Source organism: Chiloscyllium plagiosum, unplaced genomic scaffold, assembly GCF_037043375.1.
Source record: "Chiloscyllium plagiosum isolate Xiang-an unplaced genomic scaffold, Cpla_swu_hap1 HiC_scaffold_47, whole genome shotgun sequence".
Lineage (NCBI taxonomy): Eukaryota > Metazoa > Chordata > Chondrichthyes > Orectolobiformes > Hemiscylliidae > Chiloscyllium > Chiloscyllium plagiosum.
Genome location: NW_028270185.1, coordinates 23,250,217 through 23,322,305, shown reverse-complemented (window position 1 = coordinate 23,322,305; position 72,089 = coordinate 23,250,217). Strand labels below are relative to the sequence as shown.

The 72,089-nt window shown below is 43.5% G+C and overlaps 1 protein-coding gene across 1 annotated transcript; it reads left to right on the top strand.

The window, feature by feature from the left end:
* Positions 1-26,186: 26,186 nt before the first annotated feature.
* LOC122542919 (complement C1s subcomponent-like) lies at positions 26,187-65,273 on the top strand. Its single transcript, XM_043681060.2, has 11 exons — positions 26,187-26,402; positions 27,221-27,437; positions 34,683-34,857; positions 38,963-39,082; positions 41,726-41,922; positions 49,961-50,108; positions 52,130-52,242; positions 55,865-55,952; positions 57,476-57,595; positions 63,071-63,148; positions 64,224-65,273. The coding sequence occupies exons 1-11, from the start codon at positions 26,386-26,388 to the stop codon at positions 65,000-65,002; spliced, it is 2,052 nt and encodes a 683-aa protein (XP_043536995.2). The 5' UTR covers positions 26,187-26,385; the 3' UTR covers positions 65,003-65,273.
* Positions 65,274-72,089: the final 6,816 nt, after the last annotated feature.

The following is a 72,089-nucleotide window of genomic DNA, read 5'->3' as shown; positions in this document are numbered from 1 at the left end:
TCATGCAATGAGTAGTGAAGAGCTTCCTTGTAGTCAGAGTTAAATGAGGTTAATAGTCATAAAACTCAATCACCATTACAGGCTTTACAAAGGGCGTGCAAGTCTGAGTGATGTGGGCTATGGCGAGGTGTGTGGCAGAATCAGATGAGAAGTCCATTGAGGCCCATCTTGACATTGGGATCAACTCATTCCATTATTGATGCTTTTGGTAAGGTAGGATTCTCACTAGATAATGTTATTGCCATTTGATGGGGAATGAAATTTGAAAAATGCCTTGTTGACGGTTCAATGCACCTCGTTAATGTCAGCTTTCTATCTTGGCACACTCCTCAAGCAAACTCGACATTGTGAAAATCTGACTTGGAAATCAGGACATTGTACCCGGGATGATTCAGTTCTCCATTTGTTCTGAAAAACCCAATGTTGCAACCAAATCACAACCCAGGGCATAGCCACAGGTACCACGCACCCTTCCTCGCTAACAATCGGCAACGTCTCACCTATATCCTGACAACTTTTCAACGTACTAGCAGTGTGTCCTGGAAGCCTAGACTTAAATTGTAGGGCACATCTACCTTTGAATCAAAGAATCATGCAGCACAGAAGAGGCCATTCAGTCCATTGCGTCTGTACCACGAAAAATACATGATGATCTAAATTAGTTCCACTTTCTCACACTAGGTCCACAGCCTTGGATGTTATGACATTTCCATTTATGACAGTAACTTTGAAAGGTGACAGCGAAATACTTTACACATCAACAGGCTTGGACCAGGATGTACCTCAGGGCTGCTCACTTAACACACACTCATCTAATGCCAGACCAGGTAAGGACATAAGTTTCCTCCCTAAAGGGCATTAATGAACCACATGGGGTTTTCCGAAAAGTACCAATGTCAGAAAATAGTCACCATTAGATTCTACATTCCAGTTTTTTAAACATTAAAATTCCACCATCTGTGATGGCAAGATTTGAAGATCAACACATTCCCTACATCACTCCAGCAACAACACCACTAGGTTGCTGCCTCCCTATCTGCACCCCCACCAGTCCAGCTACAAACACCTCAGTGGGAAAGGTAGCTGTAGACAGTGTGACCACCGTGATGCAACATGCATATGTTGCCCTGTCTTAATGTTCAAATTGCTGCATTGACACAGGTCACAGCTTGCCTTGCTGGTCACTAGTCCTCAATGGAGGCGTGCCATGTTGCAGTGTGGCAACATGTGATGCCAGTCTCACATATGCACATGTGACAGCAGTGGGTGCGTGCATGCAGACACGTATAGCCACCAGCTAGTCATTTGGGCATGTCTCAGTGGGGTTGTTCAGTCTGCTCGGTTAAGGGGATGGGCCACAGTCCACTCATTTCAAACAAGGGAGTAAGAGCCAATTTTTTTTTTATTTCAAAAATATACTTTATTCATATATATTTAATCTATACAATTGGACATGTCATCATTCTGTAAACATTCCATTTCTTTGCATGTCGAAACAGGGTGATCATTCATATTCACAGGTTGGTGCGATTACATTGAGCTCAGACGCCAGCAGAGCCCAAATGACTGCGTGGGCCCCCTGTTCTTCATTAGGCAGGCAGATGTTAGACGGTGGTCTTTCCCCACCGCGCCTTGGCGGCAGCTGCCCCAAGCTTCAGCGCGTCCCTCAACACGTAGTCCTGGACCATGGAATGTGCCAGTCTGCAACACTCAGTCGGGGTCAACTCCTTCAGCTGGAAGATCAACAGGTTTCAGACCACCCAGAGAGCGTCCTTCACCGAGTTGATGATCCTCCAGGCACAGTTGATGTTCGTCTCGGTGTGCGTCCCGGGGAACAGGCCGTAGAGCACGGAGTCCCGCATCACGGCGCTGCTCGGGACGAACCTCGACAGACACCACTGCATTCCTCTCCAGACTTCCTCTGCATAGGCACATTCCAGAAGGAGGTGTGTGACAGTCTCGTCCCCCCCGCAGCCGCTTCGAGGGCAGCGTGCGGTGCGGCAGAGAGTCCGGGCGTGCATAAATGATCTCACAGGCAGAGCCCTTCTCACCACCAGCCAAGCCATGTCTTGGTGCTTGTTGGAAAGTTCTGGCGATGAGGCATTCTGCCAAATGGCTTTGACAGTCTGCTCAGGGAACCGCTCGACAGGATCCGCCCTCTCCTTTTCCCGAAGGGTCTCAAGGACACTACGTGCTGACCACTTCCTGATGGACTTGTGGTCAAAGGTGTTTTTCTTGATAAATTTCTCCACGAAGGACAGGGGGCATGGGACCCAGTATTGGAAGGTTAGCCTTCAGCCCTGGGAACTGGATTTGTGGAAGGCAGATGTGGTTAGGAATGCCAGACACGGATATAGTGGGGAAGGGGAAGGGGGTGTTGCCCACAGTTAGGAACACCTTGGCCTCAATGATGGGTGCTGTGCAGGCCCACCACACCAGGCATGGTCACCTCATAAGCTAGGGGCTGCATGGAGATGGCAAACAGATGTAGGCAAATGTAAACGAGTTCGATGGGGACTTGTCATTATTAAGAGGACGGAAATTGAGCACACACACCAGATTATGAGCACCATGCTAACAAGTGTCAGATTTATGAAAATCCAGCTCTCATTCCTGGATGTGATGTAGAAAGAACAAAACAGTGAATGTACCACAAAGTACAGAAAAGCCACGCACACAGACCAGACTCTGAACTACAACAGCAACCACCCAAACGCACAAAAGGGAAGCTGCATTAGGATCCTGTTCAGAAGGGCGACAAGGCACTGCAGCACTCCAGGCCTATGAAGGCAAGAGGAGAACACCCCCACAGAGTCTTCACCAAGAACGGATATCCCCACAACTTCATCCACAGATACCAACTGGCAAACAACGTGACAAGGACATACCATGACCTAACTCCCTAACCACGCTACCTTACATAAAAAATACATCTCGGAACTGACAGCCAGACTTCTCCAACCATTAGATTCATGACAGCCCATAAACCAACAGCCATGCTCAGACAACAACTCACCAGGACAAAGGACCCTCTACCCACCATATGCAAGACAAATGTAATTTACAAGATTCCATGCAAACACTGCATGAAACACTACATAGGGCAAACAGGTCGACAACTAACAATCTGCATCCACAACCACCAACTAGCCACTAAATGCCACAACCAGCTCTCTCTATTAGCCACACACACACACACGACAGGGATCACAAATTTGACTGGAACATCAACAACGATCACAAAACAAGCCAAACAGAAGTCAATCAGAGAATTTCTAGAAGCATGGCACTCAGCCAAAGACTCGATCAACAAGCATATTGCCCTGGACCCAATATATCGGTCAGTACAATGAACATCTGGGACCAGCAACTGGAAGCAGCAGGAATGGAGCCAAATAAATTACAGAAGATGCAATACAGCAGCACTTCAAAGCACTTAAGATGTTACTTAGACAAGGGACGAAATCTCTGCAGATCAACTTCCCAGCTCAACGAACATACCCAGAACCAGGACAACAGGCACTCAAGCTACACATCTTTCATTAGCCTTGAATGGGGACTTGTGCTGGTACAAAGCCTGTGGGATTAATGGGGTAGGTTACTCGGAAGGGAATGCAGATGCCTGGATGTTAATGTGGTAGCTGGAAGTCACTGTCAGAGATACACTCACTGTTGGCTTCCACCATATTGGAGATTGAAAGTGTGCAATGGGGATGGAAGTGGCTGCTAGCATACTTAGAGTGGGCAGTGACCTGATCTGTGAGCAGGATGGTGGCTCAGTGATTAGCACTGCTGCGTCCCAGTGTGCCAGGAACACGGGCTTGATTCCAGCCTCAGGCAACTGTCTGTGTGCTGTTTGCACATTCTCCCTGTGTCTGCATGGGTTTCCTTCTGGTGCTCCGATTTCCTCCCACAATCCAAAGTGGTGCAGGTCAGGGTGAATTGCCCATAGTGTTTAGGGATATATAGGTGAGGGGTAAATGTAGGGGAATGGAATAGGGGATATTCTTCGGAAGTGATAATGTGGAATTGTTGAGCCGAAGAGCCTGTTTCAACACTGCAGAGATTCTGTGAGAGAATGCATGGACAAAAAAGGTACAGGTTTTTTAAAGGAAAGAACTTTGGTCTTAGATCATGTGATGTTCAGAATATAGGTACACAGGCTGCCCCTTTGAGCCTTTCTGAGTGTTACAGCTCCCTGATATAGGCCAGTTACTCACCCTGCTTTCAGCTGACACAGTGGGACTGTCAATGCAGACCTACTTCTCTTAAGTTTCCTTTCTGTCCATCTAGTGATGCCAGATGGTGTACAATGAGATTTTGGTCGACTCAGAGGAACCAGACAAATATAAAGAACCTGTGAGCCATTTACACACCATTGTCACCTGCATCACCAAATTTCACTCAAATTACACCACACAACGAGACAGTAAGATGGCAGCCACGGAGTAGCAGCCCGGCATTCGAGCTCCTGATCCGGGGAACATCCACCTCTGTCAGCTCTCTTTGTTTCTATTGTTCTTTTGTTTTTTTTCTTTTTTCTTTTCAAGGTGATAGCAGCAGGAGAGAGCAGGCCAGCAGCACAGAGGGGAATGAGAGAGAGAGCGAGGGGGCCCAGCAGTACAGAGGTGGGAAGAGAGAGAGAGAGAGAGAGAGGGCCCAGCAACACAGAGGGGAGAGAGGGAGAAAGAGAGGGCCCAGCAGCACAGAGGGGAGAGAGGGAGAGAGAGAGAGAGAGAGAGGGCCCAGCAGCACAGAGGGGAGAGAGAGAGAGAGAGGGCCCAGCAGCACAGAGGAGAGAGAGGGCCCAGCAGCACAGAGGGGAGAGAGAGAGAGAGGGAGGGCCCAGCAGCACAGAGGGGAGAGAGGGAGAGAGAGAGAGAGAGGGAGGGCCCAGCAGCACAGAGGGGAGAGAGGGAGAGAGAGAGAGAGAGGGCCCAGCAGCACAGAGGGGAGAGAGAGAGGGCCCAGCAGCACAGAGGGGAGGGAGAGAGAGAGAGAGAGAGAGAGAGGGCCCAGCAGCACAGAGGGGAGAGAGGGAGAGAGAGAGAGAGAGGGCCCAGCAGCACAGAGGGGAGAGAGAGAGGGCCCAGCAGCACAGAGGGGAGGGAGAGAGAGAGAGAGAGAGAGAGGGCCCAGCAGCACAGAGGTGGGGAAGGGAGAGAGAGAGAGAGAGAGAGAGAGCAGGCCAGCAGCACAGAGGGGAGAGAGAGAGGAAGAGAGAGAGAGACAGACAGACAGAACGAGAGGGCCCAGCAGCACAGAGGGGAGAGAGGGAGAGAGAGAGAGAGAGAGAGAGCGAGCCAGCAGCACGGTGGGGGGGAAGAGAGAGAGAGGGCCAAGCAGCACAGAGGGGAGAGAGAGAGAGAGAGAGGGCCCAGCAGCACAGAGGGGAGAGAGAGAGAGAGAGAGAGGCCCAGCAGCACAGAGGTGGGGGGCGGGGGGGAGAGAGAGAGAGAGAGAGCAGGCAAGCAGCACAGAGGGAAGAGAAAGAGAAAGAGAGAGAGAGAGAGTTAGACAGACAGACAGAGCGAGAGAGCCCAGCAGCACAGAGGGGAGAGAGAGCAGGCCAGCAGCACAGAGGGAGGGTGATGGGGTGGAGGAGAGAGAGAGAGAGAGAGGGCCCAGCAGGACAGAGGGGAGAATGGGACCCGGCAGCACAGAAGGGAGAGAGAGAGAGAGAGGGCCCAGTACCACCAGGAGAGAATGGGACCCAGCAGTGCAGAAGGGAGAGCAAGGAAGTTATTCAACATGGCGACACTGTCTCTGAAGGCCCAACCTCTCCAGGCCAGCTGCATTCTTCTTTTTCTCTTCTCTCTCCTTCTCATCTTTTCTTACTTGTCTTCTGGAATTCTGGAGAGCATGCAATAATGTATCAGGGTCAGCACAGCAACCACCTTGGGTCTTGAGCAATGCTGGCTGGATGTCTGGTCGGGAGGGGTGGGGCGAGCAGCTGTTGCCCTAAGCCCAAAGTGGTTAGAGTGAGGCTGAAGTGTCAGTGCCCCAGTATCTGCAGCGTCGAGAACAGGAACTCCAGTCTTTCCCGGAGAGTGAGCCAGGAGACTGAACCCTTGCAGGGAGTGTACTTATAAAAGTCTTTATTCCTTATTTTTCCCCTTCATATTAGGAAGGAGAATATGTTTTACCTTACTACTTGGACTTATGTTTCGTACCTAGACACCTTTGTACCTTTGGGCGGTATGGTGGCTCAGTGGTTAGCACTACTGCCTCACAGCGCCAGGGTTACGGGTTCAATTCCAGCCTTGGGTTACCGTCTGTGTGGAGTTTGCACTTTCTTTGGGTTTCCTCCGGGTGCTCCGGTTTCATCCCACATTCCAAAGATGTGCAGGTTAGGTGAATTGGTCATACTAAAATTGCCCATAGTATTCAGAGATGTGTAGGTTATGTGCATTAGTCAGGGGTAAATGTAGAGCAATAGGGTAAGGGAATGGGTGAGTTACTCTTCTGAGGGTTGGTGTGGACCTGTTGGGCAGAAGGGCCTATTTCCACACTGTAGGGATTCTATGATAAGATGGTGCCATGAGTCAATGTACACTTCTACGTTCTACTTCTGTAGTCGAGTAGACATGACAATAATGCTTAAATCAACTAAATAAATCAATGCAAAACAACTGATTGATTGCTACATTGTTGTAAACAGTGAGAGTTGAACAGTAGGCGTGTTGCACAAGGCGGGCCAAGGGTGTTGCCATGACCCAGTGACATATAGACACATTATCCCCCCCTGCTTTCAGATGGTGCAGTAGACTGTCAACACAGACCCCTGTCTATTGAGTCTCCCTCCGGGCCATTTCGTGATGCCTGATGGTGTAACAATGAACTTTGGATCTACGCAAAGAAACCAGGTAAATCTTTCAAATGAAATAATGCAGAACCTGTGAGTCACTTAAATGCTATTGTCACCCAAAATGCACTCAGTAGGTTTTCTTTCCCTTATGCTTCCCACTGTGTTGCTATGCATTTCCAGGTTCTACAGCTGGGATGGAGGGAGCCTGCTCAGTAGTTGAGCCTGTTGACCCTGGAGGTTTTGTAGGGAGACCCCGGAAGCAGTTTGATGGGCCGGACATGCCAAAGATCTTCTTAGAATTGAGTAGACCCTCTTCTGTGTGGATCGCCAAGGTCAGAAGGGAGCAAGCAGGGTGGAGGTGGACATAGAGGGCTCGACCACCATTGTCCAGTGTGGAAAGGGACCTGGATGTAGTTAACTCCATCGCTGGGTGCCTCCTGGCACTGCCCTGTCTCCTTCCTCTTTTTTAATTCATTCAAGGAGTGAGGGCGTCACTGGCTAGGCCAGCTTTTGTTACCATCCCTAATTGCCTAGCCTGGCAACACATGTCAGACCAAGTAAAGATGGCAGTTTCTTTCCCTAAAGGACGAGTGAACCAGTTGGGTTTTTCTGACAATTGGCAGGTAATGTTTTAGGGACTGGTGTTTGAATCCAGCCATGGCAGATGGTGGAATTTGAATTTTAAAAATCTGGAATTAAGTGTTTAATGACGACCATGAATCCATTTTCTGAAAAAATCCATCTGGTTCACTAATGCCCTTCACAGGTGGAAACTTTCATCCACACTTGGTCTGGCCTACATTGGGCTCCAGACCCACAGAAATGTCATTGACTCTTAACTGCCCTCTGAACAATTGGGAATGGAAAATAAATGCTGTCCCCATCAGTGAAGCCCTCTTCCTGTGAATGAATTTTAAAAAGAAAGGTGGCTTTGCCAATGCTTCCTTTGAGGCCTCAGTACCCTTATTCTCAGAGGTCAAGGACATGGTATCTGGGGAAGTCTGGCACTTCTCTGCAGGCATCACAAAGAGTCTGGTTGTACCTGCAATACAGAAGAGGAAGAAGACATTGTGGCCAGTGGTTAGAATTGCATTGGGAATGACAAGTAATACTTACTCAGTTGAACCGACATGGATTTCTGAGGCCGTTCAAAGATGGCATGGATGGAAGGGGTGATGGTCTTTAGGTAGATATCTATTGAGTGGCATACTGTTCTGAGTGGTATCTGTGACACGTGTCGGACGGTCGGTGTGGACTTGTTGGGCCGAAGGGCCTGTTTCCATACTGTAAGTAATCTAATCTAATCTAAAAAAATGTGGTGTTCTGCAGAGATCATTGCTGGGACCATTATTGTTCGTAATATATATCAATGATGTGGAGGAGATTGTAGGTAGCCAGATGAGTACATTTGTGGATGATACAAAGATTGGGGAAATTGCGGACAGTGAGGAGGGTTGCTAGACGATACAAAAGGATATGGAGACTTGGGAGGAGAAATGGCAGAAGAAGTTTAATCTGGACAAATGTAAGAATTTTGAAAGATGTAATACAGGAGGGAACTATACAGTAAATGGCAGAACACTACGTAACATCAACTGCAGAGGGATCACGCAAACAGGTCCACAGTTTGCTGAAAGTGGTAACATAGTAGTTAAGGTGGTCAAGAAGGCATATGACATGCTTGTTTTCATTGGTAGATTATAAAAATAGTCAAGTCATGTATTGTGGACCAGACCAAATCTCCTCAAAATAAATTAAGAAGACAGCCTAGGCACCAGCTTTTTCTTATTTTTTAAAGGAAAGTGTAAGGCATTGTGTTCTGGATGTAATTCTGTGATGATACTATGTCTTTAAGGGATGTATTTTGACTTGGCTTTTTTTGAAGAGAGGTTTTAAGGCAAAAGTGCCTAGCTGTTTAATGAAGCTTGTAAAATAGGGCCTTGTGGTTTGTTTTTAAAGTTGAAATAATAAAAGCAGCCTGAATGGGTTTGGCTGGCTCCCACAGAACCAGGATTTTTATTATTTTTTTAGATTTTCAATAGCAGCAGTTGTTGCTGGGATTTGGAACCTGTAGTACATCTCACCCTGCTACACTCTCTCAGAGTTTTCTCTCCATGTTTTCTTGCTGCTGGAGTTGCATGTGAGACAAATGCTAAATAAAAACTGAAAGAACTGCAGATGCTGTAAATCAAAAACAAAAATGGAAATTGCTGGGAAAGCTCATTGATGATCCTGGGTGGATTCAAAGCAGAAAAGATGAAATTTGAGTTGGAATCCATGAAGGATTACACTTGAGTTGAAATGCCAACTTTTAAGCTTTCCCAGCAATTTCTGTTTTCGTTTGTGCATGTGAAACAAACTGTTTTTCTGAATTTGCCTTTGCCAAGGGTGTGATTGAGGCATGTATTATATTGGAACAGTTAATTAGTACTGCAGCAATTTGTTAAGCATTTTGATATTGTTACAGTTAAGTCAATTATTTTCTTTACTTTTTCTTTTGTTGTATTTTACCCATAGTGTGTGAAGAAAGTATGTTTTGCTTAATGTGGAGTAGTTTGGTCAATTTAATTTCATCTGGAACATCTTACACTTACCTTTAAAATAAGAAAAACTTAGGCTCTAGGCTATCTTCTTGTAGATTCTGATGGAATTTGGTCCAGTCCATAACAATTCAATTGGACAAACTACCAGGTTTGAAGCAATGCACACTTTATTTTTACACCATAGTTATAATACAAACACAACAAAGAACACGAAAAGAATTGGAAACACGGCTCTATTGGAAAACTTACAGAATCGTAAATTGCAATTGAATTTTCAGAATTTCCAAAGATTCAGGTGGCATTTCTGGCAATCGTACATATCAAGCTATTGCTGCACTTACCTCCCTTTTTCACACAAAGGCAACCCTAACTTCAGCTTCTCCGCTAATTTCAAACATTTTGCTTTGCTCGCTCTCTGTCAAACCCCCGAAGTGACTTGTTCCGCCCCCCAGAAAACCTTTAGTGACTGAAAGCGCCATTACTATACAAGGCACAGCCTATTTAAACCAAGAGAATGCAAGATATGAAAAGAGAACACCAACACATATCACTCACTCTCTTTGATGCTAATAATCCTGAACATGGAATAAGAGATTTGGATCCCGACAAGAGCCCCCAGTTAGTTATGGACCAGATCAAACCCCTCAAAATATATTAAGATGATAACCAAGACTCCAGCATTTTCTTACATTTAAAGGCAAATGTAAGACATGCATTCTGGATGCAATTTGATTGATCCAACTACTTTTACACTATAGTTAAATACAAACAAAACAATAATAGATTATTTAACTGCTGGAATGATTAGAACCAGGTGGATCTTGTTGACTATAAGATCCTTGACTGGGGTTGTCAACCTGAACCAATCAGGAAAGCCCTGGCTGACAATATAAACAGGGGATCATGGAAATTATATAAAGATTCATACATCTTGTGTCTCACAAATGCACACACACAACATGGGTGCGGGGAAAAAATAAGCACTACAGCAGGTGGGCAGTAGTGTTGTGGGGGTTTAAAAAAAGAAAAAAAGAAAAAATGAAAAGGAAAAAAAGAAAAAAAAGAGGATCGTGGAAATTGAATAAAGATTCGTGCACCTTGTGTTTTTCACTGTGTCTCACACCTGCACACGCACACAAATTGGGTGCAGGGGGAAAAATAAGCACTACCGCAGGTAGGGAATAGTGTTGTGGGGGTTTAAAAAAAAAGAATAAATATTTTTTTATTATTATTTTCCTTTATTTATTTATTTATTCTTTTTTTTTATTTTTTCCCCTGCACCCAATTTGTATGTCTGTGCAGGTGTGAGACACAGTGAAAAACACAAGGTGCACGAATCTTTATTCAATTTCCACAATCCCTGTTTACTTTTTTATTATTATTTTCCTTTATTTAAACAGGGATCGTGGAAATTGAATAAAGATTCGTGCACCTTGTGTTTTCCACTGTGTCTCACACCTGCACACACACACATGGGTGCAGGGGAAAAAATAATCACTACCACAATTAGGCAGTAGTGTGGGGTATGGAAAAAAAACACAGGAATAGACAATAGATGCAGGAGTAGGCTATTCTGCCTATCAAGCCTGCACCACCATTCAATATGATCATGGCTGATCATCCTTAATCAGTATCCTGCTCCTGCCTTATCTCCATAACCCTTGATTCCACAATCCTTGAGAGCTCTATCCAACTCTTTCTTAAATGAATCCAGAGAATGGGTCTCTGCTGCCCTCTGGGGCAGAGCATTCCATGCAGCCACCACTCTCTGGGTGAAAAAGTTTCTCCTCATCTCTGTCCCAAATCGTCTACCCTGTATTTTTAAGCTGTGTCCTCTGGTTCGGCACTCACCCAACAGCGGAAACATGTTTCCTGCCTCCGGAGTGTCCAATCCTTTAATAATCTTATATGTCTCAATCAGATCCCCTCTCAGTCTTCTAAACTCAAGGGTATACAAACCCAGTCACTCCAGTCTTTCAGTGTAAGGTAATCCTGCCCTTCCAGGAATTGACCTCGTGAACCTACGCTGCACTCCCTCAATAGCCAGAATGTCTTTCCTCAAATTTGGAGACCAGAACTGCACACAGTACTCCAGGTGTGGTCTCACCAGGGCCCTGTACAGCTGCAGAAGAACCTCTTTGCTTCTATACTCAATCCCTCTTGTTATGAAGGCAAGCATGCTATTAGCCTTCTGAAAAAGAAAAAAAACACAGAAGTGTCAGACATCCTGTCTTCTCTGAGAGCTGCCTCTGAGGAAGCTGGATCAGTGTCAAGGACTCTCCACCTGTAAATAAAGGGTGACTTGGTGATGGGATACCAGCCTCTGTGGAGTGATTTCACACTCAAACTTTGGTCTGAGTTTCTGGCAGTTATCAGAAGGAAGAGATTTTCAATTCAGTTATGTGAATTGCATAATTAAAAATAATAAAAAGGGGATCTTGGAAACTGAATAAAGATTCATGCACCTTGTGTTTTTCACTGAGTCTCACACCTGCACACACATAATATGGGTGCGGGGAGAAAATAAGCACTATCGCAGTTAGGTGGTAGTGTGGGGAGAGAAAGAAACAAAAAAACAAGATTGTCAGACATCCTGTTCACTCTGAGAGCTGGCTCTGAGGGAACAGAAAGAAAAAAAAGAAAAAGAGAAAAGAAAATAAAATAAACAGGGATATCTCTGAGAAAGGCACTGCTTATCACTTGCCACTTGGCTGTTTCCTTTCTTCCTGGTGGTGGAAATTGAATAAAGACTTGTACACCTATTGTCTTTCACTGAGTCTCACACCTGTACACACACAACGTGGGTGCTGGGGAAAACATAAACACTACTGCAGTTCGGCAGTAGTGTGGGGAGTAAAATAAAAAAAAAGAAAACCCAGGAGATTTAGAGTTTATAAAAACATTACTGGGTGAATGCACTGCACTGGCCACTTGGATAAAAAATACCCAGGGGATTTAGAATCTCCTCACTTCAGGAGACTGACTCTGAGCTGGCTGGTCATACCCAGTGTACTGTGCACAAGTAAATAAAGGGTGACTTGGTGACAGGATACCTGCCTTTGTCCAGTTATCTCAGCAACAAACAGTAAGTGTTCCAAAATAATAATATCCCATAAACACACACCAAAGGCAAATTCAGAAAAATAGATTGTTCCACATGCAAATCTAACAGTAGGAAGAGAAACGTAGCTTTTATCTGTAATAGAGAGAAGAACAATACCTTCCCACCCAGCTTCAAGACCCCAGCAACTACTTAAAGCTCGAACTAAAATCCTGGTTCTGTGGGAGCTTGACCCTTCATGCTGCTTCTATTGTTCCAACTTAAAAGAAAAGGCAAAGCTGGCTGGACTCAGAGCAGACAGCCCATCTCCGAGTTTAGAACACTTCTGACAGCACAAAATTTTCTTAAAGGCACATCTTGTAACACTTCCTCCCTTAAAAGAAAAAAAACAAAATATCAATATACAAAGATGGCTTCTTCTGGGTGCTCCCCCCCTGTTTGCCCCGGTAGTCCAAAGATGTTCAGGTTTGGTGGAGTGGCCATGTTAAATTACGCATAATATCCAGGGATGTGCTGGCTAGGTAGATTAGACATGGGAAATATGGTGTTATGGGGATACAGTAGGAATGTAGGATTGGGTAGGATGCTCTTCAGAGGATTGGTAAGGAGTCGATGGGCAGAATTACTGCTTCCACACTGTAGGGATTCTATGATTCCATGAATTTACTGTTAGTACACTACAACATATAGACATTAATTTGAGTATGCAAGCACTCAATACTGCACCCCTTTTTTCACATCTGTCCACACCCAATCACTCAGCCCAGGAGTGTGACTTGGGCTTTTGCGAACTCACTGTTAGCCAGGTTTATCACCAGCCCGCCTCCTGAAGTCGATTGAATAATTCTGATAGATGCTCCAAATGTTTCTTCCATGTGAGTAAAAATCACCAGATTATCTATATACACCACACAACTGGATAATCTGAAAATGAATTCATTCATGAGTCTTTGAAATTGGCTGGGACATTTTTCATGCCAAATGGCATGACTTTAAATTGGTAGAGTCCATTCAGTGTCACAAAACCTGAAATTTCCTTAGCTCTTTCAGATAAAGGTACCTGCCAGAATCCTCTGAGTAAGTCTAACTGAGGAATATAAGTTGCTTGTCCTCTCAATGCAGTTTTCCACACATGGAATAAGATTTGAGTCAGATTTTGTAACTGCATTGACGATGTGACAGTCCACACATTGGCTAACATTTGGTTTTGGCACCATTACTATGGGTGAGCTCCAGTTTCTACAAGCCAATTTGTTGATCTCATCTCTGAGCATGCTTTTGATCTCTTTCTGAACCTGTGCCAACTTCAGAGGATTATGTCTATAAGGAGGTTGCATAACTAGAACAGTATTTCCTACACCGACATCTTGTGAAATCAGAGTAGAAGTTCTCAGCTTACCCTTAACATAGCTCCCCAAGTGATTGTAGTAACTATTTTAGGCCATTTTGATTTTCCTCTGGAAGATAATTCAATAGTTTATCCCAATTTTTGAGAACTTCCTCATTGTTCAATTTAATTTGAGGAATGCCCAATTCAGAAGCATCTGACCCTGGCTTTTTGTGCTGTGTTGTAACTTGTAACATATTCTCCTTTTGCTTTCCTTCTCTATCAAAATACCTTTGGAGGATGTTTACATGACAATCACTGTGAGAGTTGTTTTTGTTTGGTCTTCTTATCAAATAATTCACCTCTATCAATTTCTTTTCAATTTGATATGGTCCAATAAATCTTGCTTTTAAAGGTGCACATGCCACTTGAAATAACGTTATCCCCACAAGAAAAATTGTGAAATTTTGATGTGCTATCTGTTTCCTGTTATGTCACATGCTGTGATACTTTTAAATTCTGTCTAGCCAACTCATCCACTGTATTTAATCTTTCCCTAAAATTTGACACATAGTCCAAATATGTGGTCTCTGAACACTGACTCATCAATTTTTCCTGAAGTAATTTCAATGATCCTCTCATCTCATGCCTAAAAAACTAATTCAAATGGGCTGAATTTGGTGGTTCATTTGGTACATCCATAATTGCAAAAAGTACAAATGGAATTCCTTTATCCAAATCCTCTGGATAGTCTTGACAATAAGTCTTTAACATGATATTTAAAGTTTGGCACCATTGTTCCAATGCTCACAGAGATTCTGAGTGGTACACTGTGGATTTGAATTGTTTTATTCCTAAACTATCCATAAATTCCTTGCATAACTTTGATGTAAAATTTGAACCTTAATCCAATTGTATTTCTGTGGGTTGTCCATATCTGGTAAAAAAAATTGAGTAACTCTTCTATAATCCTTTAAGCTGTGATACTGCATAATGGAATAACCTCTGGAAACATGGTAGACACATCTATTATGGTCAACCAATACTGATTCCCAGTTTTCTATTTAGGTAGGGGCCCTATGTAATTAATTAAGTCTCTTGTAAAAGGTTTCTCAAAAGCAGGAATGGGTGCTAGTTTTATCACTACCTTGGCTTTTCCAATTACCTGACAAGTTTTGATTTGATTTAGTCTTTATTGTCACATGTACTTATGTACAAAAGTACAGGGTTACAGAGAAAAGTTTTCAATGTCACCACACACAGTCCCATCTTAGGTATATAGGCACAAAACCTTAAACATTACTGTCCTTCTCAGTATCAAGTCTTTCTTAAGTGCTTAGCTATTGTGGGACCTCACATCCTACTCGATCTCCTCTGCTTTGGTATACTTTCCCCATGCTGACATAATCTCCCCACTCTCAATGTTGCTGCAGATATGTGGGGGACTTGCCAACGTCGTGTTGGACTCCTCCTGGAATCTCAGACAGTCCGATCCAAGCCTTCAGCCGCTGCCACATAGCGGAACGCCACAACTCCAATCGAGGCGCAGTCCATGCCGTGCCTCGGCCTCGGCATTGCCTTCAATCTGTGTTCTGGGGCTGGGTCTGACCTTCGGTCCATGCACTGGGGCTCGGCATCACCTTCGGTTCAAGCTGGGGCTGGGCCTGACCTTCGGTCTACACTGGGATTCGGCCACGTCTTCGGACCATGTTGGGGCTGGGTCTGGCCTTCAGTCCAGGCTCTGGGCCTCAGCCTCATCTTTGGTCTTTTCACTGGGACTGGGTCTCATGTTCAGTCCATGTGCTGGGGCTGGGCCTCACTTTTGGTCCATGCGCTGGTGCTGGGCCTGATCTTCGGTGCATTTTCTGGGCCTTGGCCTCACCTTCTGTCCATGTGCTGGACTTTGGCCTCACCTTAGGTGCATTCGCTGGGCCTTAGCCTTGCTATTAGTCCATGTACTGGGCCTTGGCCTTGCTTTCAGTCTGCACTGGGCCTCAGCTTCACCTTCAGTCCACGCTGGGCTTCAGGCTCACATTCGGTCTGTACAATGGGTCTCCGCCTCACATTTGGTCTGTATGATGGGCCTCTGCCTAACGTTTGGTCTGTATGTTGGACCTCCGCCTCAGGTTCGGTCTGTACGTTGGGCCTCCGCCTCACGTTTGGTCTGTACGTTGGGCCTCCGCCTCACGTTTGGTCTGTACATTGGGCCTCCGCCTCACCTTCGGTCTGTGCGTTGGGCTTCAGCCTCAACTTTGGTCTGTGCGCTGGGCCTCAGCCTCATTTTTGGTCTTTGTGCTAGGAACCTCATCTTCAGCACATGCGCTGGGCCTCAGCGTTGCCTTTGGTCCATGTGCCAATCCTTGATCTCACCTTCAGTCTGCGCACCAGGCATCGGGAACTCACCAAGAGTCCCGGGTCAGGCCGTCAGTCACTGCCTCGCACTGCACATCTAGCCAACTGCCATTCTCAGAAGTTAATAGAAAGAAAACTAAAAAAATTAGTAAAACTAGAAAAAGAAAAAGTGAATGAGTAAAGAAGAAAACGAAAAGGAAGAAGTGTGGACAGAGTTGAACCTACTCTGCCTCCATCTTGCAGAGATGTCTACTGACACAAATCCACGTTGGACCTACTCTCCAACTGTCATGAGTTCTCGCTGGGCCCACTCTCCAACTGTCATGAGTTCTCGCTGGGACTACCCACCAGCCCCAATGAGTCCACACTGGGTATATTCGCCAACCGCCTACAAGTCCACGCTGGGCCGACTGACCGCCAATGCTGTCGCCACCAGTGTGTATGATATATTCAGCAAACTTCAACCATATCTCTATGCATTCCAGGCCAAAAAAAGATATTTTTGTATTTTGCCTTGATTTTTTCTTACTCCCAAATGACCTTCTACTGGCAATACATGTGCTACCCACAACACCTCCTTTCTGCAACCCATCAATAATACAACTTGATGATCTTCTGCCCTTTTCTTACCTGCCTGAATATGTGATGGTCTCCATTCCATCATCATGATGTCAGTTTTAATGCAGTAACATTTTGGGATACACTCAGATTCTTCTTCAATGTACGCTTTTTGATGCAACTGCTTTAGTTTTTCACTTTCTGTTGTAATTCAGCTAGCTTTGCTGAACTAAACATATCTTTGTCCTCCACCTGTTCTTGTTTTGTCTCAATCATTTGATCAAAGATACTTTCTGATAATTGAACTTTAACTTCCTTACCTTTCCTCTTTGATTCCTCCTCCTGTTGCAAACTATGGCTTTGTAACTATACAGTCAGGAAAAACACCAGGACATACTTTCTGTAACAGCTCAGTTGTCTGATTTTCCACTGGCTTTTCAACTACAGTAAGCATCACTCTGCTATATCATGACCAAAGATGAACTGTATTTCCAGAATCAAGACTTTCTCTGTCATGCTACTTTAGACCACTCTCCAACCTCACTTTATATCATGGAAGACTGCTTTCACCCCCTGAATTTCCAATCTATTCACATCTGCCTATTTTCCATGTTCCTTTGTAGTCTCTATCCCAATTTACTGGCTCAACCATTTGCCCGACCATGAATGTCAACTGACTAATATCCATCATGGGCTGACCTCTGGAATGATGAAAGATGAGATAAAATAAAGTTCTATAAAATTAAGTGATCAGTGTCTACTTTGCAATTTCACTATATTGAGAATAACTCTTGTGCCGCACTAATCCAGTAATGTAAATTCTCGGGCTTCTGTCAATTGAGTGAAATGGCAAAAATTGTTTTTTCAATATTGCAACAGGGATAAATCCCGAGACAGTGTTAACATTTCCAATGAGGTTTGACAGTTTGAATGGTTCATTGACATCTCAACAGCTTTGACCATTCTTTGACGTGCAATTTTAAACACGTTCGTTAGCAGCATTAACAATCCCAAGAGACACCTGACCTCTTCCAAAGGGAATGTATCACTTCCAAACGTGTCCTGGGACCATATCCGTTTGACTTCAAAAGTTACACTGTCTCTCCAAATGAATTCTCAACTTTAGATCTGTCCCTACCATGTTTAAGTTGCACACTTTAAGATTCAGACTATTCCTCCCAAATCACATGACTAGAGGCTGCTGATGATTTATATGAGTGGTTTCCATCAGGAAAAATGATTGCACAGTTTAGAACACATCCCTATTCCACCCTCTACACTCCCAACTTCCCACAAAAGCAGCAAAGGCTGGCTTTAATGGTGGGACTCTGAATTCAGGCATGATCATGTGACTGGAGAGCTTACCTATGTGAAAATTCAGGCCTCAGTCTCTAAAACATCTGGCAAGTCTCTCATGCAAGCACAGCAGTACAAAATGATGAATCTAAAACTACTGTGTATCAGATTGTGATGGATATTCTCAAATGGGACAAACGGTTAGTGGAGCCCTAGAGATCAGATCAGACCAACCTCCCACAGGTTGCACATAGTTTCATTTCTTCAAATAAAAGAGCACAGCACGTTTGTGTAATAAAGAAGACACAAGGAGGAGATGAGGAGAGATGTTTTGAAGGTGACACAGCTAGCGGTGGCCGATATATGGTGAGGCATGATCCATTGAATGTAGAGGCTGGTGGGGTGGATGATGAGCACGGCCAGTACGAGGGTATTTTCTAGGCTAGATGAGCCTTCAGCACAGGTAATCTTTGTACTGGAGAAATGCCAACTTCTGACTTTGCACACAATGTGAATTAATAGATAGTTGCTTCTATATTGAGAACTCAAATTCTCTGCTGTATGAACACACCCAAGGAATGAGCAGGGCTGTGAATTAAAACTCAGCTAGTTAGCCTCCAGTCACAGTTATTTATGGAAGTAATGAAAGAAGATTTGTATGACTTGGGGGTGCCGGTGTTGTGTTGGGGTGGACAAAGTTAGAAATCACACAACACCAGCTTATAATCCAACAGGTTTATTTGGAAACACTAGCTTTTGAAACATCGCTCCTTCATCAGGTGTTTGCAGTAGATTTTCACTAATCCTTAAAAACAACTCCCTGACCAGATCAGAAGTATTTTCTTTACTCATACATATGGTGTCCCTGATTTGGAGATGCCAGTGTTGGACTGGGGTGTACAAAGTTAAAAATCACACAACACCGGGATATAGTCCAACAGGTTTATTTAGAAGCATTAGCTTTCAGAGCGCTGTGCATCTTGGAGCTGCTCGGAATGAACCTTGAGAAAAACCACTGCATTGCTCTCCAGATACATTCCAGAAGGAGATCCTTTTCCCTGTATATTGTAACAAAATATACATGACAAGAAATAAACAAATCAAATTGAGATGTGTGACATGCTCTAACGCCCTACAGTATTTCAAAGGCAACATGTGGTGGTGCACAGAGTCCGGGCATATTTGAAGGATCTCACAGGTGCTGCCTTTCTCAGAGACAGCCAAGCGATGTCGCACAAAGTTCTGGTGATGAGGCATTCTACCGAAAGACTTTGACGATCTGCTCAGGGAACAACCCGACACAATCCACCCTCTCCTGTTCCCACAGGGTCTCGAGGATGCTACGTGCTGACCTCTTCCTGATGGACATGTGGCCCAGTGAATCATCATAGAATCCCTACAGTGTGGAAGCAGGCTATTCAGCCCATCAAGTTCACCAAAACCCACCATCCTACTCCTGTATCCTCGCATTTCCCTGGCTAACCCACTTCGCCTGCACATCCCGGGATGCTATGGGGCAGTTTAGCATGGCTAATTCACCTAACTTGTACATCTTTCGACTGTGTGAGGAAACCCTCACAGACACAGGGAGAACTCACCTTCCACTCCTGTCACCTTCCCTTGCCCACCGCAAGATTTGCAAAACCTGCACGCACACCTCCCCCCTCACCTCTGTCCAAGGCCCCAAAGGATCCTTCCACATCCAACAGAGACTTACCTGTACTTCCACACATATCATCTACTGTGTCCGTTGCTCTCGATGTGGTCTCTTCTACATTGGGCAGACAGGATGACAACTTGCGGAACGTTTCAGAGAACATTTCTGGTACACATGCACCAATCAACCCTAATGTGGCCGAACACTTCAACACCCCCTCTCACTCCGCCAAGGACATGCAAGTCCTTGGCCTCCTCCACCACCACCAAACTCTCACCACCCAACGCCTGGAGGAAGAACACCTCATCTTTTGCCCTGGGGGCCTCCAACCACATGGGATCAATGTTGATTTCACCAGTTTCCTCATTTCTCCAACCCCCACCTTACTCCTGATCGAACCTTCCAACTCGGCACTGCCCTCTTGAACTGTCCTACGTGTCCATATCCCTTCCCACCTATCTGCTCCGACCTATCACTATCATCCCGACCTTCATCTACCTATCGCATTCCCAGGTATTTTTCCCCTAGCCTCACTCCCCCTCATACCTGATGAAGAGATACTGCTCGGAATGTTGACTCTCCTGCTCCTCAGATGTTTCCTAACTCGCTGTGCTTTCTCAGCACCACATTAGATTAGATTAGATTAGATTAGATTAGATTAGATTAGATTAGATTAGATTAGATTACAGTGTGGAAACAGGCCCTTCGGCCCAACAAGTCCACACCGACCCACCGAAGCGAAACCCACCCATACCCCTACATTTACCCCTTACCTAACACTACGGGCAATTTAGTATGGCCAATTCACCTAACCTGCACATCTTTGGACTGTGGGAGGAAACCGGAGCACCCGGAGGAAACCCACGCAGACACGGGGAGAACGTGCAAACTCCACACAGTCAGTCGCCTGAGTCGGGAAATGAACCCGGGTCTCTGGCGCTGCGAGGCAGCAGTGCTAACCACTGTGCCACCGTGCTGCCCACCACGGACTCCACCACCCTAAGGAAAAATCCTTGTCTATTTACCCTTTCCATGCTCCTCATGATTTTGTCTCTAATCTCCAGCATCTGCAGTTCTCACTTTCTCCTCGGCCATCAGGATGGGGGCAGTGCTGGGTACATTATTTTCTCCCTCCCCCCGCCTTAACCAGAGCTTTGTACTTGGTGTCCCTGCGGACACGGTCCACCTTATATCTCAAACTAAGTGGAAGGTGGCCCTGGTGACTGCAATGGCACAGGTTCGGGGAATGGGCCAGACCTGCGCCACGTACATCAACAGAGAGAGTGCCTCAAACCTGATGACCAGGCAATGGAGTGGGAGTACAGCTCCCAAGAACCTCAGCTTAGTGATGTGCCCCCTCCAAGTTTTTATGCACCCCTCCGAAACATATTACCAGCACCTTCAAGTAACCTATCCTAACCTTGAAGGGGAGAAAGGAAGGATCAGACCAGGTCCCAAAGAACATGGCCTCACTCTTACCTCGATGTACCTTAGCTCCTGAGGCTGGTTCGAACTGGTCAGCAGAGGCTCAGGAGTCTGTGCACTGACAGTGGATCTGATCAGAAAATGGTGACATCATCCATGTACAGGGAGGCTTTGACCTGCAGGCCCCTGCTGCATGGAATAGTCACCCCTCCTAGGCTCACATGCTTCCTGTTGGACTCAGCAAAGGGCTCTGAACAACACACAAACAAGGCAAGGGAGAGAGGGCATCCCTGCCTGACTCCAGATCTGGTCAGAAAACTTTCGGATTCCCACCCATTGATTGGGACTGTGCTAACGATGCTGGTGTGGAGCAGTCAGATCCAAATACGGATTCCCTCTCCAAAGTCTATTTTGGAGTGCACGTCTCTCATGGAGGTGTGTAATATCTTGTCAAAGGCCCTCTCCTGGTCCAGACTGATGAGGCAGACAGGACCACCAGCAACCACCACCACTACCTCATCCCTGCACATAGGAGATCATATCCCCGAGGGTCTCAGAGATCATCCTGTCCAGTACTGTGCCAGTTTGGTCAGGGTGAAGCTCTGACCCTACAGCAGACCTGACCTGGTTGGTGATGACCTGAATCAGGATTTTATAATCTGCAGTCAGCAGTGAAATCGGTCACCAATTTCTGATTTCCCTGCTCTCCCCCTTTTCACTTGTAGACGAGAAACATTTCCTTATGGATTTGCACCTGCCAGAAGCATACTGTCATACACCTCCAGCAGGCCCTGGCCAAAACAAATTCCACAGAGCAAAATACAAGTCGGCCAGTAAGCCATCCCTTCTGGAAGGGTTATTCTTTTCAAAGGATTCGAGTGCCTTAGTCAGCTCATCCGGAGAAAATGTATGGTCCAGCCTCTCCCATTTAATATTGCCTAAGACATCCATGGTAGAGGATGGAAATGCATGACAGACTGCTCTGCCTGTGAGCTTCATGTCATTTAATCTGGCTTCATGTCATTTAATCTGATCCTCGGGATGGCGCAGTGAGATGACGCTGCTAATGACCAAATATGGGGCTGACGCTGAATTATTTAGAAAACAGGTCTCTTCCCATCCAACCCTCACCCCACCAAAGTCTTCCACCTGAGGCAACCATCTCATTTGCCCAGTAGCAGCACCTACCTTGACGGTGAGCAGAATGGGAACATTATTGTGGTTCCAGGAGACCAGTAAAGTAACAATGCTGGCATTTAAATAGACACAATTGAGGGCTCTGCCAGCTGAGGTGCAGTTTATCACATAATCCCTGCAATATGGAAACAGACCCTTCGGCCCAACAAGTCCACACCAACCCTGCAAAGAGTAACCCACTCAGACCCATTCCCCTACATTTTACCCCTGACTAATGCACCTAACCTACACATCCCTGAACACTATCGGCAATTTAGCACGGCCAATTCACCTAACCTGCGCATCTATGGATTGTAGGATGAAACTGGAGCACCCAGAAGAAACCCATGCAGACACGGAGAGAATGTGCAAACTCCACGAAGACAATCGCCCGAGGCTGGAATTGAACCCAGGATCCTGGCACTGTGTGCCACTGTGCCACCTATTGGAATGGAAGTTGGGGAAAAAAAGAAAATATTTGGAAACACTGCTGCAGATGGTTTCCTCATCTGAGCAAGCATGTTGGAAATGGAGAAACTGGGAAAATGGAATAGTCCTGATGTGAAGCTGTGCGGCGATATCACTAGTCCCCATCACACTTCTCAATATCTCCTTCCAATCATGTTTATGTAAATGGCCCACTCTAACTACAATATCTAACCCAGCAGAAATACTTATTTCATTATTATATTTGTTTTCAATCCATTTGCCTATAACAGGTCAGGCAGCCCTGGTGAAGAAAGAAAAACAGGGCTAACGGTACAGGAATGTTATCCATATTCATTAGAAAGGCTAAATATTTGAAGGTGTATGCAAAAAATGGATTAAAGAAATGCTGAATTTGAATTCAGGAGGACAAAGCAAAGGGAAAGGTTTGCCCTCACCTCGTCAATGTTGCCACAATGTGAAAGCCAAGGTGGCAATTATTCATGGCAGTCAGGACTGGTCATTTATTAGCCAATGTTCTTTATAGGATCCATTGCAAGAGGCCCAGTCCAGTAATCTATGGAAGCAACCTTGGACAGAGCAATCACAGAATTCAGAATATCCCTTTCTTGTATTCCAGTCATTTGAATTTCAAAAGTTCCAGCTACTGAGAGTTGTGTAAGGTGGAGTGGGAATGTGAGCAGTTACAGGATGGGATGTAGGAGAGGGGTGCAGAGTGCCAGGTGAGCTGAGGGATAGGGTGGGTTAAGTTTTGAAGGTGGTCAGCTATCAATGGGAGAGGTCAATTGAGTGTCTTCTATTGGATGGTAGATGTCCAGGTGATTGGGCAAATGCTGTGTGGTTAGTGGAAGAATGAATGGATGGTTGGGGACAGGGGTAGGGGTGAGATGGTTGGGTGTGTGAGATCAGAGCTGAAATTCGAGGGGAAAGTGAGGACTGCAGATGCGGGAGATCAGAGCTGAAAGTGAGGATTGCAGATGCTGGAGATCAGAGATTCAGCTCTGATCTCCAGCATCTGCAGCCCTCACTTTCCCCTGTGTGAGATCAGCCCAAAGTTTGTTGTTGAGGGCTGGGGGTGGGACCAGATCAGGAGTTTGGGAGGAGGGGCAGCTGTGAAAGGAATTGGGTGTTTGTGGTGAGCCATTGGGGAGGCGGGGGGGTGGGGGGTGGAGGCACTCAGTTTCATAGGTACCCGGGTAATGGAGCTGGTTTTATTTCCTCTAACATCTCCTAGGTTACTCTCAAGCCCTTCAGGGTGGGATGCGGGTGGGATTTGGGGGTTTACTGTTTTGGATTGTTAGACATTGCAAGGGGAGAGACTGGATATATCGAGGGAAAGTTGGCAGAGGAGTCTCCAATTGGCATTGGAAACTAGGAAATGAGTCACTGATCAGCAGAACACATGGTCCAACTGTTGCTTTCAGATCTCTCCTATGGCCTGTTAAATGGTTGAGGCCATTAAGTAAAGTGAAACATCATATTCTTCCAAGAGTCTCCTGCCTGCTTTCTTGCCTGTGGGTGGTTCATGAAGTCCAACCCAATATTTCAGGTCAATGATTTTCCAGTAACTGGTTACCACCTCAAACATTAACCCTGCTGCTCTCTCTACTGAAACTACCAGACCCGCGATAAATAGGCAGGCACTGAGATGGAGAAATGTAAGAATGATTGATACATGCACAGGATGTGAGCCATGTCATAGTCAAAAGTGGAGAGAGAGATAGGGAGAAGCTTGATGGAGAGCAATGACACAGACAACATAGTTCACAATCAGCTTCCTATAAGGACTCCAATTCATTCTCCCAGTTTCCCCATTTTCATCACATCTGTTCGAGAAACATAGGAAATAGGAGCCAGAGTAGGACATCTAGCCCTTCGAGCTTGCTCTATCATTCAATATGACCATGGCTGATCATCCAACACAGTACATTTGATTCCTTTGGCCCTAACAATTATACCTAATTGTACCTTCTTGAAAACATGCAAAGTTTTGGCCTAAGTTGCTTTCTGCGGCAGAGAATTCCATAGGCTCACCCCTCTTTGGGTGAAATGTCTCTTTGTCCTCGTCCTAAATGGCCTGCCCCGATTCTGGAACCTTCCACACCAATGCTTCCAATGTGACTTCTCTTCCCCAAGGAGGATTGCTTGATTGATAGAGACACCAGTCTCATCCATTCCATTATCAACACTCCTGCTCTCACCCGTTTTTCTCTCTCTCTCAGAGGCTTTGCACTTCAATCTGCCAGAAGAGAACCATTGGGAGCCATGTATCTCCCCAATCTTCATTAAAGGAATTTTTAGCAAATCTTTGTATGTACCTTGATTTCTGGCATATTGATGCTCATCCATATTTTCAATGCTGGCCAATTACTATACATTCATCTTTTGATGTTGGATGAGAAATCAATAGAATTTGATGATTGCATCATTGAGTTGATGTTGCAGACTTTGTGAATTTTTTTGTTTTCTGACAGAATACCTTACGTAAATCTTGTGCACCACTGGTACAGGCCTTGCATTCTGGAATGTCATCTTCCTTCATATCTCTGAGAGTGAGGTTACAGAGTTCTGTGGTTGACAGACAATATAACCAACACCCATTCACTCATCCTGTTACTTTCATCCTAGGTGAAGCCACTTGCTTGCTCTTCCTCTATGGATGCATTTGCTCCTTGGTAGCTTTTTTGTTAGGTTGACTGGATATCTTTCTCCAGCCTGTAATCACGTCCCATTTTACATTGAGCTGCATATTTGCTGTTCTTTAACAAAGGCCCCGTGTTAGATCATGTGGTACACATTGGTCTTCTCAGTTGACTGAGAAATTGCTGCAAAAATTTGCAGAGGGAAATCTGAAGTTTCTACCTAAATATCAATTTTTACTCTTGAGAATTTGTGCATCTTTAAATTAATGAACTATGGTGATTACTGATAAGTAATTACACATTTGTACAATTACACATGTCTCAACACATTTCATCCCTGTGAAGTCAGAGTTTACATCTTCATGAGGTGTATGAAAATCTGTGTTTTTGCTCAGCCTGGAATTAATGTAATTAACGTTTATATCAACTTTTACCTGAGTTTATATGGTGTATCTCAGTCTGTGTACATGTCTGTCCATCTATCAGAAGACCTCTCAACAGTGTGTGTTTTTGTTTGTTCAATTATTCATTTCTGATCAATACTTTGACTGCATTTTATTCCTGGAATCGGTCACGATGGGGTTTGGAATGTTTACTCAAAAATGAATTCTGTTTACAGTCCTGACGGCATTGGGGATAACTCAGTTAATTTTTAATCACACTCCTGCCTTAAATCAGCCCTAAAATAAATTTTAAAATCACACAACACCAGATTGTAGTCCAACAGGTTTATTTGGAAGCAGGAGATTTCAGAGCACCACTCCGAAATAAATTCAGGAAGATACCAGCGGCCCACTTATAGAACTTGAAATTTTAATTATCCCAACACAACATTGGAATATGGATGAAGCTCCAATCAGAATTGTTCATATTGTCTCAGACTTTCAGAGCTGGGCCAGATGAGTGAAGCTTGGCTCAATAGCTGTGGGATACCAATGTGTGTCTCTACACAGTACGTGAGGAGACTGCCAAATAACCTTAGATCCCAGAGAACAAGAGTCCATTTTGAACCCACACAAGCAAATCAATTCATGTTGTCTCACTGTGAGGAAGAGACGCTTGCTGAAATACCTGCACTACTGTGTGTATTAAAATGCCAATGGAAATGTGGTGAGTAAGAATGAAAGAGGGAAAAAGAGAAAGAAAGAAAAAGGGAGAGAGCAAAAGTAAAGATGAAAGATAGCATTAAAAAGTTTGAGTTTCTATCATGTGCCTAACTGAACCAACAGGCTATGCAGATTCACTTTTTAAAATATGTTTAATCACTGTTGCTATGTGGAAAATGTGGTGGGTAATTTGCATATAGCAAGATTCAACAATTAGTAATCTGACCAGGTAATCCGTATTTTCTCATGATCATACTTGAATTTTAAATATTGGCCTCAGGCACTGTGTCGTATTCCCTTCTATGCCTCAAATATTGTCATGAGATTTTTTATGTCTGGATGAAGAACAGATCTGGTGTCAGTTTAATACTTCAGCGAAAAGCTGGCACATCTGACAGTGCAGCACTCCCTCAGTAAGACACTCCAACGATGCAGCACTCCCTCAGTACTGACTCACTGACAGTGCAGCACTCCCTTAATATTGACTCACTGATTGTGCAGCACTCCCTCAGTAGGGCACTCCAACAATGCAGAATTCCCTCAATACTGACTCACTGACAGTGCTGCACCCCTTCAGTACTGACGCACTGACAGTGCAGAGCTTTTTCAGTACTGACCCTCTGACAGTGCAGCACTCCCTCAGTACTTTTAGAGCATATGGATAGAAAATAGGGAGACATATGCTTACTATGAACAGAGCATCAAATGAGTACCAACTAATAGACAACAAGAAAGAATATTTGTGTCTTCAACATTCAGTACAATCACTCTGTGTGTATATCTCTCTCTCTCTCTCTCTCTCTTTCTCCTCTGCTTCTTTAGGATAATTGTGTCGCTCCTTCTCATGCGCCCGGCTTTCTGCAGCATTTCCCTGGATGGTTTCCACGGCCAGTTCACATCTCTCAATTACCCCCAAGGCTATCCTGACAATGAGCAGCAGAGCTGGGATATCCAAGTTCCGAGGGGCTATGGCATCAAACTCTACTTCAGCCACATCAACATTGAGCCATCAGCCAACTGTGCCTATGACTATGTGCAGGTAACCCATTTAGCTGAGAACAGCCTTCAAGTGCACTTGAATCAATGCAGTGTAAAGTTTGTAATGTCGCTGCTCAATGCCATCTTAGGTACAGAACATCTAGGTACAGATACTTTTAAGTGTTGTCGCAGATTTAAAAGAGCAAAGAAAAAGACTAGTACGGGAATACTGAGTTTAAGAGTTCAGAATAAGAATTTAAAGTGTCTTTAAAGTACTCAGGTTAAACTCATTTTCCAACAGGAGTCTGCGCCCTCTGGCCTTCAGAACACAAGGCCATGCTGCCTCCAGGTGCTGGCCTCTGTCCATGACTCTCTCTGCTACCCGCTCCGAGACTTGACCATGACTCGCTCTGTTCCCAGCTCCGGGATGCAGCCTGCACCTGCTCTGCTCCCAGTTACAGAAATCAGCTCGCACAATCTCAACTCTCTGCTATGGGACCCAGCCCACACTCTTTCAGCTCCCCACTCTGGGACCCGGCCCACACTCTCTCTGCTCCCCACTCTGGGACTCGGCCCACACTCTCACTGCTCCCCACTCCGGGACCCAGCCCACAATCTCTCAGCTCCCCACTCTGGGACCCGGCCCACACTCTCTCTGCTCCCCACTCTGGGACCCGCCCCACACTCTCTGCCCCCCCACTCCAGGACCCAGCCTGCACTCTCTCTGCTTCCCACTCCAGGACCCAGCCTGCACTCTCTCAGCTCCCCACTCCAGGACTCAGCCTACACTCGCTCTGCTCCCCATTCTGGGACTTGGAACACACTCTCTCTGCTCCCCTCTCCTGGAATCTGCTCTCACTCTCTCTCCTCCCCACTCTGGGACTCGGCCCAAGCTTGTCCATAGAGAGCACAAATTGCCAAATTGTTAATACAGTCCAAGTTGAGTGATGAACATGAATTTAGTTGTCAGGTTTTCCTCCTAACAATAAGATAACTTACTTGTCTATCTTTATATTTATCATTGCTACAAGTCTAAATTCTTGGTAATGATCTCTTTGTTTTTGTAACGTACATCTCAATTATTTTAGGAACATGGGAACTGGAGTAGGCCATTCAGCCATTGAGCCTGCCCCATCCACTCTAGATTATTGCTGATCAACATCCCAATTCCACTTTAGAACCAGATGTGGTAGCAGAAGAAGGCCTTTCAGTCCATTGAACATTTACTTTTATCACAATAACAAATGATTCCCTTAATGGTTAGGAATCTGTCTATCTCAGCCTTAAATATACTTTATGACCCAGCCTCAAGACTTCTCTGTGGTAAAGAATTTCACAAATTCATCACTCTCTGAGAGAAACAAATCCTCTTCATCATTGTTTTAAAAGGGTAACACCTTCCTTTGAGATTGTGCCCTCTAGTCCGAGGCTCTCCCACAAGGAGACCAACCTCTCTGCATCATCCCTATCAAATCCACAATGAAACTTAAGTGTTGCATTCTTCTAACTCCAATGTTTACAAGCCCAAACTACTCAACATCTCCTCATAAGAACATCCTTCCTTACACAGGATCAAAATAATGGACTTTCTCAGGACTCCTTCCAATGTCAGTATATCTTTCCTTGGATATGGTATTCACCATGTTCACAGTATTCCTCCTGTTGTATGATTAGTGCCTTCTATATGTTTAACTCGAACTCCTTACTTTTATAATCAAATCCCTTTGAAACACTTTGCTGGACGATTTCCATATCCTTTGATGTGATTAGCTTCCAGAAATCTATTGATTTCTGTCTTGAATCTGTTTAATGATTAAGTTTCCACAGCCCTTTGGGGTAGAGAATTCCAAAGATTTACCACTCTATGAGTGAATAAATTCCTTCCCATCTCAGTGTTAAGTAGCCTACCCTTGGTTCTAGGATGATGCCTCCCTTAGTGGCTCAGTGGTTAGCACTGCCGCCTCACAGCACCAGGGACCCGGGTTTGAATCCAACCTCAAGTGACTGTCTGCGTGGCGTTTGCATGTTCTCCCAGTATCTGCATGGGTTACCTCTGGGTGCTCGAGTTTCCTCCCACAGTCCAAAGATTTGAAGGTTAGGTAAATTGCCCATGCTAAATTGCCCATAGTGTTCAGTGATGTGTAGATTAGATGCATTAGTAAGGGGTAAATGTCGAGTAATAGGGTAGGGGAATGGTCTGGGTGGGTTACTCTTTGGAGGGTCAGTATGGACTTGTTGGGCCAAATGGCCTGTTTCCACACTGCAAGGATTCTATAAATTCTGGAGCCTCCATCTCCAGAGCAGACTCGATGGGCTAAATGGTTTAATTTGAGATCTTACAATCAAGGAGAAACATCCTCTCCATGTTCATCCTCTTACGTCCTGAAATCATTTTGTAACTTTCAATGAGACAACCTCTCAGTCTTCAAAACTGTAGAGAATACCTGATGAAGGGCTTTTGCCCAAAACTTCGATTCTCCTGCTCCTCAGATGCTGCCTGACCTGCTGTGCTTTTCCAGCACCACACTCTCGACTCTAATCTACAACGTCACTTTCACCTTGTGGAGAATATACATCCAGCTTCCTCAATGTCTCCTCCTAAAACAATCCTGCCATCCCAAGGGTTAATCTGATAAACCTCCACTGTGTTTCCTTAACAGCAAATACATTCTTCTGCAAGTAAGGAGACCAAAGCAATATACAATACTCCAGCTCCAGCCTCACCAAGGTTGTATACAACTGCAATAAGGCATCTTTACTTCTGTTCTCAAAGATTGGGCAGAATGAAAATGGATTTATGAAAGAGAATCATATTTGACACACTTGGAGTTTTTGAGGATATATTTGTAACATAGGTATATGTGTGTGGTGCATATGGATTTCCTGAAGGCTTTTGATAAGGTGTCACAGGAGATTAGTAAATAAAATTACAGAGTGTGGAATTAGGAAAATATACTAGAATGGATTGAGAATTAGTTAATAGATAACAAACAGCGATAAACAATTTAGCTTCCAAATTGCTCACTGCATGGCAGCTGTTAGAAACACATGGACAAGGAATGCCGTACCCTGTTGGATATGCACATTACTCGACCTCTTACGTTTTCACAAATATTCTACCTTTCCCATTTTACTCGTAAACTAAAATCTTCACAAGTTTTTACATATTCCATCTGGCGTGCTTTAACCCATTCAATTAGGCTGTCCAATCTTCTTGAAGCCACCTCACAATTTACATTCACACCTAGCTTGATGACATTAGCACAGTTAGAAATATTACAATTGATCTCCACATTCAAACCGTTCCTATAAGGGTTGTAAAAACTTGTAGACAGTGCAGTAACCCTGACAGTATTCCATTTGCAAAAGCCTGCTATCAAATAATGATCCTTTTATTCCTAAACTCTGCTTTCTATCTATTAACTAATTCTCAATCCATTCTGGTATATTTTCCTAATTCCACACTCTGTAATTTTATTTACTAATCTCCTGTAGACCTGATTAAAAGCCTTCAGGAAATCATTATGCACCACACACACATACCTATATTACAAATATATCCTCAAAAACTCCAAGTGTGTCAAATATGATTCTCTTTCATAAATCCATTTTCATTCTGCCCAATCTTGCCATTCTTTCCAAATGTACAGATATCACACATTTTATAACTCTAACATTTTTCCAACCACAGATGGCAAGCTAACATGTCTGTTGTTCTCCACTCACTCTCTCTCTCCCTTCCTTCTTAAATATTAGGGCTATATTTACCACTTTCTAGTCAGCAGGAATCTTTCCAGAATTGTTAGAATTAAGAACGGTAACCACCAATGACTCTGTTATCTCTATTACTGCTTTCTTAAGTACTTGGGGATTAAGCTCAACTGCTCCAGAAGGCTTATAAGCCCTTAATTAATCCACTATGACCGCTTTACTAATACAAATGTCTTTTAGCTTTTCAGTTGCACAAGTCCCATGGTTGCCTCACTTCTGGGAGGTTTTCTGTGTCCTTGAAGACAGATGCAAAATAACTAGTTTATCTGCATTACCAATTCTCCATTATAAACTCTCTAAGCTCCACATCCAAAGGGCCTTCATTTACCCCCTCTAATATTTTTCCTTTCATGAGTAGGAGCTTTTATGGTCAGCGTTTATGTTCTTTGCTAGCTTACATCTACATTTTGTTTTCCCTTTGCTTGTCAGTTTGTTGGTTCTCCTTTGTTCAGTCCTAATTTTCTCCCAATCCTCATGCCTGCCACTATTTCTGACATTCTTATAAACATGGAAACTGACCCTTCAGTCCAACCTGTCCATGCCGACCAGATATCCCAATCCAATCTAGTCCCACCTGCCAGCACCCGGCCCATATCCCTCCAAACCCTTCCTATTCATATACCCATTCAAATGCTTCTTAAATGTTGCAATTGTACCAGCCTCAACCACATCCTCTGGCAGCTCATTCCATATACATACCACCCTCTGCGTGAAAAAGTTGCCCCTTAGGTCTCTTTTATATCTTTCTCCTCTCGCCCTAAACCTATGCCCTCTAGTTCTGGACTCCCCGACCCCAGGGAAAAGACTTTGTCTATTTATCCTATCCATGTCCCTCATAATTTTGTAAACCTCTATAAGGTCACTCCTCAGCCTCCGACACTTCAGGGAAAACAGCCACAGCCTTTTCAGCCTTTCCCTGTAGCTCAGATCCTCCAACCCTAGCAACATCCTTGTAAATCTTTTCTGAACCCTTTCAAGTTTCACAACAGCTTTCTGATAGGAAGGACACCAGAATTGCACGCAATATTCCAACAGTGGCCTAACCAATGTCCTGTACAGCCGCAACATGATCTCCCAACTCCTGTACTCAATACTCTGACCAATAAAGGAAAGCACACCAAATGTCTTCTTCACTACCCTATCTACCTGCGACTCCAATTTCAAGGAGCTACGAACCTGCACTCCAAGTTGTCTTTGTTCAGCAACACTCCCTAGGACCTTATCATTAAGTGTATAAGTCCTGCTAAGGTGTGCTTTCCCAAAATGCAGCACCTCGCATTTATGTGAATTAAACTCCATCTGCCACTTCTTAGCCCATTGGCCCATCTGGTCCAGATCCTGTTGTAATCTGAGATAACCCTCTTCGCTGTCCACTATACCTCCAATTTTGGTGTCATCTGCAAACTTACTAACTGTACCTCTTATGCTCGCATCCAAATCATTTATGTAAATGACAAAAAGTAGAGGGCCCAGCACCGATCCTTGTGGCACTTCACTGGTCACAGGCCTCCAGTCTGAAAACCAACTCTCCACCACCACCCTCTGTCTTCTACCTTTGAGCCAGTTCTGTATCCAAATGGCTAGTTTTCCCTGTATTCCATGAGATCTAACCTTGCTAATCAGTCTCCCATGGGGAACCTTGTCAAACGCCTTACTGAGGTCCAAGAAAATCACAAATTTCTGTAATTTGGGCGGCATGGTGGCACAGTGGTTAGCACTGCTGCCTCGCAGCGCCAGAGACCCGGGTTCAATTCCCGCCTCAGGCGACTGACTGTGTGGAGTTTGCACATTCTCCCCGTGTCTGCGTGGGTTTCCTCCGGGTGCTCCGGTTTCCTCCCACACTCCAAAGATGTGCAAGTTAGGTGAATTGGCCATGCTAAATTGCCCGTAGTGTTAGGTAAAGGGGTAAATGTAGGGGTATGGGTGGGTTACGCTTCGGCGGGTCAGTGTGGACTTGTTGGGCCGAAGGGCCTGTTTCCACACTGTAAGTAATCTAATCTAATCTAAAAAAAAACTACTGCTCTGCCCTCATCAATCTTCTTTGTTACTTCTTCAAAAAACTCAGTCAAGTTTGTGAGACATGATTTCCCACGCACAAAGCCATGTTGACTACCCCGAATCAGTCCTTGCCTTCCCAAATACATGTACATCCTGTCCCTCAGGATTCCCTCCAACAACTTGCCCACCACTGAGGTCAGGCTCACTGGTGTATAGTTCCCTGGCTTGTCTTTACCACCCTTCTTAAACAGTGGCACCAAGTTTGCCAACCTCCAGTCTTCCGGCACCTCACCTGTGACTATCGATGATACAAATATCTCAGCAAGAGGACAAGCAATCACTTCTCTAGCTTCCCACAGAGTTCTCGGGTACACCTGATCAGGTCCTGGGGACTTATCCACCTTTATCCATTTCAAGACGTTACAGACAGGACAGTATTTCTTTAAATATTTTCCATTGTCTGTCTGTTATAAAATAATTTAAAGTATTTTCACCAATCCACCTCAGCAAGCTTACTCCTCATTGCCTCAGAATTTTCTTTGCTCAGATTTAATGCTGTAGCTTCAGAAAGAACTATGTTCAAACTTCATTTAAAATTCTATTGTATTATAACCGTTATTTTGTAAAGGTTCCTTTACAGTGACATTATTAATTAACCCTTTTTCATTACATAACATCAAATCCAAAATAGACTGATTCCCTATTTAGTTCCTCAACATATTGTCCCAGAAAACTATCTCACACATACTCCAGGGGTTCACCCATTTGTGCTGACTTGCTTAACCCTGTTATATGCAGATTTACATTGCCCATTAATACTCAGGTTACATGTACTTGTAATTTCCTAATTTAGAGCATGTCCAATATTAGAACTATGTTTTAGCATTCTATAAACAATTCACAGCAATGTTTGCTTTCTCTCACTGACTTGTAGGTCCATGCAAACTAATTCGACATCTTGATCTTTTAATCAAACACCCTATCTTACTAACACACTCATATATTTCCTTACTAGGGGTGCTACTCTACTTCCTTTTGTTTTGTCCCAGACCCCTAAATGGAGAATGTTCTTGTATGTTCAGTGCCAAGTCTCTATAATGGCAACTAAATATTAACCATTTACCTCAGTTTGCACATTCAAATCATTAACTTCTTTTGTGAATGGTGCATGCTTTTATATGAAGTGCTTTAATTCATCCTTTTGAATATTATTTTCCATTTAAACCTATTTGATTTATCTGTCTGTCTGTCTATCCATCATCCACCTCCATCAGCTGTCTCATGTACCTATAATGTGTCTTTATCGGTCCATCAATTTAATTGTCTATCTTTATGTTTCTTCACAGCCATCATATATTGTCTGGCTATTTTTAGATTTTATACATCTATCTTATCTATGTTTCCATCTATCTTGCAGTCTATACCTCAATCTCCCCATTTTTCTATACAACAATTTCCATTGATTGTAGATCTGCATTTGAGGGTCTCACAGTTGAAATTATGAAGCTAATTTTATTGTGTCATTTCATTTTCCCAGATCTTTTGTGATGAAGCACTTCATCCTCCAATCTGTGGCAGTAGCAAAGAGGAGGGAGATTTCCAATTCCCCCAAGAATACCAGACCACAGGAAATTGGATGAAAGTCACTTTTAAATCAGATTTCTCCAATGAAGAACGTTATACTGGATTTGTTGCCTACTATACAGCAGTTGGTATGAAGTTATTAGAAACTCAATACAGAATAGCATAGGGTCATTTGAGCCATCTAATTTGTGCCGATGTGTGTTCTAACATAATATCTCCTCCTTACTCTTCATTTCATGCCATCCTTCTATTCCTCTTTCCCTGTGCATTAAAACAGGATGTATGTCTTGTGTATGTGCCTCTGTGCATTTCTGTGGTTTTGAATCTGTGTGTATGAGTGTGTGTGAGAGTGTGTACATGTGTGTGTGTGGTCATGTGAAATTTGTGTATGCGTGTGAATCTGTTCATATATCCCAGTCTGTGAATGAGTCTGCGCGTGTGTGAGAATGTAGATGGAGGTGTTTGTATATCTGTGTGTACACATCTATGTGTGTGGGTCCATGTTTATGTGTCTATATTGTTTAATTGTGTATGTGACAGTGTATGAGTGTTTGTTGTATACTGACATTGTGCATTATTCTGAGCATATATCCATGAATCTGTATCTGTGTGCATTTGTGTTTGTATGTGTCCATATGTCAGTGTGTCACTAGTGTGTGTTTTTTCTTTATGTGTAAGTATATGCTTTTGTTGTATTTTTCCAAGGGAAGTGATGGTCCAGTAGTATTAACACCAGACTATTAATCCAGACACCCAGATAGTAATCTGGGGACCTCAAAGTAAGAGTCTCTGACATCAAGGCCACATTTCACCATGTGAGCAAACCTGGCATCAGTAGAATCAGGGTGGAAACTGTCCACTGGTTGGAGTCAATCTGAAAGATAGGATGATGGTTGTGGTTGTTGGTTGTTGGTCATCTCAACTCGAGGAGATCCCTGCAGGGGTTACCTCATGTAGTGCACTAGGCCCAACTACCTTCAGCCACCTCGTCATCACATTCTTTCCATCCACCTCATCATCACATTCTTTCCATTATTGGGTCAGGTGTTCAAGAAGGCAGCTTACCACTACCTTCCCAAGGGCAATAAATGCAGGTGCTACAAGTGATGCACTCATCAAAAGAATGAATTTAAATAAAAAATGCATCAAGACCTGAACAACATTCAGGCTTGAGCTGACAAGGTCTAAGTAAACTCACACCAGGTTAATGTCCATCTCTAGCAAGAGAGATTTTAACTATCCTCGCTTAACATTCAATGACATTACCATTGCCGAATCACCCACTGTCACCATCCTCAGGACACCCATTGACTGCAAACTGAATGGACTTGGCATATAAATGCAGGGTCTGCAAGAGTTTGGAATCCTTTGGTGAATAACTCACCTCCTGACACCCCGAACCTTCCACTATCCACAAAGCACAAGTCAGGAATGTGATGGAGTAGGCCTCACTTGCCTGGATGAATGTAGCTCCAACAATGTGCAAGGAACTTGATATTAAGCAGGATAAAAGATGCCCATTTTATTGGCACGATATCTGCCATCTTAAATATTTAGTTGTTTGTCCAGTGTCAACATGGTACACCATCTACAAGGTGCTCTGCAATAATTCATCAAGGGGCCTTGAACTGCAGCTTTCAAATGCTACCACCAAGAACATGAGCAGCTGATGCAGGTGAACACCACTTCAGTAAGTATTTTTTAATTCACTCATGGGACCTGGACATCGCTGGTTGGCCACCATTTTATTGCCCATACCTGTTTGCCCTTGCAAAGGCGATGGTGAGCTACCTTCTTGAACCTCTGCAGTCGACATGTTGTATGTTGGCACATAAAGCCTTCAGGGAAGAAATACCAGAATTTTGACCAAGTGACAGCGAGGGAACAGCAATACATTTCCAAGTCAGGATGGTGAGTGGCTGGGAGGGGAACTTGCAGGTGGTGGTGTTCCTGTTTATCTGCTGCCCCTGTCCTTTTCAATGGAAGTAGTCTTGCATTCAGAAAATGCTGTCTGAAGATCTTTGATGAATTTCTGCAATGCATCTTGTCAACAGTATAAACTGCTATGATTGAGTGTCGCTGGTAGAGGGAGTGAATGCTTGTGAATGTAATGCCAACCAAGCGGGTTGCTTTAGCCTGGATGGATAAAGCTTCTTGACTTTTGTTGGAGGTGGGGACTATTCTATCACACCCCAGACCTGTGCCTTATTGTAGGTGTACAATTTGGGGAGTCAGGAGTTGAGTTACTCACTGCAGTATTTCTAAACGTTGACGTGCTCTCGTGGCCACTGTGCTGGGTCCAGTTAAGGTTTTGGAGATGGAAATGTGTTGCTGGAAAAGCGCAGCAGGTCAGGCAGCATCTAGGGAACAGGAGAATCGACGTTTCGGGCATTAGCCCTTCCTGAAGAAGGGCTAATGCCCGAAACATCGATTCTCCTGTTCCCTAGATGCTGCCTGACCTGCTGTGCTTTTCCAGCAACACATTTCCATCTCTGATCTCCAGCATCTGCAGACCTCACTTTCTCCTCCAGTTAAGGTTTTGGCCAATGGTAACATCATTAGATGTCAAGGGGTAGTGATTAGATTGTCTCTTATTAGAGTTGGCCATTGCCTGGCATTTGTGTGGCATGGATGTTATGTGCCACTTCTCAGCCCAAGACTGGAGACTGTCCAGAGCTTGTTGCATTTGAGTATGGACTACGTTCACTGTTGATGGAGTAAAGAATGGTGCTAGACATTGTGCATTCATTGGTGAAATTCCCACTTCTGACCTTATGATGGAGGGAATTATTGATGAAGCAGTTGAAGATGGTTGGGCATAGGACACTATCCTAACTCCTTCAGAGATGTTCTGGAGCAGTGAATACTGACCTCCAACAATCTCAACCATCTTCCTAAGTGCCAGCCATAACTCCAACCAGTGGAGAGTTTGCCCTCTGATACCCATTGATTCCAGTTCTGCTGAGGCTCCTTGATGCCACACTTGGTTGAATGCAGCCTTAATGTCAAGGGCTGCCACTTTCACCTCAAAGTTCTCCTTTCTGCCACACAATATCCTGATTTGGAACTATGTCATCATTCCTTCAATGTCACTGGGTGAAAATCCTGGAACGTACTTCCTAAAAGCACTGTGTCCCAACACCACCTGGAATGTAACAGCACGAGAGGGCATCTCACCACCTTTCTCCAGCACAATTGATGCTGTCCTATCCAGCAATGCCCACGTCCTCATATGATTAATTAAAAGATCTTCACCCCCATTTGTGATTCGTAATTCTGTCCCTGCCCGAGCAAAATCACTGCAGTATTGTGAACAAGCATCAGACATCATGGGTGCTGAGCAATGGTGGTTCACATCAAAATGGTCTCACCTTTGCATGCTGTGAGACCATGTATGGTCTGAGGCCAGTATTCTCGACTATAATTGTCAAACTCTGCCCAATCAAACCTTCAACTTCACCAACACATCAGTATCTGGCCAGCTGTCAATGGTGCCTTGTGCATCAACACCATCACCACCACCATACTGGCATGTGTCCCTTCCACTGTCTTGAGTATTTGGGATAGGAATTTCAGCATCATTGACATTCCGAGCAGTGTGCAGCCTGCAGTGCCCATCATCAATTTCCCCCCCGCACAAAATAAACTTAACTTGTTGCCCTCATCTCAGAGCAGGGTGGGTCAAATGGAGTTCTGAGGAAGGGTCGCTGGACCTGAAACACGAACTCTAATTTCTCTCCACAATGCTGCCAGACCTGCAGAGCTTTTCCAGCAATTTTTGTTTTTATTTTAAATCTGATTTTCAGCATCTGCAGTTCTTTTGGTTTTTATTCAGAGGACACTGGCCTAGTCTGTCTAGTATTTCCTGTTATGGCAACGTGCTCATTCCAGTCTGGGTGTCAAAATATCAGCACAAACTCAGCTCCTGGCATAATTCACTGCACTGCTGCAGATGCGTGACAGTGTCCAACCAACCATAACTCCCAAGAATAAGAATACCAAGGAAAGGGGCAATCTTCTGTATAGAAATGGGTTTGAGAGTTGGGAAATTGTCCAACTCACAGTTACTGTTCCCTTGACAAAATCCTATATTTCAATTCTTGACTCTGTCTCTTTCCTCTTCCCTGTCCCACCCAACTGTCCCTGGCAATTTTGCTCTGCATCTGCCCAAAGCCCAAGGAGAGAAACCATAAAACTGACAAGTGACATATACCTGTCTCTATTTCATTGTAGATGTCGATGAATGTAAGGAAGAGGATCCTTGCAGCCATTATTCCAACAACTATATTGGAGGATTTCATTGCTCCTGCCGCCCAGGCTACTTCTTGCAAGAAAACCAAAGAATCTGTGGGGGTAAAAAGTTTTCTATCTTTCACTTAAATATTTCATTGTGTTATACCACCACAAAGTTGGAATTAGAGAATGGGAAGGATCCTATCCAGCAATGCCCACGTCCTTTGAATGATTAAATAAAAAGATTTTCACCCCCATTTGAGATTCAGCCCCTAATTCAGTCCCTACCAGAGCAACATCACAGCAGTATTTTGAACAAGCATCAGACATCATGAGTGCCAGGCGATGGTGACTCACATCAAAGGAAAGGATCCATTTTGATTCACTGTCTGCATCCCAGTGCACTAAATGAGCCAATCAGTTAAGCCTCCACCCTTCACCTACATCTTTGCAATGTCGGTTTCTTTTTTGTTGCTTCCTTGCTTTTCTTGATCTCAACATTTCACTGCTTCCTAAAAAAGCAATTTTCAAACTTGGCTCGTGTTAAGGTGCACACTTTTCTCAGCTCAAGCTTGTTGTGAGTTAGATCCCACTCCAGAGACTGAAGCAGAACAATTTAGGCAGGGAAATCCAATGCAGTGCTGAGGAAGTGCTGCACTGTCAGAAGTACTTCCAATTGGGACCGAGTTGTGTTCCCTTCTGTAATGCAAGATAACCAGACTACAATTGGGCACAACAAGATCCTATGTGAAAAACCAGGAGCTAAATTTCTATTTTGATTGAGGTTTTAAAGGGTTTAATATTGGTCCAGCGCAGTGGAAAGAACAACTATGTCATTTATGAGAAATAAAGAGCCTCGGGACTTCCTGAGTCATAGAGTCATACAGAGAGGTACAGCATGGAAACAGACCCTTCAGTCCAACCCGTCCATGCTGACTAGACATCCCAACCCAGTCTAGTCCCACCTGCCAGCACCTGGCCCATAACCCTCCGAACCCTTCCTATTCATACACCCATCCGAATGCCTCTTAACTGTTGCAATTGTACCAGCCTCCACCACTTCCTCTGGCAGCTCATTCCATACACGTACCACCGTCTGCATGAAGAAGTTTTTAGATTAGATTAGATTACAGTGTGGAAACAGGCCCTTCGGCCCAACAAGTCCACACCGACCCGCCAAAGCGTAACCCACCCATACCCCCACATTTACCCCTCACCTAACACTACAGGCAATTTATCATGGCCAATTCACCTGACCTGCACATCTTTGGACTGTGGGAGGAAACCGGAGCACCCAGAGGAAACCCACGCAGACACGGGGAGAACGTGCAAACTCCACACAGTCAGTCGCCTGAGTCGGGAATTGAACCCGGGTCTCTGGCGCTGTGAGGCAGCAGTGCTAACCACTGTGCCACCATGCCGCCCATGGCATGCCCCTTAGGTCCCTTTTATATCTCTACCCTTTCACTGTAAACCTATGCCCTCTAGTTCTGGACTCCCCGACCCCAGGGAAAAGACTGCCGATTTACCCTATCCATGCCCCTCATAATTTTATAAACCTCTATAACCTCAACCACCAACGCTTCAGGGAAAACAGCCCCAGCCTGTTCAGCCTCTCCCTATAGCTCAAATCCTCCAACCTGGCAACATCCTTGTAAATCTTTTCTGAACAAGTTTCACAACATCTTTTCGATAGGAAGGAGACCAGAATTGCATGCAATATTCCAAAAGTGGCCTAACCAATGTCCTGTACAGCTGCAACATGACCTCCCAACTCCTGTACTCAATACTCTGACCAATAAAGGAAAGCATACCAAATGCCTTCTTCACTATCCTATCTACCTGCAACTCCACTTTCAAGGAGCTATGAACCTGCACTCCAAGTTGTCTTTGTTCAGCAACACTCCCTAGGACCTTACCATGAAGTGTATAAGTCCTGCTAAGATTTGCTTTCCCAAAAATGCACACCTGAATTAAACTCCATCTGCCACGTCTCAGCCCATTGGGCCACCTTGTCAAGATCCTGTTGTAACCTGGGGTAACCTTCTTTGCTGTCCACTATACCTCCAATTTCGCTATCATCTGCAAGCTTACTAACTGTACCTCACATCCAAATCATTTATGCAAATGACAAAAATTAGAGGACCCAGCACCAATCCTTGTGGCACTGTCACAGGCCTCCAGTCTGAAAAACAACTCTCCATCACCACCTCTGTCTTCTACATTTGAGCCAGTTCTGTATCCAAATGGCTAGTTCTCCCTGTATTCCATGAGATCTAACCTTGCTAATCAGTCTCCCATGGGGAGGATGGGCGACAATATCTTCTTGAGTCTATCCTCAGCAATTCTTCTTTTGAAGGAGTCCCTGATTGGTGAAACTGGTGCCTATATCTGATTTGTGCACAAGAGTTAACCATTATTATCCTATTGAAGAAAGAATGCGAGGTACATGTTCCAACATTACATAACCCTTGATTTTCCATCAGAGGCAAATGTTTTTTGACAATACCCTCTTAATGGCTAATAGAGATATAAGACAATATCCTTTGACATTCCACATAACCTCCTGTAATACATCTTCTGAATACCAATAGAGATTTATGGTATATACCCCTGTTTAGGGTATATATGCCAATCTGATAGAGTAAGAGAATATGTCACAGAAATGTAACCCTATCTGATGTAACACTACTTTTGAATTAACACTGATTACAGTTGTTATTCTGTCAGTCTGATATCCATCCTGTGCTTTTCCAACAATAGTGAACTGCAGTGGGGAAGTGTTCACAAAATTCAAGGGTATCATCACCAGCCCAAATTATCCTGAAACTTATGCAGAGAATTCCGAGTGCCATTACAGAATCCAGATCGACCCAGGATTTGAGGTGATCCTGCAATTCACAGAGGACTTCGAGGTGGAAGGGGATCCTTCAACTGGCTGTTTGTCTGATATCCTGAAGGTATGGCTATCTTTTATAAATGGCAAGTCCCTTAATCCCTACAGCAAGTTCCTAAAGGCAGTACTGGGCCTGTTCAGTCTCTTAATCTTATTACACTGCAAAAGGAGGAAGCCCATTCAGTGTCTTGAACTGTGAGCGGCACGGCGGCACGGTGGCACAGTGGTTAGCACTGTTGCCTCGCAGCGCCAGAGACCCGGGTTCAATTCCCGCCTCAGGCGACTGACTGTGTGGAGTTTGCACGTTCTCCCCGTGTCTGCGTGGGTTTCCTCCGGGTGCTCCGGTTTCCTCCCACAGTCCAAAGATGTGCAGGGTCAGGTGAATTGGCCATACTAAATTGTCCGTAGTGTTAGGTAAGGGGTAAATGTAGGGGTATGGGTGGGTTCGCTTCGGCGTGTCGGTGTGGACTTGTTGGGCCGAAGGGCCTGTTTCCACACTGTAATGTAATCTGTAATCTGTATTTGGCAATGGTTTTGAAAGATTAAATTTGGAGGCTGCATTATGATGCACTTAAACTCTAACTCAAGATCCTAGTGGGGTCAGATACACCTTCCCCAGCTCCTGATCATCTGAGTAATTATATCCAGCTTGCTCATGTAACATGTGCTATTGTACAGTAAACTAAATTTCATTGTTAATACAAGTGAATCTTCTTGATGAGACTCACTCACAGTTAATTCATTAACACTATTAATGAAACAGACCCTTAGGGCAGTACAAGAGGAGCATTCTATATCCTCTAATAGTATTTGGTTCCATATCACAAATAACATGTATACACAATATATTGGAATAATGAGGAGGCTGTTACAACACGGCATAAACCCCTCTGCTAATTTAAACCAGCAACACTGAAAAGATTCACCCCGTGCTGTAAACTGTTAAAATTTGAGAGGCAAAGAACTATCTCAAAATTCACTATTTACAGTAAAAATTAACAACTTTACTTTTCAAAGTCTAACGGAGAATAATTAACTAACAATTATTTACAACTCCTTTCTCTACCCCTCTAGAATACTGGTCAGATTAAAAAGTCAGCATTACAATTTACAAAAAAAAAAAATCACGTTTCAAAACCAGTCAGCTTTGCTGAGTGTCCTCTGTAGATTTTCCTTTGTCTTCTTTTCTTCTTCTTAGGGAATCTGCTTCCCAGGTCTTTGGCAGATAAAGGTACCTTTAAGAGAGCAGATCTCTCTGCAAGATTCTCTCTCTAGTTGTTGGTGCTAGCTGCTCTTTTGCTGCTCTGGGTGACTTCAAAATGTTTGATATTTCTACCCAAAACATTGGATCATTTCATTAGTTTAGTGTTGCCAAAACATTATTTTTTTCAAATTTGATTGAATTTTGGTAACTTGTGGCATAATCTAAACTGATTGGTCAAATTTTAATTTGTTTGTATACCCTGGCAACACATCTCTTAGCTGTTTTGACTAAATGTTCCATTGTTACCATGTTCCGAACTCTCTGTGCTTCTCTAAGTCCTTGATAGCTTTTCAACTCTCTTAAAGTTACAATACCCCTATATCTTCTTAACACCAATTTTGTTGCCTGTATCACAAAAACAAGAGACTCATTCAGCCCTATCTGAAATGTGTTGAACAGATATGGAAGGAAGGGGGGGGGAGGTGACATTAAGCTCCTTGAACCTATCATAGAGCAAGAGAAAGGTCAGTCATTCCCTCTTGAGCCTTCTACACAGGAACAGGAGGAGACCATTAAGCCCATTTGAAGCCACCTACTTGACTGACTCTCTCTTGATGCTCAGAACATGGCAAGAAGCAGCCCTTCAATCACTCTATCTCTAACTGACAGAGTTTGAAGGCAAATTAATATAAACTCTAACTTTTTCAGCAGGTCCAGGATTTGGAATGACAGTTCTGAGGAGAGATCTAAAGAAACTGTTGTTGGCTCCCTTTAAAGTAAAGGAAGCCAAGAAGGGATGTGATGGAGATGTTCAAACTCATTAATGGTTTAGATAGAAGACAAAGGAAGAAATAGTTTGTAATGGCTTTGAATTGATTTGATTCAATTTGATTTATCTGATTTGATTTGATTTATTGTAGTCATTTGTATCTAATTACAGTGAAAAGCTTTATTTTGCAAGCAGTACAGGAATATCATAGCAAACAAGGTAATACAGATCACAGAGCACTTAGACAGAGCAAAGCATTCAGGTTACAACGGCACAGGAGGTCTGCAAACCAAGATCAACATTATTTGCAGTTAGAGAGTTCATTCAGCGGTCTAATAACAGCAGGGAAGAAGTTGTACTTGAACTTGTTAGTGCATGTGTTCAAGCTTCTGCCTGATGAAAGAGCTTAGAAGAAAGCATTACCAGAATGGGAAGGATCTTTGACACTATTAACTAACTTTCTGTGGCAACGAGATGTGTAAATGGAGCCCATAAATGAGAGCTGAAAATGTTGGGAGGGCTCATGCCCGAAACGTTAATTCTCCTGTTCCTTGGATGCTGCCTGACTTGCTGTGCTTTTCCAGCAACACATTTTCAGCTCTGATCTCCGGCATCTGCAGCCCTCACTTTCTCCTCCATAAATGGGAGAAAAATCTGAAAATGTTGGAAAAACTCAGCAGGTCTGGCAGTTTCTGAAAAGAAATCAGAGTAAACATTTCAGGTCCAATGACCCTTCCTCAGTTCTGAAGAAGGGTCACTGGACCTGAAACAGTAATTCTGATTTATCTTCACAGTTGCTGCCAGACCTGCTGAATGTTTCCGCCAACTTCTGTTTTGGTTTGTGATTTACAACATCTGCAGTTCTTTTGGTTTCCATAGATGGAAGATTGGTTTGCATGATGGTCTGCGCTGTGTTCACAACTTTCTGTCATTTCTTATGATACTGGACAGAGCAGTTACCGTACCAAGTCGGAATGCATCCAGATTTCTATGGTGCATCTGTGAAAGTTGGTGAGAGCCCTTATTGACATGCTGAATTTCCTTAGCCTCCTGAGGAAGAAGAGGCATTGTGCCTTCTTGACTGTCACATCTACATGGCAGGTCCAGGACAGATTGTTAGTTACTGCCACTCCTAAGAACTTAATGTTCTCAAATTTCTCCACCTCAACTACTTTGATGTAGATAGGGGTGTGTCCTCCTCCTTTCTTCCTGAAGTAGATGATCAGCTCTTTAGTTTCACCAACATTGAGGGAGAGATTGTTATCTTTGCACCAAGCATTCTATCTTCTTCCTGTATTCTGAGTCATTATTCTTTGATATCTGGCCTACAACAGTGCTGTCATCAGTGAACATGTAGATGGAGTTCAGACAAAATTTGGCAACACTGTTGTGAGTGAATAGGGAGTGCAGCAGGGGGCTGCATTTGCATCCCTGCGGAGCGTTGATGGTGAGGATTATCGTGGAAAAGGTGCTATTGTCTACCTTCACTGATTGTGGTCTATGGGTCAGGAAGTTGAAGATCCAGTTGCAGAAATGATGCAGAGACCTAGGTCACAGAGTTTGGAGATCAGTTTGATTGGGATTAAGGTGGAGCAGTAGTTGATAAATAAAAGCCTGTCACAGGTATCCTTATCATCCACATGTTCCAGGGATAAGTGTAGGGCTCGAGAAATGATGCCTGATGTGGACCTGTTGTGCCAGTCGGCACATTCCAAGCGACCAAGGCAGGCCTGGAGGCTAGTGTTGATATGAGCCATGACTAACCTCTCAAAGCACTCCATATTATGGAAGTCAGAGCCACCAGGTCATCGTCATTGAGCCACATTGTATGTATTTTCCTTGGTACTGGGAGGATGGTGGTCTTCCTGAAGCAGGTGGGGACTTCAGATTGTAGCAAGGAGAGGTTAAAGATGTCAGTGAATACTTCTGCCAGCTGGTCTGCAAAGGATCTGAGTGCATGGATGGGGACTCCACCCGGGCCAGTCACTCTCCATGGATTCACCACAAGAAGATCAGGCAGCATCTGAGGAGCAGGAGAATCAACATTTTGGGCAAAAGCTTTTTGTCAGGAATGAGGCTTGTGAGCCGAGAGGGTAGAGAGAAAGTTGGGTGGGGGGCGGGGTTGGGGAGAAGGTAGCTGAGAGCACGATAGTTAGATGGAGGTTGGGGGGGGGGGGGGGGTTGATGCTGATAGGTCAGAGAGGAGGGTGGAGCCGATAGGTGGGAAGGAAGATGGACAGGTGAGACAGGTCATGAGGGCATTTCCAAGTTGGAAGGTTGGAACTGGGATAAAGTAGGAAGAGGGGAAATGAGGTAACTGGTGAAATCCACATTGATGCCGTGCAGTTTGAAGGTCCAAAGGCGGAAGATAAAGCGTTCTTCCTCCTGGTGTCGGGTGGTCAGGGCATTGTGATGGAGGAGACCCAGGACCTGCATGTCTTTGGCAGAGTGTGAGTGAGAGTTGAAGTATTTGGCCATGGAGTGGTAGAGTTGATTGGTGCAGAGGGACCCTCCAATCGTGAGGGGCATGGATAGGGTAAATAGAGAGGTCTTTTCCCTGAGGTGGGGGAGTCCAGAACTAGAGGGTGTAGGTTTAGGGTGAAAGGGGAAAAATATAAAAAAGTCCTAAGGGGCAACCTTTTCACGCAGAGGGTAGTATGTGTATGGAGTGAGCTGCCAGAGGAAGTGGTGGAGGCTGGTACAATTGCAACATTTAAAAGGCATCCGGTTGAATATATGAATAGGAAGGGTTTGGAGGGATATGGGCCGGGTGCTGGCAGGTGGGACTAGATTGGGTTAGGATATCTGGTCGGCACAGACTAGTTGAACCAACGGGTCTGTTTCCGTGCTGTACATCTCTATGACTCTATGACCATAATTCTACTAGTTTAAAAATAGTGATGGAAAAGGATAGACCATATCTAACAGTTGAAGTTCTAAACTGGAGGAAGACTAATTTTGACGGTATTAGGCAAGAACTTTCAAAAGCTGATTGGTTGCAGATGTTCGTAAGTAAAGGGACAGCTGGAAAATGAGAAGCATTCAGAAATGAGATAACGAGTTCAGAAACAGTATATTCCTGTTAGGGTGAAAGGAAAGGCTGGTAGTTATAGGGAATGCTGGATGACTAGAGAAATTGAGGGTTTGGTTCAGAAAAAGAAAGAAGGAGAGATTGAGTGAATCCTTAGAAGAATATAAAGGCAGTAGGAGTATACTTAAGAGGGAAATCAGGAGGGAAAAAAGGGGACTTAAGATAGCTTTGGCAAATAGGGTGAAGGAGAATCCAAAGGGATTTTGTAAATACATTAAGGACAAAGGGGTAACTAGGGAGAGAATACGGCCCCTCAAAGATCAGCAAGGCAGCCTTTGTGTGGAGCCGCAGGAAATCGGGGAAATACTAAACAAGTATTTTGCATTAGTGTTTATTGTGGAGAAGGACATGTAATCTGTAGAATGTGGGGAAGTAGATGGTGACATCTTGAAAAATGTCCATATTACAGAGGAGGAAGTACTCGATGTCTGGAAATGCAGAAAGGTAGATAAATCCCCAGGACCTGATCAGGTGTACCCTGGAACTCTGTGGGAAGCGAAAGAAGTGATTGCTGGGCCTCTTGCTGAGATATTTGTATCATCAATAGTCACAGGTGTGGTGCCAGAAGACTGGAGGTTGGCTAATGTGGCACCGTTATTTAAGAAAGCGGTAAGGACACGTTAGGGAACTATAGAGCGGTGAGCCTGACGTCGGTGGAGGGCAAGTTGTTGGAGGGAATCCTGACAGACAAGATTTACAGGCAAGGACTGTGGAAAAGCAAAGACTGATTAGGGATGGTCTTTGTGCGTGTCTCATGTCTCATGAACTTGATTGAGTTTTTTGAAAAAGTAACATAGAGGATTGATGAGGGTAGAGTGGTGTACGTGATCTATATGGACTTCAGTAAGGCATTCGACAAGGTTCCCCATGGGAGACTGGTTAACAAGGTTAGACCTCATGGAACACAAAGAGAACTAGCCATTTGGATATAAAACTGGCTCAAAGGTAGAAGACAGACGGTGGTGATAGAGTGTTGTTTTTCAGACGGGAGGCCTATGACCAGTGGAGCCACAAGGATCAGTGCTGGATCCACTACTTTTTGTCATTTATATAAATGATTTGGATATGAACATAGGAGGTATAGTTAGTAAATTTGCAGATGACACCAAAATTGGAGGTGTAGTGGACAGCGAAGAAGGTTACCTCGGATTACAACAGGATCTTGATCAGTTGGGCCAATAGGCTGAGGAGTGGCAGATGCAACTAAGATAATTGCAAGGTGCTGTATTTTGGGAAAGCAAATCTTAGCAGAACTTATACACTTAATGGTAAGGTCCTAGGGAACGTTGCTGAACAATGACACCTTGGAGTGCAGGTTCATAGCTCTTGGAAAGTAGAGTTGCAGGTAAATAGGATAGTAAAGAAGGCATTTGGTATGATTTCCTTTATTGGTCAGTGTATTGAATGCAGGAGTTGGGAGGTCATGTTGCAGCTGTACAGGGCATTGGTTAGGCCACTTTTGGAATATTAAATGCAATTCTGGTCTCCTTCCTTTCGGAAGGATGTTATGAAACTTGAAAGGGTTCAGAAAAGATTAACAAGGATGTTGCCAGAGTTGGAGGATTTGAGCTATAGGGAGAGGCTGAATAGATGGGGCTGTTTTCCCTGGAGCGTCGGAGGCTGAGGGATGACCTCATAGAGGTTTATAAAATCATGAGGGACATGGATAGGATAAATAGACAAAGTCTTTTCCCTGGGGTAATGGAGTCCAAAACTAGAGGACATAGGTTTAGGGTGAGAGGGGAAAGATATAAAAGGGATCTAAGGGGCAATTTTTTTCATGTAGAGGTTAGTACGTGTCTGGAATGAGCTGCCAGAGGAAGTGCTGGAAGTTGGTACAATTGCAACATTTAAAAGGCATCTGGATGGGTATATGAAAAGAAAGGGTTTAGCGGGATATGGGCCAAGTGCTGGCAGGTGGGAATAGCTTAGGTTGGGATATCTGGTCGGCATGGACGAGTTGGACAGAGAGGTCTGTTTCCGTGCTGTACATCTCTATGACTCTATTTCGTGTAGGCATTGCCACAGTCAGCAGGCTTGGGTCTCTAACGTAGTACGGTATTACCTCTTGGCATCTCTAATGGCCTTGTGGAGATTTTATCTGGATTTCCTGTAAAGGTCTGAGTTGTCTGACTTGAACACCGCACACCTGATCTCCAGTTGGCAACGGGTTTCCTGGTTCATCCATGTCTTCAGGTTAGAGAACATACAGATTGTGTTCTTTGGCACACAGCTCTATGCACTTGCTAATGAAGTCTGTGATGGTGGTGGCATACTTGTCTGGTTGGCTGCAGAATTCTCAAATATGGATCAGTCCACTGATTCCAAGCAGTCCCACAGAAGGTCTTCCACTGTCTCAGACCAGCACTGTCCTATTTTTGTGCTGGGACCTCACGTTTCCACTCTGCTTATAAACTGGGAGAAGGAACACAGCATTGTGATCTGACTTTTCGAGGTGCGGAGAGGGTATGGAGCAGCAGGCATCTTTGAAGGCTGTGTAGGATGTCTAGCCCCTACATGGGACAGGAAACATGTTGATGATATTTTGATAGCACCTTCTTGAGGTTGGCACAGTTGAAGTCACCAGTTTTAACGAATAAGGCTTCTGGGAATTTCATCTCATGTGGGTTTGTACTGGTATAAATTTCTTCACTTCCACCTTGGTGGTAAGTAGACTGCTGTCAGGATGGCAGTGATGAACTTGCGCAGCAGGTAGTAGGGATGACATGAATGGTCAGGAATTCGATGCAAATTAAGAAGCCTGAGGGACAAGGCCAAGGAAGAAAAATCTTCTCTCTGTGCAATAACTGGGATTTGGAATGCACTCTCTGTACAAGTGGTGGAAGCAGAATTGTGGTGTTTAAAACTGAATTGGATAGATACTGAGAAAAAACATTGCAAGGTGAGAGGACAGTTTTTGTGAAATTAATGGGATTGCTCCTTGAGAGAGCCAGTTCAATCCTGATGGGCTGTCTGGCCTCTTTCAGTACTAGACTGTTCCATGATTCTGCAGCTAATATAGATTTTCCTGATTCCAGATCACATCCGGAGCCAAGGAATATGGCCCCTTCTGTGGAGATAGTGCTCCGGTTATTCATGAACTTCTGTCAAATGAGGTGGAGATAACTTTCCGCACCGATGATCAAGGAGAGAAGAAAGGGTGGAAAATAATGTACAAATCAACCGGTAAAATGTAGAATTTGCCAAAGTAACATGAACTTTACTGTACAGGAGGCCATGTAGCCTGTGGTTGTGCATCACTACACACATTCTCCCACCCTCTCTACGTCTCACCCCATCAGCATGTCAATCTCTCCCCTCCTCCTTCAAGTCTGTATCCAATTTGTTCATTCAATCCATTTCTTATAATCACCTTAACTTACTCCCATTGGTAGTTCCGCATTCTCACCACTCTCGGGATGCAGATGTTTCTGAATATATTTATGCGTAACTGTCTAACACTGACTTCCCCTAATTTTAGTTTCCCCCCCCATAATGGAAACATCTTTCCCAAGTCTAGTCTATTGAAACTTATAATTTTAAAGTTAAATTCTGATCACAGCCCCCATGCCCAAACGTTTTGAGAAGAAAATTCCAACCTATTTTTCTTTTTACTTTTCTAATCGTTATTTATCCTTTAGTTCAGGTAGCATCCTAACTAATCATTTTTCAAAGTTTTCTTCAGTACCTTTATACAATTCTTTACTTTCTCTGTAGAGATTCATTTTAAATTTGATTCTGAAACATGGTATATCTAACAGTTCAATGCACCCAAAATACTGACCTTTCAACAATACCATGTTCCCTCAGTGCAGTGCTGCCTCAGTACTGACCCTCCTACAGTGCAGCACTCCATCAACACTAACTGTTCAATGATACAGAACTCAATTAGTACTGACTCTACAACAGTGCAGCACTCTCTCCATACTGTCCCTCTGACAGTGCAGCTTTCCTTCAGTACTGATCCTCCAAACATGCAGCACTCTCACAGTACTGACTCTCTGACAATGCGTCATTCACTCAGCATTGACCCTCTGACAGTGCAGCACTCCTCAATATTGACCATCTGACTGTCATTCCTTCAGTGGTGATTCTCTGACTGTACAGCATTCCCTATCCTTTGGAAAGGCAGCATTCCTTTAACACTGATCTTTCTACTAGTGTAGTACTGTGGAAGGTGATGGCTTTGACGTTTGAATCAGAGTAGTGCCAGACTTTTGATTCAGAGATTCAAGTGATTTTCTGGAGACCTGGGTTCAAATCCAGCAAAGGTAGATGATGGAATTTGAATTCAATTTAAGCCTCTAATGATCACTATGAAATTGTTGATTGTTGGCTAAAAAACGTCTGATTTGTTCATGTCCTTTAAGGAAGGAAACTGCTGTCCTACATCATCTGCAGTGCTGTTGTTGACTCTTTATTACCTCTCTGGCCAATTAGGTATGGGCAATAAATGCTGGCCTAGCCAGCAAAGCCCACATCCTGCAATATTTTTTTCCACAACTCCCGCAGTATTGGTTCTCTGACAGTGCAGTATTCCTTTAATAAGGAGCTTATGATCTTCTGACAGTGCAACACTCCCTCTGTCCTGACCCTCCAATGATGCAGCATTTCCACACTGGGAATGTGAGCTTGTATCCAAGCTCCAGTCTCTAGAATGGGACTTGAACCCTCAGTATCATGAATTCTGAATGAGAGTAATAGCCACTGTCCCATGGCTGCTGCAGGAAGGAGACCCAGTGGTTAGTAGAGTCCAGTTATGAAAACAATTTCTGTATTGTTGGTGACCTTGTACATTCATTAAAATATAAAGAGAAGATGTAATATCACACTTTGATAAAGTAGTAACTGCTTGTTCCAAAGAATGTAGGTCCGTGATGACAGACTAATTCATGATAATTGATGAACGACCCAGAGCATTAGTTGAGAATGCCTCCTTTTTATGAAGTGAGTTGTTATAATCTGGAATGTGCTGCCTTAAAGGGCAATTGAGAAAGATTTAGTAGGAACTTTCAAGAGAGGAACTGATAAATACTTCAAATAGAAAATTATTTTCAAGCCTATAGGAACAGGAAATAACTAGATTGCTCTTTCAAACAGTTACCGAAGACATGGTAGGCTGAATGTCATATTTCTGTGCTATATTTCTCTGTGACAGTATTGCTTGTTTAAAATCTAATATGATTTCCTGTGTGTTTTGTCTGCAGCCAAGCAATGTCCCACTTACATCTTGGAGCATAATGTTATTCAGCCGAATAAATCAGAGTATGATTATAAGGACATTGTACAACTGAGCTGTGATGTTGGGTTTGAGCTCTACGTAAGTTGCATTCTCTTTAAACCAAGTAATGAACATTGAGGGCTCTGTTAACTCTGGTCAACCCTGTTTTGATATTTAATACATAAACCTTTCATGCTGATTCAGAAAATTATGAGCACAATTCCCACTCTGGAGTGTTATTAAAGTTATATACTACACATATTATCACCATTTGGGATTTTGATTTAAAATAGAGGCAGATGTGTGGTTTCAGTTCTGTTCAGGTTATTTTTTAGAAGATCAGATTTGGGAATAGTGACCTGAATACAATATACCCGAGCAGGCTTCAGTCAATTGTGTGACAAGACATCTGCTATGTCAACGAATGATTTGTTTATACTGTTGTGTTTATACAAACCTGAAGCCATTAGTTTAGCTTTTGACTTCAGTTCCAAAGAATCAGGAGTTTAGTTTGGAAGAGAGAGCTGTTTCCTCTTAGCAAGAGAATCATGGTCAGGGAACAGCCACCCTACCTGAAGTGTTTTCATAGCATCAGGGAAGAATAATATAATCCCTACATTGTGGATTGGCTATTTAGCCCATAAAGACTACACCTCCGAAGCACATCCTACCCAGACCCAACCCCCTATCCTATAATCCTGCATTTGCCATGGTCAACCCACCTGCACTTTGTGACAAAGTGGAGATCAACCCCCCTCTGATAATTAAACCCAAAACACCTAGAGGAACTCACCTTGTTTCGTAATCACATTAAAAATAAGTGTGAAAAGTGGTATAACCTACCTCTTACCCCCAACCCTGATAAAAGCGTAATGAAATGAAATGGACTCCTTTACCCACTCTATAATTAACACATAACAAATTATTTACACAATTTCAACACTGAACAAACTAACAGAACAACTAACAGACTGAGCAGTTCCTCTCTAACTACCTATTCCTGAATAAAGTAAGACTGTATGCTGTTTCAATAACATAGGTCCCACTTATCTAAATTCAAGTAATAAGAAAACAATAAATTAAAACTTAGTCTCTCAAAGTTCACACAGAGTAGATCCTTCTCAACTTTCTGTTTCTTCTTTCATTGTCTTCCTCTGGCTGAAATGCTTCTCAGGCATTTTCTCTGATATTTTTGCCTGGAATATTATCGAAACGTGCCATGATACCTTTACGAATAGAATGGTGCCTTTTTCTGAGAGTGTGGAGATTTCTTATCTCTTCAGATGGCTCTCCCCTCTATATTCAATTGTCCGTCTTTTTACCCATGCAGACATATTGATTTCTGTACAACCAAATTGGTTCAAGGTTATCAACACCATCAGATTTAAATTTAATTGGCTTTCAACCTCAAAATGCTTAGTTTAAATTATTTGGATAAATTTGAAAAGACTTGTCGTCTTGGTAAAAATGCTGCTTGGCTATTTGATATAAAATGTTTCAATCTGTAAACCTGGACTTTAATTGCTGTTCAGACATCCATCTTAACTTCTCATAACTGAAAAAACACCATTGTCTAAAGGGACCATGCAATGCTTTCCCTCATTTTACCATACCAACTTTACAACAATATCCCTGGGTGATTTTACATAGCCAATCTACTTAACCTGCATATCTTTGGAATGTGAGAGGAAACCCACACAGACATGGGGAGAACATGCAAACTCCACATAGACAGTTGCCCGAGGCTAGAATCAAACCAAGGTCCCTAGTATTATGAGGTAGCATTGCGAACCACTGAGCCATTGTGCTGCTCAAGTTTTACTTTGTGAAGTTTCATTTGGGAGCATTTGTATAGAACTCTTCAAATTGTTAGAACTGAAAAAAAAGTTTTTAACTGTGTTGGTATACATACAATTTTATTTGGTTCTCTTTCTTTTGCATAATGAACACCTCACATGAAAATATTTCAATGACTGACCTGCCACAAAAGTTTAACCTACGAATAATCTAAATGTGTTTCTCAGTCTCCTGAACTAGAACCAAAAGACTTGGGATATATACGCATACAAAACGTTGTGGTCAAGTTGAAAACATTGTCAAAAAATTAGACTGATCTTTGACTTTATTAACTCAGAGATTGTGTACAAAAGCAAAGATAATATGATAAATCTTTACAAAATGCAATTTGGGCCTTCACAGGGGTGAGTTGTATTTAATTTTGGATTCCATATTTTAGGAAGGAGTCATGGTTTTGCAGAGACATTTACCAGAATTGTATCAGGGATGAAGGGCCTCAGTAATATGTATAGTCTGGTAAATCTAAAACTGTTCTTTTTGCAGCAGGGAAGTATTACAGAGGTCTTCCAGATCATGAAGGGTTTAACGATAGTGTATCAAGGAGAAACTGTTTCTAGTGGCTGAAGACACAGACTAAAGCTAATTGGCAACAGAACAAGGGGTGATATAAGTAACTAATGCTTTTAAACAGTGAGTGGTTTACATCTGGAATTCAAAGTCAACTGTTGGAACAGATACATTTGTGTATTTCAAACTAACTTGGGTAAATAATTGAATTTAACCTAAGTGCAAGACTATGTGAAAAGAGCAGGGAAGTGGAGTTAATTGGACACTTCTATCAAACAGCCAACGCATTGCATGATGGACTTAATAGTGTAACTGAATCATAGATTGGTTTGTGTAACAGAAGGCAGGCAATTGGTCTATCATGTCCAATCTGAACCTCTGCAAGAGCAAAGCAGGTAGTTACACTTGCCACGTTTTCCTGTGTAGCCCAGAGTTTCTTTTACTCATTATATATTTATCTAATTCTCTTTTAAAAGCCTCAGTTGAATCTGTTTTTACCATTCTGTCAGGAAGTACTGCCAGATCAAACCACTCACTGTGTGAAAAATGTTTTTTCTCATGCTGCTGTTATTCTTTTGCCAGTCACCTTAAAACCAGATTCCTCTAGGTCCTGCTCCTTCTACAATGTCAATAGCTTCTCCCAATCGACTCTGTATGGACCTCTCAACATCTTGAACAGCTCAATCTAATTGTCTCTTAATCTTCACTCCAAGAACAAGAGGACATATATTTTCTACTCATCTTGAATACCTTCACATTCTTCCTAAAGCGTGGTGTCCAGAAGTGGTCACAACACTTCAGTCAAGGTTGAATAATTAATTGAGGTTTTTCTCATCACTTTGTTGTTTTTCTTACTCTAGAACCCTGTTTTTGAATCCCAGGGTTCTGGATACATAATTAACCATTGTCTCAACCTGCGCTGCCACATTCATTGACTTGAGCACATATACTCTAAAGTTCCTGTGCTCCTGCCCTCACGTTTGGACTTGCTCTTTAACTAATGCTGTCCCTTCCTATTTTAACTACCAAACATTAGTCTGCATTAAATCATTTCACAATTTTCTGCATTAAATTTCTGCAGCCACATGTTCCATATTCCATAAACCTGTCGAAATCCTCTTGATACTTGTGATATCCTCTTCACAATTCACAATATTTCAAAGTTTTCCGCCATTCCCTGCTGTGTTGATCCCGTGATTCTACACACATTATTAAGGCTTGTCTGTCTCTGTCGTTCAGTCACCCTGCTCTCTGACTCCCCCTGGTGGAGCCACAGCTGATGGCTGACTCCTGAGAACTTGCAGAAGGATTCCTTGGTACTGCTTTAATTCTGTTCCATTAACTGTGCTCCCTGTAGGATTCAAAGCAAAAAGAGCACATCAGTTCCGCCATGCTGCATTGCCAGAAGGATGGGACATGGAACAGTGACCCATATTCTTGCAGACGTAAGTGAAGTAATGTAATGTATTCTAATAGGCTGGGGAGTCTCTCTGACCATCGTTCCTCCATTAATTGCTTCTTTCAATCTTATCTTGTTGGCCAAGTGGATATCTTCTGGTGCAATGTAATATTCATACCTCAAGACAAAGAGGCACAAGTTCAGGGCCCAACCTGTTCCAGATATATTAGAATGTTGATTAGAAAATATCTACCTTTTTGATCAAATAATTGTTTAGGAAGAGACATAACAACAGGAGTCAGTCATTCTGCATTTCAAACATGTTCCCATGTTCAATGATGTTATGGCCTGCCTGTCATAGTATCTCCTTATGTGACAGGTTGTTCTGATTTACGCACTAATTAAGTATCTTGAAGACAAGGGCACTTGATGTTTTGTCAGAACAGAACAGGAGGTGGACTAGTTTTTTGTTTGAGAATGGCAGAATGCGGACTGTGGTTCCAAAGATCAAAGCGGAGAATCAGTTTGCTTAGAGGCAAGAGAAAGAAAAGGTGAGGTTGGATGCAAATGTTGCTGAAAAATCCAGCATCTGTTGCCTATTCATGAACTGAGGAGCTTCTCAGCCAGTTCAGAGGGCAGTTAAGAGTCAATCACATTGCTGTGGGTCTGGACGGACATGCAGGCCAGACCAGGTCGGTAAAGAGATTTCTTTCCCTAAAGGCCATGAGTGAACTGGAGAAATTTTAATCATAATTGACTATAATTTAATTGTTATTACTATTATCCAATATTGGGACTAGCTTTCAATTCAAAATTCATTTACTGTGTTTTATTTACACGAGCCCACCATGGTGGGATTTGAATCCACGTCCCAAAAGCCTGGCCTCCAGATTCAATGGCATGACCACTGTGCCTCCGTTTTGACATATAGATACCCCAGCTGTAGCTGCATTGTTGGACTTGTATAAATCAAGAAATAGTGACAGCTTTTAAGGAAAGTACCATCAGCATAGGTTAGCCTTCACACTGCTTGGCATGAACAAATTGGCAAAGGTAGATTTGATGATATGTTGTGGAACAATCCAGGAAACAGGCTGTTAGTAATAATGAATTAGCAGCATTAATTCATGATCTTCTAATGAAGGACCTTCTGAAAAAAAGAGTGATCATGATGAGCTAGAATTTCATGTTACATTTGAGGTTGTGAAACCTGGTGTCTTACAGTCATAGAGATGTACAGCATGGAAACAGACACTTCGGTCCAACCCGTCCATGCCGACCAGACATCCCAACCCAATCTAGTCTCACCTGCCAGCAACTGGCCCATATCCCTCCAAACCCTTCCTATTCTATACCCGTCCAAATGCCTCTTAAAACAAGTCTCTTAAACTTAAGTAAAGACAGTTAGAAAGGTGCAAACACAGAGTTGATTAAAATAGACTGGAAAAATGGTGGAACGATAAATTGAACAAACAAATAAATATGTAAATATTATTGTTGAAATTAAGAACCTTGACAGATGTCTCATGATTGATTGTAGCTTATTGCTCGACTGTTTCCCATTCACAGCTGTGAACTGCGGACCTCCCAGTAAACTGACAAATGGACGTGAGAACTTCACATCCACAGTTTACAGACACTGGAATACGTACAGCTGTGAAGAACCATACTATAAACTTGAAGGAAACGGTGAGACCCATTGTGTTCATGGCAGCCAACAAGCATCCACACAGTCTAAATCATATTTTCAGACTTGGAACTTACTCCATTCCTTGTAGTTTATGAAACATCAATGCTTGTGCACAAAACACAGAAAGCTAGCATACAGGTGCAGCAGGTAATCAGGAAGATTCATGAATGTTGGTCCTTATTTCACAGGGTTGAGAGTTTAAGAGTAGGGATGTCTTACTCCAAGGTGTACAAGGCGTTTGTGAAATCACAGCTGGAGTACAGAGAGCAGTTTTTGTTCCTTTATTTGAGGGAAGATATCACTTCATTGGAGGCAGTTCAGAGAAGTTTCAGGAAGGTGATCCCTGGTGAGCAAAGGTTAAACAACTTGGGGCTCTACTCATTGGAATTTAGAAGGAGGAGAGGTGATCTCATTGAAACATGTCTGATTCTTAAGGGGCTTGACAGAGTAAATGTTGAGAGGATGAGAAGACTCACAGGAGAGACTAGGACCAGAGGGCATGGTCTCAGATTTAAGGAGTATCAATTTAAGGTTGAGATGAGAAGGAATTTTTTTTCTCTCACAGAGTGTTGTGTCTTTGAACTCCTTGCCACACAGAGCAGTGGGGAACAGAGTCCTTGTGTATATTTAAGGCTGAGAAAGATAAATTCTTGATCAGCAGGGGAAACAAGGGTTACAGGGAATGAACAGGAAAATGGATGTGAGGTGTATCTAATTAGCAAAGATCTCATTGAATGGCTAAGCAGGATCTCGGGGCCAAATGGCCTACTCCTGTTCCTATTTTTCATGGTCTTATGTGTAGCAGTTAATATTGATGTCAGGATTTCTGGAATGACCCCTTTTACAAGCAACAAGCTCCAGATCCCCAGTAAAGTTAGAGTAAGAGGCCCATTTAAGACCGAGATGAGGAGGAATTTTTTCCTCTCTGAGGGTAATGAATCTACACAACTCTTTACTGCAAAAGGCTGTTGAGGTCGAGTCATTAAGGTACATTCAAGTCGAAGATAGAATCAAATACATTTCACAACTCAGAACTGGGCATCCCTTATGGATAGTGGGCCATTAGTATCTGTAGAATTGTATCCAACTACAATTGGTAATTTCACAGCGAAGCATATCTCCTTCTCTACCATTACCGTAGGGTCAGGCGAATGATCCAGCTGCATTGAAGAATGCAAGAGGCTATGCCAGGAGTAGCGTGAGGCAGACCTGAAAGTGAGCTGAAATGATGTGAAGCTACAGCCAGGCCTATTTTCAAGCTATACAGTGATAGCCGGGGTTAAACAATCCCACGTTCAACAGACGGATCAAAGCTCTGCAGTCCTTCCGCCTCCAATCGTGCATGGTGGTGGGCAATTAAACAACTCACTGGAAGGGAAAGAGGTTCTTCCAATATTGTCACATTCAATAATGGGGGAGCCCAGCACATGAGTGCAAAAGGCAAGACTGAAGCATTGAAGCAACATTCAGCCAGAAGTGTCAAGTAGATGATCCATATTGGCTCCCTCCTGAGGTGCCTGTCATCACAGGTGCCAATCTTCAGACAAATTGCTTCATCTCACATGATATCAAGAAATGGCTGAAGGCACTGGATTCTGCAAAGGTCACGAGCATTGACAACATTCCACAAATAATACTGAATATTTGTGCTCCAGATCTAGCCACACCTCAAGGTGTGCTGTCTTCGTAGACTACAACACCAAATAATGTGGAAAGTTGCCTCTGTCTGTCCTGCCCCCAAAGGTGAGAACAAATTGAATCCATTATCTAAAGGTTCCAGTCAAAGTGTGTTACAATACATTCCACTTGTCCAGAGGAGTGCAGGTCTGGAAGCTTAACATCATCCCAGAGAAAACATGCATCTCATCCATCAATTTAAACATCAACTTCCTCCACCACTACTGCACATAGTAGCAGTGTGTACAGTCTACAAGATTAACCACAACAGCTCATAATCATCTTTCAACAGCACCTTCCAAACCCATAACCACCAGGAAGGACAAGGACAGCAACTGCATGGAAACATCACCACCTGCAAGTTCCCCTCCAGGACACTCATCATCCTGACTTGGAAATCCATCACTTGTCCTTCACTGTCACTGGATCCAAATCCTAGAACTCCCTCACTAAAAGCCCGACGTCAGTCAGCAACAGTCACAGAGCTAGCATTGCTGTGAAGTGGATGGGGACGTGGGACTGGGACATCATAACTATTACAGAAACATGACTGAGGGAGGGACAGGACTGGAAGCTCAAAGTTCAGGGGTATCGATGATATAGAAAAGATAGAAGGGGAGGCAAGAGAGGAGGGGGAGTGGCATTTTTGATTAAGGAAAATGTCACGGCAATATTTAGAGATGATGTTCCCTGGAGGGTCTTCCAGTGAAGATATACAGAGGGAGCTGAGAAAAAAAAAGTGTGATCACTTTGCTGGGATTGTACTATAGGATCCCCAATGGTCAGCAAGAAATTGAGAAGCAATTTTCTAGGGAGATCACAGATAGCTGTAAGAATAATAGAGTTGTAATACCTGTGGGCTCACCCATCTCTGGACTCATAGCAGATGCAGTGGTGCAAAGATTGGAACAAACAGCCCTACCACAAATCCAATCCAAACTCTGGATCAGGTATGTAGATGACACATTTGTCATCATTAAGAGAACAGCAATCGAGAACACACACCAGATTGTGGACACCATAGTCACAGGGATCAGATTTATGAGAGAAGAGGAAACCAACAATCAACTCCCATTCCTGGATATGATGGTCCAAAGAACACAGAATGGTGAATGCACCACAAAAGTGTGTAGGAAAGCTGCACACACCGACCAGGTGCTGAACTACAACAGCAACCAGCCAAACACACACAAGAGAAGCTGCATTAGCATCCTGTTCAAATGGGTGGCAACACACTGCAGCACTCCTGACCTACAAAGAGAAGATGAAGAACACTTCTATGGATGATTTTCCACGAACGGATCTCCCCGCAACTTCATCGGCAGATGCCTAACAAACAACATGACAAGGACATACCATGGCCTAACTCACTAATCACACTACATGAAAAATGTCTTGGAACTGACAGCCAGCCTTCTCCGACCATCAGATTCATGACAGCACATAAACTAACAGCCCACGCTCAGACAACTCATCAGGACAAAGGACCCTCTACCCATCATGTGCAAGACAAATGTAATTTACAAGATTCCATACAAAGACCACACAAAACATATAGGACAAACAGGCAGACAACTAACAATCCGCATCCATAAACATCAACTAGCCATTAAACGCCATGACTAGCTGTCCCTATTAGCCACACGCACACAGATGACATGGACCACAAATTCGACTGGGACAACACAACGATCACAGGACAAGCTAAACATAGGACAGCCAGAGAATTTCTAGAAGCATGACACTCATCCACGGACTCCATGAACCAATATACCGGCCACTACAATGAACAACTGGAACTGGCAAACAGAAGCAGCAGGAACAAAACCAAATAAATTCCAGAAGATGCAGTACAGCAGCACTTCACAGGAGGCTCCAAAGCACTGAAGGTGTCACCTAGACAGGGGACAAAACATCTGTAAATCAACTTACCAGCTTGACAAACATACCCATAACCATAACAACCAGCATCCAAGCTACAAATCTTTCCAGTAACCTTGAAGAGTTGCAATAGTTGAGGATTCTAATTTTCCAAACATAGACTGAGACTGCCATAGTGTTGAGGGCTTGAATGTGTTGGAATTTGTTAAGTGTGTTCAAGAAACCTTTCTCAACCAATATGTAAATGGACCTGCTGGAGAATAGTCAACTTTTTTGGAAAATAAAGTAGGGCAAGTGACTGAGGTGTGAGTGGAGGATCACTTTGAAGCTGCTGGTTACCCCCATTTCAGAACTGGAGCTGTGGGTGGGCTCACTGTTGGGCTCTCGCAATGCTGAGATTATCTTTCCAGAGCGTTCAGTGAGGTACTCAAATCACATCAGGTAAAGACTGCAGAAGGGGGATAAGTGACAACCAGGCAGAGTAAAAGAAGGCAGCTAGTGCAGGATACCCTGCGGCCAACTCCCTCTCCAAGATTTATACCATTTTGTATACTGTTGGGGGTGGGAGCACAGTCATCTCAGGGGATACCCAGTCAGAGCCAGTTCCATGGAACCACAGGTAGCATTGCTGTGTAAGACAGGAGGAAGAAGAATGGCGGGGTTGTATTGATAAGTATTTTGTGATAGTGATAGATGATTAGTAAGGGGAAAAACAGGCATTTCTGAGGCAGTTAAAGAGATTCAAAGTTGGTGTGTGGTGCTGAGGTCAAAGATATCATGGAGAGGCTGCAGGCACTCTGAAGGGGGAGGGTGAGCAACCAATGGTCATCATATATATTGGTACCAATGACATTAGTAAGAAAAAGGAGTGAGGTCGAACAAGCTGACTACAGAAAATTGATTGATCAGATGAATAAATGGACTGAATAAATGTTGTAGTGGGGAAGGATTCAGATTTTTGGGACATTGCGACAGGATCTCTGAAAGGTGGAACCAATACAAATGGGACCAGCTACATCGGAACACAAATGGGACCAAATTGTTTGAAGGGACTGTTTGCTCATGCTGTTGTTAGAGTTTAGACTAGAATGGAAGGGTTGGAAACCTGAATAGAGGAGAATAAAACATAATACACTGGGGATAGTATTAGATCCAAAGATGGGGCAAATAAAATTGTCAGAAAAAGCAGCAATTGTCAGAAAGAGCTGGCAAGAATCAGTTTATGCTAAGGACCACAGTGCACTACATGCAGGATCACAGAGCCAAAAACATCTACAGCATGGAAAATGGCCCTTCAACCCGTTGTGTCCACACCAGTCAAAAACCAGTCTTTACCTGATGTGATTTGAGGGTTGGCTATGCTAAATTGTCCATTGTGTCCAGGGATGTGCAGGCTAGCTGAATTAGCCATGGGAAATGCGGGGTTACAGAGATAGTGTGGGTCTTGATGGGATGCTCTTCAGATAGTCAGTGTGAACTCAACGGGCTAAATGGCTGGCTTCCACACTGCAGGGATTCTATGATTCTACTCTAATCCCATTTTCCAGCAATTGGCCCATAGCGTTGCATGTGTGCAAATGTACATCTAAATACTTCTTAAATGTTATGAAAGTTTCTACCTCTGCCACCCTTAAAGGCAGTGAGTGCTTATGAGGCCAATTTAAGAAAATTGGAGAGTCCCCACAAACTGCAGCAACAGAACTCACAGTCAAAACTACAGCACTGCCTCCTCAGCAACTTGCTGTAGGATAAGTAGAAGATAGTTACAGAATATGAATGGTGTGCATTAAAATCAAGAACATCCACAATGACCAGGGGCAATGACCCCATGAGCCCATTTGGGAAAAAGGATGTAATTTTATGTAGCCTTCTCTCTAATAGATAGCCCTCTCCCTTTACATTCTTCTCTCCACCAGCTGTCTTCGAATGCTCGGCTGATGCTGAATGGGTGGACGTTACGAGTCACCAGACGACCATGCCCAAGTGTAAACCAGGTAAATATTTAACAAAATACATTAAAAGAAAGACAACATGAAATCATTAATTAATACCACCTACAAGGAGATCAGTCAGCCTGTCGTGCCTCTACTGGCTTGTATGCAGAAATTTTAAATTAAAAGCACTCCCCTCTGCCCTTTCCCCATTGCCCAACAAAGTATTTCCTCCTGCTACAGCTTCTTTTGCCAACATCATATATCTACTCGTCTATTTACCAAGCCTCCTGCTACAGAGACATTACTTTCTTGATTTTCAAAATCCAACAATCTTGAACACTAGAATTAAATCTCCTCTTTACCTTCTCAGCTCTAGGGAGAACAATTCCGGCTTATCCAATCGCTCAGCAGTAACTATAAGTTTATTGTCCTTGACACCAATCTGCCCAGGTGAAAGTGAGGACTACAGATGCTGGAGATTAGAGTCAAGAGTGTGGTGCTGGAAAAGCACAGCAGGTCAGGCAGCATCTGAGGAGCAGGAAAATTGATGTTTCAGCAAAAGCCCTTCATCAAGAAGGGCTTTTGCACAAAACATCGATTTTCCTGCTCCTCAGATGCAGCCTGACCTGCTATGCATTTCCAGCACCACACTCGACACCAATCTGCTCAATCTGTTTCCATATCATCTCGGAGAGTTTCATACCCTTTTGATCATAGCTCCCAGGATGAGACATCATTCTCCAGCTAGGATCTTAGCAATAACTTCAGAACAGGTTATCAAGTCTTTCAGGGCTCCTTGCTTCTCAGAGAGTTCAGGAGAGATTTTGCCTGGTCATCAGATCCCATTAAATGGGGATGGCTTTTTAAAATGGGCAAAACTGTAGACGTTGTTTCAAATCTCTTGCAACTGCAGTTTCTTTGTTTTGTTTTACAGTAGATATTCTTTGGTTCCATTTTAATTCAACACATAGAGGGGATTGTAGTGCGGCTCTTAATTTGACACCATCTGACTGTGTGCTGTCCCCAAATCAAACATCTGTCAGGGCTTTGGTTTTGGGTAATTAATATTTGCAAGTCTTGCATTTGAGAGGATTATGAGAAGATATCAACTGCTCTGATTTTTATCCCTTGACAGTCTGTGGGATGAGCCGACTCTCCTCTAAACCTGGGCGCATCTTCGGTGGCAGACCAGCTGAGTTGGGCGATTTTCCCTGGCAGCTGCGTTTGATCATTGGTGGATCTGCATATGGGGGTGGAGCCCTGATATCCGATGGTTGGGTGCTGACGGCTGCTCATCTCTTTGACAATTCGCATCAGGTGAATATCCATGGTGGGATTGTTGACATGAGACATAGGTCACGAGAAAACCAACTCCCTGTGGAAGAGGTCATTGTGCACCCAGACTATAGGAAACAAGTCAAAGAAGGACAGCCCAACTTTGATCATGACATTGCTCTGATTAAACTCAAGCAGAAGGTCAAACTTGGAGAAAACTTGTCCTCTGTGTGCCTGCCTAACCCAAAAAAGGCTTCATCACTGCAGCATGGCAAACTGGGCTACATTTCAGGGTGGGGAAGGACGGAAAGACATCAGAAGGCTGTCTTCCTGCAGTATGCTGAGATACCTATCGCCAGCATGGACCACTGCACGGATTCAAACTATGAAGAACCAAAGCCAGTTTTCACCTCTAACATGATCTGTGCTGGAAAAAGTGGTGTGGACTCCTGCCAGGGTGACAGTGGGGGACCCTTTGTGTTCAAGGAGGCCCAGGACCAGAATCGTTATGTGACCAGGGGCATTGTGTCTTTTGGACCCAAGAATTGTGGCGTTAATGGGGTGTACACTGATGTGGAGAAGTATCTGGACTGGATTGACACAACCATAAAGAAATACGAAAGCAACGAGGAGAACTGAATTAATCCATTGTGTTGTCAATCACAATAAAGTGTAATGGTGAATTTGTGTATTTCCCTCTTTCTTGCCATTTCCCTTTCTGTCTCTTTGTGTTCCTCTTTTTCTCCTTCTGAGAAACAAGATGTTTTGTGGAGGTCATACCCTTCTTCCTATTTCTCAGTCTCTTTCTCACACTATCTCTGTCTTCAAATCTCTCTCTCTTTCACTTTCCATATGTGAAGTTAATTGAAATGAAATAGTTCTGCTTCCCATTTAAAATGATGACACCCCATTTTTGTGTGTGCATGTTTTATTTGTTTAAGGTTTAAGAGACAGAGAGTAAATGAGATAGGGAGAAAGAGGGGTAGAGGGACATAAAGAATAAGACAGAGAAATGAGTAGAGATATAAAGAGAGGGATAGAGATATATAGAGAGGAGGATATAGTGGAACAAATGGATACACAAATTCACACAAAGATATACAAACACATCTAGCTAGAGACATATTTGGAAGGCAAAACAGAGAATGAGAGATACACAGTTATATACAAACAGAAAGAGAAAGATGCACATGCAGGCAAGTGGAGAGAAATAGAAATTTAGGGAGAAAAATATGGGCTTTCGAAATGGAAAAGACTGTCTCAGCAATGTCCTGAATTTGAGGTCAGAAACTTTTCTCAGAATCAAAGGTAAAACGGCCAGCTCAATCTCGGACTGTTACCAGGGATAGATTCAGTACCCAGGGAATAGAGAAGTGAGTACAAACAATAAATTCAATCTTATTAACATCTAAGTGGATGAAATTTCTGCTCATCCAGAACTGAATGTTTGATAACTAGTCTTAAAATTAACAAAATTGGAGCAGTCAAGAGAGATGTTGGTGAGGTTACCTGCATACATGAGGAAACTAACACTGTGCCTCAGGTGACATTGGTTCCAGTTGGGGCAGAAAGATTTTTAGGTTGTAAGTAACTATGAGTAATAGTTTAGAATGGAGCCAAGTGACTGTAGTCCCACACAACTGGATAACAGAGGAGAGGTACTGGAGGAGGATAGTGTAATTGACTGGAGCAAAAGCTGCAGATGAATTGAGAAACACAGGAGGGAAAGTTTACCACCCCATAGGATATTTACCATAGGATGTCAGTTATGAATTTGATAAGAATTATTTCTATGTCATGCCAAATCAGATTGGATTTAATTCAATAACAGAGCTCCAAGAAAGACAGTAATGGATTTGGAAGGTATAATATGCTGAAGAACATTGGAGAAGAATGCGAGATTGGATGTGCATGAACAGAGAGCTCAAGGATTGATTTTTTGAAGAAAAGAAACGATGATGGTAGATTTAAAGGAGAGACTGGCAACACTGGAAGAGAGAAATCCATTTATTACAACAGCTAAAATTGGCGACCCAGAAGGAAAAAATGGGTGATCAGCAATTTAGTGGGAAGAGGAGCAAGAGAATAAGAATAGTTCATTTGAACAAACAGAGCATGAGAGGACATAACCAAGATGTGAGTTTGGAAATGGGACAAGGAAGAAAAATAAAATACTAGGCCGTCAAGGCTAGTGCAGGATGGGTGTAGTGCAGAAATTACATCAATTGTTGCACTCTCCATGGCAATGCTTCTACACCCAGAGTCCTATTCCCAAACAATCAACGTAGAGTATAAATTCTGGTTTCCATTTTATTTTTATTTCTTGCAAATTGTCCTGATGGGTGCAAGGTGAAAACTTTCAACTAAACATATTTTTTCAGAAATATCCATGTTCTGTACTACCAATGAGTTGAAAATGAATTATATATTTGTTTCCAGTTACAGATATACAAAGTATTATTGAGGTGCAGAAGGGAATTGTGAATGGAGAAAGGCATGAACATTTGAGCACAAATGCCTTTATCTGTGACTGAAACACAGAGAGTAGTGTGAGATGACAAGGAGAACCAACACGGATTGGGAGGTTTACATGGAGTGAGAGATTCAGGGAAGTTTAGAGAATAGGGGCCTTTATAATAAAAGGTATCTGGAGAACGAAGAGTGAGAAAAATAGTGGAGGAGAGTGGAACAAGGCAAGATGCTGAAAGGAGCATAAAGTGCAAGAGGATTAGACAGTTAGGCCAAGGTGTGATCATAGAATCATATAGTACAGAAGAGGTCTTTCAGTCTATTAAGACTCACCAACAAAAACTACTCTAAATTTACATGAGTCCCATTTTCCTGCAGCTTGTCCATAACCTTAAGTATTCTGATAATTTAAGTGGTTATCCAAATATTCTTTAAAGATTGTGAGGTTTTCTTCCTCAACTATCCTCCGAGATAGTACATGCCACATTTCCACACCAGATGATAAATCTTTTCTTCAAATCCTCTCTAAACTTCTTGTCCTTTACCTTAAAGCTATGTCTCCTTGTTACTGCCCCTTCAACCAAGGGGATCAGTTGCTTACTATCCACCCTGTCCATGTCGCTCATAGTTTGATTCAACTGAGTCAGGTTCTCTCTCAGCCTTCTCTGCTCCAAATAAAACAACCCATTTTAACCAATTGAACTGCTCCATTCCAGGCCACAACCTGGTGAACCTCTTCTGCAGCCCCAAGTGCAATTACTTCCTTCCTATTGTGAACAGAACTGCATACAGCATTCCAGCTGTGGCCTAGGGGGAAGTCTTATACAACTCCAACATAACCTCCTTCCTCTGATAATCTATGCCCTGACTGATAAACGCAAGTTTCCCATATAGAATCCTGGAGAGGTAGAGCACGGAAACAGACCCTTTGGTCCAACGCATCCATGTCGACCAGATATCCCAACCCCAATCTTGTCCCATTTGCCAGCACTTGGCCCACATCCTTCTAAACCCTTCCTATTCATATACCCATCTGGATGCCTTTTAAATGCTACAATTGTATCAGCCTCCATCAGTTCCTCTTGCAGATCATTTCATACATGAACCATCCTCTGCGTGAAACAGTTGAGCCTTAGGTCCCTTTTATATCTTTCCCCTCTCACCCTAAATGTGTGTCCTCTAGTTCTGGACTCCCCCATTCCAGGGAAAAGACTTGGTCTATTCATCCTATCCATGATCCTCATGATTTTATAAACCTCTATAAGGTCACCCCTCGGCCTCTGATGCTCCAGGGAAAACAGTCTCAGCCTATTCATCCTCTCCCGATAGCTCAAATCCTCCAACCCTGGCAACATCCTTGTAAATGTTTTCTGAACGCTTTCAAGTTTCACAACATCCTTCCAATAAGGAGACCAGAACTGCATGCAATATTCCAAAAGTGGCCTAACCAACATCCTGTACAGCTACAACATAACCTCTCAATACCTATACTCAATGCTCTGACCAATAAAAGGAAAGCATACCAAACGCCTTCTTCACTGTCCTATCTACCTGTGACTCTACTTTCAAGGAACTATAAACCTGCACTCCAAGGTCTTTTTGTTCAGCAATATTCCCTCGGACCTTACCATTAAGTGTTTAAGCCCTGCTAAGATTTGCTTTTCCACAATGCAGCACCTCACATTTTTCTAAATTAAACCCCATCTGCCACTTCTCAGCCTATTGGCCCATCTGGTCAAGTTCCCATTGTACTTTGAGGTAATCTTCTTTGCCATCCACTACACCTCCAATTTTGGTGTCATCTGCAAACTTACTAACTATATCTCCCATGTTCACATTCAAATCATTTATATAAATGTGGGCACCGATCCTTGTGGCACTCCACTGGTCACAGGTGTCCAGTCCAAAAGGCAACCTCCCACAACCACCCTCTGTCTTCTTAATTACCCTATTAACACGACCTGTTGCCTTCAGGGATCTGTAAACAAGCATCCCCTGATCATTCTGTTGCTCTGAGCTTTCTAGTATCCTACCATTCATGTAGTTCTCCATTAGCTTGTTATTTCTTAATAACTGTATCACTTAGCAGGGTTAAACTCAATATGATGATTTTTTTTATTATTTTATTGTCATGTATATTTTATAGTGAGGAATATAGTAAAATATTTTCACTGTCGCCACAATCTGACACCATTTTAAAATTGTTTAAGAATTATGAAGAGATAAAAATAAAAGCTGTAGCTTAAAGTGCATCTATCCTCAGCCTGCTCATTGTCAACAAAGCCTGCACCCCAATCATTCCCCCACCACCTCACTGCTATCTACACCGGACCAAACTGATGTTGAGGTTGCCACTCTCCAGGAACTATCTTTCATTGCTGGGCCAATTCTCCTCCTGCCTTACTGCAACATGCACGGACTCACAAACATTGGACTCTCGTCTCTTGCTACTGGGCCCATCTCATCAATGTAAACATGATGGCTTTTCTGCAACTGCTTTACCGTAATCAGCACCAGACCCAACCAATAAAATGTTGCCAATCCTCCGGCGCCATCTCTCACCACTGGGCCTACCTCACTGATATCGTCTCCACCAATAAAAACCGCCACTGATTCCAATGCCAGTTCCTGCGCTTGCCCCAGAAAAGTAAGCGCCTCACTCGAGTCCACATTGGACTCACATGGGGATCACTTGCCACCTCCAAGAGATGAGTGAAAGATTAAAAAAAAACACACAAGAAAAGAGAAAAGAAACAAAAAGAAAAGCAGATAGACCGAATGAGCCTTGGGCTCAAGAGCCTTATTCCACCATCAGTTCAAGAGTCTTCAAGCTCAAGGGCTCAGGAGCCTGAACACAGCGCTGCTTACTCTGCTGCCATGTTGACCAGAAGTTTGCCATTGATCTGCCCATGAGACCAATCCATTTATGTCTCCCTGTAATCTAAGACCTTTCTCCTTACTGCCACCAACCTGAGCAATCTTCATGTCATCTACAAACTTACTTACCATCCCACCCCTATTTTCTTCAATATCTATATCACAAACAATAAGAGATCTAGTACTAATCGCTGTGGCATGCCACGGGACAGGAGCACCCAGAGACACAAATAGCTTCTTCCCACAACCTTCTGCCTTCCTGATACCAAGGTCATAGATGTTTCAGAGTGGGCACGTGATATTTTTAAAGGAGATGGTAGGCAGCCAGAGATCATTATCCATATTGGTACTAACAACATCGACAGAAACAGAGATGATGTCCTGCAAATGGAATTTAGGGAGTTGGGTAAGAAGCTGAAAAGCAAATCTCCAGAGTTGTAATCTCAGGATTACTCCCTGTGCCATGTGCGAGTGAGGTCAAAAATAGGAAGATAACATAATTGAATGCAGGGGCTAAAGAGCTGGTGTAGGATGGGTGGCTTCAGATATCTAGATGATTGGGATTACTTCCAGGACAAGCGGGATCTGTATAACAAAAATAGAAATTGCTGGAAAAGCTCAGCACTTCTGGCAACTTATTTGAAGAGAAATCATAGTTAATGTTTTGAATCCAATGACCTTTCCTCAGAACTGATGGTAGCTTGGAAAATGTTGGATTTTATGCAGGAGATAGGGTGGGTAGAGGGATAAGGAGTAAACAATAGATGGGGATAGTGCCCAAAGAGAGAGAAAAACAGTTGGACAGACAAAGGAGTGGATAACAATCCTGGCTAGGAGGATGAATTGCTGTTAGTGGAGACTGTTTGTGGCTAACAATGGATTGTGTGTAATAGCAGAATAAGTGATAACAAGGCCTGGTGTGTGGGGTTGGGGTAAGGATATAGGAGAGTTCAAGCTCTGAAGTTATTAAACTCAATATTGAATTCAGAATGCTGCAGGGTCCCCAACTGGAAAATGAGGTGTTTTTCCTGCAGCTTATGCTGAGCTTTGTTGGAGCACCGCAGCAAGGCTGAGGGAGAGAGATTGGCCAAGGAACAGGGTGGTGTGTTGAACTGACAGGCAACTGGAAGCTCAGGGTCATTTTTGTGGGTAGAATGTTGGTGTTCTGTGGAGGCATCACCCAGTTTACCCTTTGTTTCTCCAATGTAATGAAGTCCACATTGTGTGGACAAGCTGTGTGAAGTGCAGGTAAAACGTTGCTTCACCTGGAAAGTATATTGGATACTGAGGATGGAGGAGGTAAATGGGCAGGTGTTACACCTTCAGAGATTGCAGGAGAAGGTACCAAGAAGCTGTGGGAGGATTGGGGGTAGGTGGGTATTGGGAGTGAAGCAAGAGTGGACCAGGGTGTCCTGGAGGGAACAGACCCCCCGGAAGACAGACAAGCGAGGAGACAGGAACATATACCTGATGGTGGCACCTCACTGGAGGTGGCGGAAATGGCAGATAATGATCTTCTGGATGTGGCTGCTGGTGGGATAGTAGGTAAGAACAAGGGGAACCCTATCGCTGTTGTGGGAGGGAAGAGAGGGGGTGAGGGCCAAAATGTGGGAAATGGGTCAGATCCAGTTGAAGGCTCTGTCAGCAATGGTGCTGAGGAATCATCAGCTGAGAAAGAAGATTAACATTCTGGAGGCTCCCTTGTCGAAGTTGGCCTCATTGGAATATATGTGTCGGAGAGACAGAAGAATTGAGAGAATGGAATAGAGTCTTTACAGGAAGCAGGGTGTGAGGATGTATAGTCCAAGTAACTACGGCAGTCGGTGGGTTTATAGTGGGCAGTCAAAACCAGAAATAGAAACAGAGATGTCGAGTAAGGGAAGGGAGGAGTCAAGGATGGGCCAGATGAAAGTGAGGGCGGTTTGGAAACTAGACGTGAAATTGATAAACCTTTCCATTTCTGGATGTGAGAGGAAATTGGCACCGATGATATCACTGATATATTAGAGAAACAGTTGTTAGTGGGGGCCTGAAGAGGACTGGAACAAGGAATGTTCCATATACCCCACAAAGAGACAGGCATAACCAGGGCACATGTGGGTTACCATGGCCTCCCCGTGACCTGAAGGAAATAAGAGGAGTTAAAAGAGAAGTTGTTGAGGGTGAGGATGAGCTTGGCCAGGCGGAGGAGGATGGTGGTAGGTAAGGACGGTTCAGGCCTTTGCTCCAGGAGGAAGCAGAGAGCCTGAGACCATCCTGGTGGAGGATGGACGTGTAAAGGGATTGCAAGGCCATGATAAAGACGAGGTGGCTGCAACCTGCAAACTGGAAATTCCAAAACGGACATAAAGCAATCGAGGAATTGTGGATGTAAGTTGGC

Bases quoted from the DNA above. Each gene is read 5' to 3' on its own strand.
- LOC122542919 (XM_043681060.2), top strand. The intron at 27,438-34,682 runs GTAACCCATTTA...TCATTTTCCCAG, and splicing joins GTGCCTATGACTATGTGCAG to ATCTTTTGTGATGAAGCACT. The intron at 41,923-49,960 runs GTATGGCTATCT...TCCTGATTCCAG, and splicing joins GTTTGTCTGATATCCTGAAG to ATCACATCCGGAGCCAAGGA.